This window comes from Aquarana catesbeiana, linkage group LG01 (assembly GCF_042186555.1).
Source record: "Aquarana catesbeiana isolate 2022-GZ linkage group LG01, ASM4218655v1, whole genome shotgun sequence".
Taxonomy (NCBI): domain Eukaryota; kingdom Metazoa; phylum Chordata; class Amphibia; order Anura; family Ranidae; genus Aquarana; species Aquarana catesbeiana.
In genome coordinates, this window is record NC_133324.1 from 625879935 (window position 1) to 625940882 (window position 60948).

Here is a 60948-nt window from a genome sequence, read left to right on the forward strand (position 1 = left end):
TAAAAGGCTTGACTTTGCAAAGAGTACCCAATCCTGTGCAAGGAAAATTATAAAAACAGCATTTTTGCTTGCACACGATTGGATGGAAGCTTCTGCTCATTTACTAAGCTCTGGAGCAACTGCTCTTTGCAAAGTGCACAGTCTTTTTCCCTTTAGTAAATCAACCCCTATGTGTGTTTTTGACAAAAGGCTAAATCATTTCGAATATCAAGTGAAAAGTACTAGTGAAAAGTTCACTTTAGAAATTGCACAGCAAGTGCACTTGTTGGAAGTGCAGTCGCTGTAAATCTGAGGGGAAGAGCTGAAATTAGGGGAAGCTCTGCTGATTTTATCATAAAATCATGTGCAATAAAAAGTTGTTTTTTTTTTGGGCTTCCTTGCATGTGCCCCTCGGATCCACAGCGAAGGCACTTCAAAATGCTCTTTCTGTGCAATTCCAAGTAGAATTAGCACTTGTAGTGAAAAATTAATTTGCCTTTGTAAAATACACCCCCCTATGTCTAATGAACAAGGGACAACAACCTCATTAAGGTTCATTAAAACAACACAAAATATTAAGGTTATTGTGGTAACTTGAAAATCCACACACAAAAAAAAAAATGTTGGTATAATTTAGCACACATTGTAAAATAGATAAGTGTTGAAATCAATAAAAAAAATAAAGATGAGTCCAAAATCTAATTAAAATTTTTTTATTTATGGAGATCTGGCTTTTTACAAATATTATATTAGTCATGGCATGAGGATAAATCATGAAGAAAGTAGTTTGTGAGAACTGTGTGAATATAAAGCAGAAAAACAACTTCATTCGAGCGCTTCCATCTTGTAATTGCTTCAGAGCATGCGTCAGTTTGAGTTAGTCGGACTAGCACACAGACGACCGGTTCGTCCGCTAGAAAGAAGAGTCCGTCGGATAGATTTAAAACATGTTTCAAATCTAAGTCCGTCCAACTTTTGAGCAAAGTCCGCTGGAGCCCGCATTGAATTGTCCGACAAAATCCAGTCCGCTGGGCAAAGTCTGCCGTAAAGTCAGCTCGTGTGTACGCGGCATAAGTTGCGCTTCACACCGACATAGCCGCCTCACAAGTCGCTCTCCATGCATTGCAATGGAACCGTTCTAATGGGAGCGACTCAAGTCGCTCTGACTTAGAAAAAGGTTCCTGTACTAGTTGGGGGCAACTTTGGAGCGGCTTGCATTGACTTCTATTAAAAAAGTCATTTGCAAGCCGCGCTGAGGTCGTGCTGTGCGGGGCAGCTTCAGAGCTGGACGACTTTGAAGCCACCCCAATGTGAACCGACACTTAATTTGACTTCTATTCTGACATTGTAACGATTTTCATATCCCTCTGTCCTAAGGTATGACAAGAAATGTTGAAGCTCCTTATTCTTTATTATTTTGTTTTTTTTGTATTGTATGCACAAACAAATTAAAGGAATAGCACATAGGAGAATGTGTATGCATTGCATAACTTATTTCTTCCTGACATAGATTTTAACACTGTAAATATTAATGCCTATATGTCAGGCTGCATTCACACCTGACCGTTTTCAGCTGGTAAAATGCCTGAAAAACACCCAACAAGCAAAATCCCATTCAATGGCACCTGTTCACATATGAGCGTTTTGTCACCTGAAGCAAAACGCATGAAAAACACCTAAGGCCCCTTTCACACTTGTACGACTTGTCCTGCAAAGTCGTATGACAAGTCGTTCTCCATGATTTCCAATGAAAACCATTCATATTAGTATGACTTCAAGTCGTGCCTACTTCAAAGTAGTCCCTGCACTACTTTGATCCTACTTCAGCCCATTGAATATCACTGTAGTCAGATCGCCATCTTAGCCCCCTTTCACACTTATACGACTTGTCCCACTATTATGGACTGCAAAATCGCATGACAAGTCATTCTCCATGATTTCGAATGACTACCATTCATATTGGCACGACTTTAAGTCGTGCCGACTTCAAAGTAGTTCCTGCACTACTTTTTTTTCTGAAGTCGGATTCCGTATTAACTGATCCAACTTTGGCATGTGACTTGTGCATAAAGGAGAACTCCACGCCAAGTTTTTTTAAAGAAAAAACCGGCACGGGTTCCCCCTTCATGAGTATATCGCGCCCTTCGGTCTGGTATGGATTTTAAGGGGAAACCCACGCTGAAAATGCGGCGTGGGGTCCCCCCCAAAAATCCATACCAGACCCTTATCCGAGCACCAGCCTGGCCGGTCAGGAAAGGGGGTGGGGACGAGCGAGCGCCTCCTGAGCCGTACCAGGCCCCATGCCCTCAACATGGGGGGTGGGTGCTTTGGGGCAAGGCGCCCCACCCCAAAGCACCTTGCCCCCGTGTTGAAGAGGACAAGGGCCCCTTCCCGACAACCCTGGCCTTTGGTTGTCGGGGTCTGCGGGCGGGGGGGCTTATCGGAATCTGGGAGCCCCCTTTAATAAGGGGGGCCCCTGATCCCGGCCCACCACCCTATGTGAATGAGTATGGGGTACATCGTACCCCTACCCATTCACCTGGGGGGAAAAAGTGTCAATAAAAAAAACACACTAGACAGGTTTTTAAAGTAATTTATTAGGCAGCTCCGGGGGGGTCTTCTTCCGACTTCTCCGCTCTCTTCTCCCGCTCTCCGATTCTTCTCCCGCTCTCCGGTGCCTTCTGCCAGACTCCTCCGCTATCTTCTTCCAGCTTTTAATAGCGTTGGCCCAGTCTTCTCCGTCATCTTCCTTCCTCTTCTCTTCTTCCAATGTTGACATGACGCTCTCTCTCGCTGTAATGCCATGTGCGCAACGATTTATATGGGGCGTGGTGACCCGGTGACCCCGCCCCCTTATGACATCAGAGTCCCATCATGCCCCGGGTTGTGATGTCATAAAGGGGCAGGGGTCATGGTGGCATCACCCGGTGACCACGCCCCATGCCTATATAAATCGTTGCACATGGCATTACAGCGGGAGAGAGCGTTGTGTCAACGTCGGAAGAGAAGAGGGAGGAAGACGACGGAGAAGACCGGGCCAACGCTAGTAAAAGAGCTGGAAGAAGATAGCGAGGGAGCCCGGCAGAAGGCACCGGAGAGCGGGAGAAGAGAGCGGAGAAGTCGGAAGAGGCCCCCGAAGTCGGAAGAAGACCCCCCAGAGCTGCCTAATAAATTACTTTAAAAACCTGTCTAGTGTGTTTTTTTATTGACACTTTTTCCCCCCCAGGTGAATGGGTAGGGGTACGATGTACCCCATACTCATTCACATAGGGTGGGGAGCCGTGATCTGGGGGCCCTCTTATTAAAGGGGGCTCCCAGATTTCGTTAAGCCCCCCGCCCACAGACCCCGACAACCAACGGCCAGGGTTGTCGGGAAGGGGCCCTTGTCCTCATCAACATGGGGACAAGATGCTTTGGAGTGTGGGGGCGCAGGGCCCCCTGCCCCCAAAGCACCCACCCACCACATTGAGGACATGCGGCCTGGTACGGCTCAGGAGGGGGCGCTCACTCATCCCCTCCCCCTTTCCTGACTGGCCAGGCTTGTGCTTGGATAAGGGTCTGGTATGGATTTTGGGGGGGGACCCCACGTCGAAAAAACGTTCTCCTTAAAATCCAGACCGAAGTGCCCGGTATGCTCATGAAGGGGGGACCCATGCCGTTTAAAAAAAAAAAAATTGGCGTGGAGTTCCCCCTAATTATTTGGTAATCAAAGTCGCGTCCCTGCTCATTGAAGTTGTACTTCAAGTCGTTGGGCAAAGTTGGATCCACGCTCGTATGACTGTCTTGTCAAAATCGCAGCTGTGAGTAGCACAAGTGTGAAAGGGGCCTTAACTGATCCGACTTTGGCATGCGACTTGTGTTCCGATGATCTTGAAGGGGAACGCCACACAAAATGTGAAAAAAAAAAAAAAAAGGCATGGGTTCCCCCTTCAAGACCATACCAGGCCCTTCGGTCTTGTATGGATTTTAAGAACCCCCACGCCGAAAAACTGCATAGGGGTCCCCCCCCCCAAAAAAAATCCATACTAGACCCTTATCCGGGCACACAGCCCGGCAGGTCAGGAAAGGGGGTGGGGTAACGAGGGAACCATTCGGTCTGGTATGCTATTGGAGGGAGAACCCATGACTTTTTTTTTTTTTTTTTTTACATTTTGCGTGGAGTTCCCCTTCAAGATCATCAGAGCACAAATCGCATGCCAAAGCCTGATCAGTTAGGATGGCGATCCAACTTCAGTGATATTCAATGGGCTGAAGTAGGATCAAAGTCGGACCAAAGTAGTGCAGGGCCTACTTTGAAGTCGGCACGACTTGAAGTCGTACTAAAATGAATGGTTGTCATTGGAAATCATGGGGAACAACTTGTCATGCAACTTTGCAGTCCCAAATCACAGGACAAGTTGTCCTGTGATTGCGTTTTTACCACGATTTTGCACAGGTCACCCATGTAAAAAGCAGAAAAACGCCTGTAATCTGCCCCAAAGAAGCTCATGGTCTTTTTTGAGCTTAAGGTGTTTTGCAGGCGTTTTGCTTCAGGTGACAAAATGCTCAGATATGAACAGGTGCCACTGAAATGAATGGGATTTTGCTTCTTTGGGGCAGATTAAAGGTGTTTTTCTGCTTTTTACATTGGTAAACCTGTACAAAATCGCTGTAAAAACACGGGACTTTGAAACAGTCAGGTGTGAATGCAGCCTTAAAGTACAGTATATGAATCTGTGATCCAAGACTGAACAGGCATATTTTGTGTGTTATGGAGACATAGTTAGATCAAAAAGTTGCATTCAGACAAACCTAAGGAATATCAACTGAGTGTTGTGGCAGGAGTTATTTTGCATCCTCTAGTGAAATCAATAAATCCCCTATGAACATTTTACATGAGAATTACTAGAAAAGATTTTCACTGCTGGATGTTGTGCCTACATACAGCAATTAAGGCCTTGATTGGCAGCCGCAGACCCAATTCTCAAAAGGAGTGTGGCTGCATTTACATTGAAATCCATAGCTATACAAAGCTTTGACCCTTTACAGATATGTATTCTGAATGGCCAGCTTCTAATTAGCCATCACCAGCTGTCAGGCAGAAGCCAGAAGCATACTCATCCTGCCTTTTGAGGCATGTGTACTCTTACATACAGAGAAGGCAACGTGCATGACCAACCACTCCTATTGTACAAAATATTATGGCAGTACAAGGTTAGCAGAGTATTATGCAGGATATATCCACAAACATCAAATGATAGATCAATCATAGGATTCAATTTTCTCCCGCAATCCTTCACCAAAAAACAATCAACTGATGCAACAAAGAAAAATTCAGTAGGATTTCCCACCAGAGCTGAATGTTAGTTTTAAGGGAAAATGGTTGTTTATTCTGAAAGCTACAATTCTTTTATTGTATAAATATATTGTGTTCTCACATTGTTAAAGCTGAACTCCAGAGATTTTAAATGTAGCAAGCATAAATACCTGAATTTGACTTGGTGTTGGTCTTTGCACAATATAATAAGAGTGGGAGGGGCAGCACCAAGAACCAATCTGGTGTGCTGCAGTGAACATGTGCAGACAGGAGGATCTAATCAGTCTTCTGCTGCCTCTAAACTGTCCAAATCACAGGTTGGGAGGTGGAGAGGTCAGGTCACCTAGCGATACCGCATAAAAGAAAATTCAGGTCACTGGGCTGGCGGGATTTTAAAAATCTCAGCACTGGATGGACAGAAATGTAAATACTTTGGCAGGTATAAGCTTCAAAATACATTTGAAAAAAAAAAAAAAATTTTGGCTTTATAAGTTTTAGGCACAGTGGTGGGGGGGTTAAAATCTGTTCGTTTTTTTTATTATCATTACTTATTGCTGTCCATTTCTCAACAGAGGAGATTAACCTCAATACTGATCCAGACCATTGTGTCTGCCAGTTACAAAACCAACAAAACTGAATTGTGTCGGGAACAGGAGGTAAGGGGACATCTTCCAGTGGGTAACCTTTGTTTGCTGAGATCTCATTTTTACTTTCTGCCGTGTCTCTGGGATAGGGGGTAAAGGACCAGATGGGACACAGAAAAAAAAAAAGAAAAAATGTCAGGTTGCATATATTGGGGGGGGGGGGGGGGGGTTGGGTCTATATTCAAATAAAAAGAGGCATATTTCTAAAGCAGTGAATCTCACATTCATCAAATATTTACTGCAGGTGAATTTTCTAGGTGTGTTTGTTTTCATTAAACCTAACAACTCCCCACAACTGATTGGTGAATGTAGCATTCACTGCTTTATAAATATAGTCCTTGAGGCTCGGTTCACATTGGAACCGGCTGCGGATCACACAGGAACGCTGTGCATCCCCATTCTCCGGTTTAGGGCCGAATCTTTGCTTGAATTCGGCCCTGCAACCAAGCCAAAGACGCACAGCGTTTCTGTGCAGTGCGCTCAGCAGACACCCAGGAGATATGTGAACCGGTTCCATAGAGAGCCAGTCACAGTCTCCTGCTATGCAAATTGGATGCAAGGAAATCCACATCCAATTCGCATAGGTGTGAACCGAGTCTTAAACATACAGTAAGCATGGGACATTAGAAGGCTGGGATGTGTTCTAGTCTTCACAACTGGCTTCTTCACATTACACTTGATAAATGTAAAACCACAAGCTTGTATACAGAGAACCCACTTAGATATAAAAAGAAACACTGTGAATAATAAAAGTTTTTTTTTTTTTAACATTTTATTAAAACAAATTTTTTTCACAATACTGTATAAACACACTTAAAAAGTCACATACACATAACAGTTTTAGACAATTTAAAGGGAAGCTGTCAGTGCAGACATGAAAGACACCACTGCCGAGCAGTTTTTAAAGTACACCTGCCACAAAAGAGCTGTTGGCTGCAACCCTGATCTCTCCATCAAAAGAATTTATTCAGGACAAGGTTTTGGGTTCAATATTTTCAGTCATTGATCTATAACAAGTACAGGAGGTAAGTTGTTCCAACTTAAATCTCACTTTTATTTATGGCATGCTTATTGTGGTGGGTGACTGTCATATTGAAAGACATGTCAACCAGTCAGACATAACCAGGCGAGGAGCATTCTTAATGGGAGACCAGCAATAAGTTTCAAATATTTCTCCGACGGGACCTTTAAGGTTACTTTCACACTGGAGAGTCGCGGACGTTGGCGGTAAAGTGGTGCTTTATTTAGCGGTGCTTTACCGCCATTAGCGACGCTATTCGGCCGCTAGCGGGGCGGTTTTAACCCCCGCTAGCGGCCGAAAAAGGGTTAAAGCCCCCCGCAAAGCACTGCTTTTCCGGCAGGTTTGCAGCGCTGCCCCATTATTTTCAATGGGGCTTGCAGGACTTTTTTTGACCATCCTGCAAGTGCACCGCTCCAGTGTGAAAGCCCTCGGGGCTTTCACCTTGGAGACACAGCAACGACTGTTTCGGGGAGCTTTGCAGGCGCTGTTTTTAGCGCTGTAGCGCCTGCAAAGCGCCCCAGTGTGAAAGGGACCTAAAGGTTTACACTCTTGGTGTTGTAATCCTCATCCTTGCTTTACAATCTACTGAAAATCATACTGAGCAAGTTTGCAGCTTGTCACTAAGCATTAAAGCAAGAAAGCAAATGACAGCTCTGAAAGTCGGCAATGACAGTCCCCATTTTTTTTACTGACATATTCCCTTTAAAAGTGTTTGAGTTGATTAACTCCATTCTTTTCTCTAGCTATACACACAACTTGATTTAGGATAAAAAAAAAAAAAAAAAAAAAAAAGTAATGCAACTATATATATATATATATAAACATTCATTATCACCATCAGTGCAGGGTAAGGCCTCATTCACACTAGCATTTCTAAATGATCTGTGGAGTACAAACTTTTATGCCTCCCAGATCACTTTCCTGCGTTTAGATGTTCCTGCTTTACAGCAAGTTTTTTTGCGTTTACTCGCCTTTAGCGCGTCTAACTGGATCCTAGAAGCACAGAATTCTATATTTTCTGTAAACGCAGCAGAATGCTCAGTGAAAATTGGCACTATTGAAAAATGTATATTTAGGTGTTAAAAATGCCCTCTAAAAGCATAAAAATGCAGATTTGACAATGCCCATGTGAACGAGGCCTGTGGTTCAAGAAATGTCATACCTAAGCAGGAATATACATCTTCCTAGAAATGTATGTTGCTTAGATGTATATTTAGTATAGACAGAGGAGACTTACTTAAAGGGAAGAGTGGTTACACCACTGAAGTTTTACAGGAAGAATGAACATTCCTACATTTTGCAGGAAAATTACGCATCTATAGTGTGCCAAGAAGAGTAAGCCATATTGAATTTCAGTTTTCTGTACAGATCCTTAAAGTAGGATTATAAATGGCAGCTAAGAATTTTGTACTTTGACTTATTAAATAAGCCTGTTTAAATTTTCATCTTACCAAGTGGAAAAAAAATGTGTGTATTTGCATGGGCTTTACATACAGACCACAATCATTCATGTAATTATGTTTTCATGCATTCTCAAGTTTGGGTAACAGGTATACTAAATATAAAAAAGTTCCTACTAACATTTTATACTCTATAGAGCTTTTGCTACAGAGTGTATTACATTAAAATTTAGAATTTTGTTTTAAATTAACATTAACCTTATGGATATTATTGCTATTTTAAAGAGTGTTTTTCTCATACAGACAAGTGCGTGTTTGCAGTCAGATGGCTTTTCCACCACATAATTACCACTGAATTTGAATCTCTGGATGTACCAAGCTTTATGAAAACAAAAGACTGCTACTGATGACCTCTCTTGAAAATACTAGTTTCCTATTTGTCCTACTGACTCTAATGCTGCGTACACACGATCGGACTTTGCGCCAACAAAACCGTGGATTTTTGTTCGAAGGATGTTGGCTCAAACTTGTCTTGCATACAAACGGTCACACAAATGTTGGCCCAAAATTCCAAACGTGAGAACGCGGTGACGTACAGGACGTACGACGAGCCTAGAAAGAGGAAGTTCAATAGCCAGTGCGGCTCCTTCTGCTTGATTGTGAGCATGCGTGAACTTTTGCGCGCCGGACTTGTGCAGACACGATCGGACTTTCCGACAACAAAGTTACGTTGGCTGAAAATTTGAGAACCTGCTCTCAAACATTTGTGGGCGGAAAATGTTCAATGGAGCATACACACGGTCGGACTTTCCGAAAAAAATCTCACATCCAACATTTCACATCAGAAAGTCCGATCGTGTGTATGCGGCATTAAGCTGCCTATAGATGGATTGAAATTTGGTCAGTTCAGCAGAAAATGGCCAAATTTCAGTCCATTTTTGGCCATTCCTGCTCAGCAGAAGTCAAACGTGAAAGTTGGAAAACTTTTCTTGATCGCCTTCTGATCAATGTATTTTGATAGACGAGGAGTCCCACTGTCAAAATACAATAGCACAGCAGGGAAGATTCCTCCATCCAACTTCCATTAACGGATGGCGAAATCTATTCTTCTTTCTTTTTTTTTTTTCAATCAGTCCGCTAGCTGATTGGAAAAAAAAAAAAACACAACAGACAAGGCATCTATGGCCAGCCTTACTTCAATACTTCACTGACCCAAAACAAATGGGACTTTTCCGATCCGCATCAATGTTTGAGGTCAGCGACTCACCATACTGAAACCAATAGGTCATCATATCAGCCAGACAACTAGTATTTCCAAAATGTGATCAGTAAAATCAACCCCTCTATATTCTCAAGAAGACTTGATAATTATTCACTGCTTTCTGTGATCCTAAGGTCCATTTCACACGGGGCGGATCCACTCAGCGGACTCCGCTAGCTTAGCAGGAGATCGATCAGTTGATCCCCGCTGAGCAGGTGGATGACAGGTCCGTCTCTGCTCACTGTGCAGGGATGGACCTGTCAGAGCCCCGCTGATCTCTATGGGAAGATCGGATGAAAACAGACAGCATGTCCCTTTTTCATCCGATCGACGGATGGCGAACGTATCGCCATCCGTCGGTTTTCATCAGGTCTTGTCAGATCAGATGGCAGGCGGGTGTCAGCGGACACATCTCTGCTGACATCCACCTGCCCATACAAGTCAATAGGTGGCCAACTTGGATCCGCCTGAAAAGCGGACAGGTGGATCCGAGCGGGTCTATCGTGTGAAAGGGTCCATAGTGTGCATGGATACTAGCCCTTGAGAACAGAAGTTGTCTATTCTCTGCCCAAATCCAAATTGACATCCCCAGGGTTGAGAAGTACTCTATGCTTGTTCCTGTATCCCTTAGTTCCTACAAAAAATTAATGGACTGCTCTCAGGAAGATAATTGCCAAATTGATAGAAATCTAGATGCCTATTTTGCAGAAATAAAAGAAAAGCACAGGCATCTTGTATACAGGGATCCATGTAGAAAGCTAGCAAGGTATAATTCAAACATTTGCCATTTCAATCCCCTGCATGTTTCCGGTAATATGCTTCCTAGCCAGCCAATCCCAGCACATACATGAGTTTTGCATACTCTGGTATTGTTTACAACTATTTCTTGAAGACTCTGGCTTTATCAGTTTTGCAAGAAATGACAAATACGTGTGTACCGATTTAAATAACTAATTAAAAAAAAAAAAAAAAGTAAATTTAAGAACACCTGTTTTAAATTAAAATATATACACAAATAGAAAAAATACCAATCACCAAATGTAACTGAATGTTGTTCTAAAAAAAAAAAAAAAAAAAAAAAAAACACCCCCCCATAAAACGTGATGAGGCGCAACTTCTTAAAGTTGGCGATTAATGTTACAATCTGATTGTATAACCCCTTTTAATGTGAGGGCCAACCTAAAATTTATATCAACTTCGAAAGACACATCATTGCTGGTATACTTAAAAAGGAGATTGTAGAGTTTGAAAGGTCAGCTTTAGAGGGAGTATACAAATTGTATAAATTGTGGAACATATTCCTTCTTCTAATATGGAGAGTAACAGCGTCTACGAAACACGTGGGTCTTCACAGTGTTATAACGTGCTTAAAAACTCTTTAACCTGTAATAAAACACAAAACACTTTTGTTATTTAAATTCGCAAAGAAAAACAAAAAAAAAAAAAAAAAAAACCCCACACAAACACAGAATTACTTTAAACTTTGCTCAATATATTATCAGTCTACCGTAGCATACAGCAATTACTGTATATTAGTAAAGTGAAACTCAACTTTAGTTTTGGATGAAGTGTGAAAGGGTTAAAACTACTGTTAAAGCTGAACTCCAGCCTTGCATAGTTGCACAGGCTCCTCTCCTTTAATTGATATACATACTGTTTTTCACTGTACACTGTAAAGGTTCTCACAGTGTGCATTAAAAGCTTTCAGTAGGTCACAGTGCTGGCCTCATTTCCTGGCTTTAGGACATTCAGCATCATCTAACTCAGGGGTTTCCAAATTTTCTAAACAAAAGGGCCAGTTTACGGTCCTTCAGACTTCAGAGGGGCTGGACTGTGGCCAGTGGGAGTAGAAAATGGTTTAACGTCGGGGGGGGTAAACAAGGCCTCAGTCTTGGTGGTCATTAGGAGTAACAAAATGACTTAGCGCCTGTGATCATTAAGAGAAGCAATAGTGTCAATGGAATGAATAATGCCCCAGTGTTGTGTTGGTGTCAGTGGAGGATAAATGCCCCATCACTGGTTTCAGTGGGAGAAATAGTGCCTCACTGTTGGTGTGAGCAGAAAGAATCGTGCCTCATTACTAGTGTCACTTGGGGGAATAGTGCCCCAGGGAGCAATTAAAGTCAAGCCCACGGGCCGCAGTTTGCTGACCACTGACCTAGCTCTTCCCTCCCCAGCCTCAATGTCCCTGCCCCGCCTTTTTTATTCATTGGATTTTAGTTATTTTATTCATGGAGGCTCAGCATCACCTTTACTTAGGGAGTTATGCATGCCAATACAGTCCACCTAGGAACCGCCACTCCTCCAGACTAACATCTAGCTATACATCAGGGAATTTTGATATTTGCATAACTCTTCCCAAGAGCCAACCCACTACTTGTAGTAGGCTAAGGCTTGAAAATACTGAGGCAGCGTGCTGGGATGTTTTCAGGAAATGATGTACAGCACCCTGCTGCCCCCTCACACCAGCCATGGTCTACCTGCATTGCACAGAGATGACACACACAGGTTATGACATCACAAAGTCTAAAGGTAGTTATGGAAAAGCTTTAGTTAAAAGTTGCATGCTGATGAATGAGGAAAGAAGGAACCAGGGAAGGCAAAATATAAGTAGATTAAAGTGGTTGTAAAGCCTCCTTTTTAAAAAAAAAACAAAAAACTAACACGCCTATACTTACCTGCTCTGTGCAATGGTTTTCCACAGAGAAGCTCCAATTCTCTCTTTCTGGGCTCCCCCACCAGCGCTCCAGGCCCCTCTTAATCAGGTGCCCCCAGGCACCCATGCGTGCTTACTCCCAAAATCTGCTGCAGCGTCCATTGACACAGACAGCGTGGGACTTGGCCCCACCCCTTCTCCCATATCACCGGATTTGACTGACAGCAGCAGAATGCATTAAGGTAAAAAACTTTAGGGATTTGGAACCACTTTAAAACTTCACCTTGTTCACACAGAAACCACAAGGGCAAAGAACACATTTATCAGTTCTGTTGTACAGCAAGCAATGGTAAACAGGGGCAGTGAGACAGACTTTACAACATATTTACTACAAGGTTTCTATTTCTGATGTTTAAAATCAATCAGTGGTGGTCAACTAGCTGGATAATGGAGGTCTCAAGGGCATGCTACTCATCACACAGGCGAAAAAGGGAAAAAAATAAAAAGATTCTTCATATCTAAAAAACATTTTAGGTGAAGGCTATGCACTTATGGAAAGAATTAAAACTGTCAAGATTACTGTGGAAATATACAAAACCTATAAAATGTGCTGGTTAGAGAGAAAAAAAAAAAATAGCAGAGGAATTTTCCATTATAATGTGCTCTGAGAAAATCCATCACGTTGCTTAATAGACTGGATGGTATAGAAAGATCACAAGAGGACGTCTGATAACAGGAAAAGCACTGATGTAAGAAGACTTTGAAACCAATAAATAAGAATTACTTTAAAATGACGCGTGTGGCTCAGAGGAAGACTGCTATCATTAGATAAGGCATGCAGTATATATAAAAAACAGTTCACAGACACCACAGAAGTTGTAACACACCTTTTCAATCATGCATGCTTGTTTCTGCTTATCATGTTTGAAATCTTCATTCACATCAAGTGTCAAGATGGGTACTTCTTGCAGATAGGAGAAATTTGTCCTAAAAGAAAACAATAGACTGATCAGATAATCAGTACTTGGATTCCTCTGTACAATATAATAATACTTTTATGTACAGTGGTATGAGGCAATTACAGAACAGCTTATGGTAGCCTACAGTTAATGAAGGATTGATTGCAGTTTGTCATATTACTCGTACAAACAAGGCCAAGGATAAATCCAAGGAAAAAACCAAGCTTAACTTACTGAAAAAAACAAGCCTACCGCCTTTTGTATCGTTCATAAACAAGTCTGTAGCTGGCCAAAACCGACCCAATTCCCTGATTCACACACTATGTGGATGGGGAATCCTCCCTGCCGTGTGTCAGTGTACTCTGACAGTTGGGAGACTTCCCCGCTATCAGAATACACCGATCAGCACTGTAGGCTATAGCCTACAGCACTGACTGGACAGATGTTTTCCAACAGGGTGATTGATGAGAAGTCAGTTGGTAGAATGACTTCTGTTCAACCCCAGTGGCCATACACGAATCGAAATTTGGCCATTCTTTACTGAACCTGTTGGATTTTGATCCATGTACAGCCTAGAGTTGCCACCTCATCCCTTTAAACGCGAAAACATATTAATTACACAGGTTCTGAGACTAGTTTAATGCAGATAAGTGAGAGTTTAATTACCACCTTAATCTGCCTCAGAACTTGTGTAATTATTATGTGTTTGGTTTTAAAGGGATGAGGTGGAAACTCTAGTACAGCCAGCTGTAGAAACTGGTACCAAACTATTGAGCCATACAAAAAATAGGCAGGAAACTATCAAAGGGAAACCCAGTGCAAAACTGTTTAGGTCTGGAATAAAGTAGGTAAAAAGGACACCGCTTCTAAAAAAATCACCAAAGGAAAAATGCACCTACGAAGACTAATCGAGTTCAATACGAAATTGTATCTATTGGACATGCATGTAAAAAGCAATCATGGCAAACATGGAAAACCCCTACCCCACATATACCCCCCCCAAGGTATCAATGTACCCAGTGGGGAGATTTCACCCCAATCCACTACTATATGGGGTAGAAAGTAAGCAAAATTGCCCCAAAAAGGGGAAGATAAACAAAACCAATGTAAAGCCTCCCCCCCACCCCGTCCAAAACATTAATTGTAATACAAAAAAAAAAGGAAAGGGAGGAAAAGAGGAAGAAGAAGAGAGAGAGGATTTTGATCTCAACTTTGGGAAACCTGAAAACTGTCCCATTCAGTGGGTCTGCGAAGGTTACCTGCTCATTTAGGTCTAGGGGAGAGTAAAAGCACTCTGCTTCCCTATGCTACAGCAGTGGGCTGTCCCTCGGCACCCTTACATCTATTGCAGTACTTTGGATCCTGCATCGGTCTTGATGATATCAGAACCTTAGATCACCGGAGCATAGGAGAAGAAGAGGCTCTAGGGACCAATCTAGAAATGTTGGATGCAGCACCACTGCAAGGAAGAATTTCCAAGTTTCCTGCCACTGGGCTTTAACCACTTAAGGACCGCCTAACGCCGATTTACGTCGGCAAGGCGGCACGGGCAGGCAAAATCACGTACATGTACGTGATTTGCCTCTCGCGGGTGGGGGGTCCGATCGGACCCCCCCCCGGTGCCCGAAGCGGTCCCGTTCTGTTCCCCGGCGATCCGAGATGAGGGGGAGGCCATCCGTTCGTGGCCCCCCCCTCGCGATCGCCGCCGGCCAATGGGAACACTCCTTTGCTGCTGTATGCTAAACAGCAGCAAAGGAAATGATGTCATCTCCCCTCGGCTCGGTATTTTCCGTTCCAGCGCCGAGGGGAGAAGACATCAATGTGAGTGCACAACACACACACACACAGTAGAACATGCCAGGCATACAAAACACCCCGATCCCCCCCCCGATCGCCCCCCGATCCCCCCCCAATCACCCCCCCCCCCCCCGTCACAAACTGACACCAGCAGGTTTTTTTTTTTTTTTTTTTTTTTTTTTTTCTGATTACTGCATAGTGTCAGTTTGTGACAGTTACAGTGTTGGGACAGTGAGTATCACCCCCCTTTAGGTCTAGGGTACCCCCCTAACCCCCCCTAATAAAGTTTTAACCCCTTGATCACCCCCTGTCACCAGTGTTGCTAAGCGATCATTTTTCTGATCGCTGTATTAGTGTCGCTGGTGACGCTAGTTAGTGAGGTAAATATTTAGGTTCGCCGTCAGCGTTTTATAGTGACAGGGACCCCCATATACTACCTAATAAATGTTTTAACCCCTTGATTGCCCCCTAGTTAACCCTTTCACCACTGATCACCGTATAACCGTTACGGGTGACGCAGGTTAGTTCGTTTATTTTTTATAGTGTCAGGGCACCCGACGTTTATTACCTAATAAAGGTTTAGCCCCCTGATCGCCCGGCGGTGATATGCGTCGCCCCAGGCAGCGTCAGATTAGCGCCAGTACCGCTAACACCCACGCACGCAGCATGCGCCTCCCTTAGTGGTATAGTATCTGATCGGATCAATATCTGATCTGATCAGATCTATACTAGCGTCCCCAGCAGTTTAGGGTTCCCAAAAACACAGTGTTAGCGGGATCAGCCCAGATACCCGCTAGCACCTGCGTTTTGCCCCTCCGCCCAGCCCACCCAAGTGCAGTATCGATCGATCACTGTCACTTACAAAACACTAAACGCATAACTGCAGCGTTCACAGAGTCAGGCCTGATCCCTGCGATCGCTAACAGTTTTTTTGGTAGCATTTTGGTGAACTGGCAAGCAAGCACCAGGCAGCGTCAGGTTAGCGCCAGTACCGCTAACACCCACGCACGCACCGTACACCTCCCTTAGTGGTATAGTATCTGATCGGATCAATATCTGATCCGATCAGATCTATACTAGCGTCCCCAGCAGTTTAGGGTTCCCAAAAACGCAGTGTTAGCGGGATCAGCCCAGATACCTGCTAGCACCTGCGTTGTGCCCCTCCGCCCGGCCCAGCCCAGCCCACCCAAGTGCAGTATCGATCGATCACTGACACTTACAAGGCACTAAACGCATAACTGCAGCGTTCGCAGAGTCAGGCCTGATCCCTGCGATCGCTAACAGTTTTTTTGGTAGCATTTTGGTGAACTAGCAAGCACCGGCCCCAGGCAGCGTCAGGTTAGCGCCAGTACCACTAACACCCACGCACGCAGCATACGCCTCCTTTAGTGGTATAGTATCTGAACGGATCAATATCTGATCCGATCAGATCAGATCTATACTAGCGTCCCCAGCAGTTTAGGGTTCCCAAAAACGCAGTGTTAGCGGGATCAACCCAGATACCTGCTAGCACCTGCGTTTTGCCCCTCCGCCCGGCCCAGTCCAGCCCACCCAAGTGCAGTATCGATCGATCACTGTCACTTACAAAACACTAAACGCATAACTGCAGCGTTCGCAGAGTCAGGCCTGATCCCTGCGATCGCTAACAGTTTTTTTGTAGCTTTTTATTGAACTGGCAAGCGCCAGCGGCCTAGTACACCCCGGTCGTAGTCAAACCAGCACTGCAGTAACACTTGGTGACGTGGCGAGTCCCATAAGTGCAGTTCAAGCTGGTGAGGTGACAAGCACAAGTAGTGTCCCGCTGCCACCAAAAAGACAAACACAGGCCCGTCGTGCCCATAGTGCCCTTCCTGCTGCATTCGCCAATCCTAATTGGGAACCCACCACTTCTGCAGCGCCCGTACTTCCCCCATTCACATCCCCCAACGAAATGCAGTCGGCTGCATGAGAGGCATTTTTATGTGCTCCCGAGTACCCCTACCCAACGAACCCCCCCCAAAAAGATGTTGTGTCTGCAGCAAACGCGGATATAGGCGTGACACCCGCTATTATTGTCCCTTCTGTCCTGACAATCCTGGTCTTTGCATTGGTGAATGTTTTGAACGCTACCATACACTAGTTGAGTATTAGCGTAGGGTACAGCATTGCACAGACTAGGCACACTTTCACAGGGTCTCCCAAGATGCCATCGCATTTTGAGAGACCCGAACCTGGAACCGGTTACAGTTATAAAAGTTAGTTACAAAAAAAGTGTAAAAAAAAAAAAAAATATATATAAAATAAAAAAAAATAGTTGTCGTTTTATTGTTCTCTCTCTCTATTCTCTCTCTCTATTGTTCTGCTCTTTTTTTACTGTATTCTATTCTGCAGTGTTTTATTGTTATTGTTATTGTTATTGTTATTGTTATTATGTTTTATCATGTTTGTTTTTCAGGTATGTAATTATTTATACTTTATTGTTTACTGTGCTTTATTGTTAACCATTTTTTTGTCTTCAGGTACGCCATTCACAACTTTGAGTGGTTATACCAGAATGATGCCTGCAGGTTTAGGTATCATCTTGGTATCATTCTTTTCAGCCAGCGGTCGGCTTTCATGTAAAAGCAATCCTAGCGGCTAATTAGCCTCTAGACTGCCTTTACAACCCGTGGGAGGGAATGCCCCCCCCCCCCCCACCGTCTTCCGTGTTTTTCTCTGGCTCTCCTGTCTCAACAGGGAACCTGAGAATGCAGCCGGTGATTCAGCCAGCTGACCATAGAGCTGATCAGAGACAAGAGTGGCTCCAAACATCTCTATGGCCTAAGAAACCGGAAGCTACGAGCATTTTATGACTTAGATTTCGCCGGATGTAAATAGCGCCATTGGGAAATTGGGGAAGCATTTTATCACACCGATCTTGGTGTGGTCAGATGCTTTGAGGGCAGAGGAGAGATCTAGGGTCTAATAGACCCCAATTTTTTCAAAAAAGAGTACCTGTCACTACCTATTGCTATCATAGGGGATATTTACATTCCCCGAGATAACAATAAAAATGATTTAAAAAAAAAAAAAATGAAAGGAACAGTTTAAAAATAAGATAAAAAAGCAAAAAAATAATAAAGAAAAAAAAAAAAAAAAAAAAAAAGCACCCCTGTCGCCCCCTGCTCTTGCGCTAAGGCGAACGCAAGCGGCGGTCTGTCGTCAAACGTAAACAGCAATTGCACCATGCATGTGAGGTATCGCCGCGAAGGTCAGATCGAGGGCAGTAATTTTTGCAGTAGACCTCCTCTGTAGATCTAAAGTGGTAACCTGTAAAGGCTTTTAAAGGCTTTTAAAAATGTATTTATTTTGTTGCCACTGCACGTTTGTGCGCAATTGTAAAGCATGTCATGTTTGGTATCCATGTACTCGGTCTAAGATCATCTTTTTTATTTCATCAAACATTTGGGCAATATAGTGTGTTTTAGTGCATTAAAATTTAAAAAAGTGTGTTTTTTCCCCAAAAAATGCGTTTGAAAAATCGCTGCGCAAATACTGTGTGAAAAAAAAAAATGAAACACCCACCATTTTAATCTGTAGGGCATTTGCTTTAAAAAAATATATAATGTTTGGGGGTTCAAAGTAATTTTCTTGCAAAAAAAAAAAAACTTTTTCATGTAAAAAATAAGTGTCAGAAAGGGCTTTGTCTTCAAGTGGTTAGAAGAGTGGGTGATGTGTGACATAAGCTTCTAAATGTTGTGCATAAAATGCCAGGACAGTTCAAAACCCCCCCAAATGACCCCATTTTGGAAAGTAGACACCCCAAGCTATTTGCTGAGAGGCATGTCGAGTCCATGGAATATTTTATATTGCGACACAAGTTGCGGGAAAGAGACAAATTTTTTTTTTTTTTTTTTTTTTTTTTGCACAAAGTTGTCACTAAATGATATATTGCTCAAACATGCCATGGGAATATGTGAAATTACACCCCAAAATACATTCTGCTGCTTCTCCTGAGTACGGGGATACCATATGTGTGAGACTTTTTGGGAGCCTAGCCGTGTACGGGACCCCGAAAACCAAGCACCGCCTTCAGGCTTTCTAAGGGGCGTGAATTTTTGATTTCACTCTTCACTGCCTATCACAGTTTCGGAGGCCATGGAATGCCCAGGTGGCACAAAACCCCCCCAAATGACCCCATTTTGGAAAGTAGACACCCCAAGCTATTTGCTGAGAGGTATAGTGAGTATTTTGCAGACCTCACTTTTTGTCACAAAGTTTTGAAATTTGAAAAAAGAAAAAAAAAAAAAGTTTTTTCTTGTCTTTCTTCATTTTCAAAAACAAATGAGAGCTGCAAAATACTCACCATGCCTCTCAGCAAATAGCTTGGGGTGTCTACTTTCCAAAATGGGGTCATTTGGGGGGGGTTTGTGCCACCTGGGCATTCCATGGCCTCCGAAACGGTGTTAGGCAGTGAAGAGTAAAATCAAAAATTCACGCCCTTAAAAACGCTGAAGGCGGTGATTGGTTTTCGGGGCCCCGTACGCGGCTAGGCTCCCAAAAAGTCCCACACATGTGGTATCCCCATACTCAGGAGAAGCAGCTAAATGTATTTTGGGGTGCAATTCCACATAGGCCCATGGCCTGTGTGAGCAATATATCATTTAGTGACAACTTTGTGCAAAAAAAAAAAAAAAAAAAAAAAAGTGTCACTTTCCCGCAACTTGTGTCAAAATATAAAATATTCCATGGACTCAATATGCCTCTCAGCAAATAGCTTGGGGTGTCTACTTTCCAAAATGGGGTCATTTGGGGGGGGGTTGTGCCACCTGGGCATTCCATGGCCTCCGAAACTGTGATAGGCAGTGAAGAGTGAAATCAAAAAGTTACACCCTTAGAAATCCTGAAGGCGGTGATTGGTTTTCGGGGTCCCATACGCGGCTAGGCTCCCAAAAAGTCCCACACATGTGGTATCCCCGTACTCAGGAGAAGTAGCTGAATATATTTTGGGGTGCAATTCCACATAGGCCCATGGCCTGTGTGAGCAATATATCATTTAGTGACAACTTTTTGTAAATATTTTTTTTTTTTTTTTTTTTGTCATTATTCAATCACTTGGGACAAAAAAAATAAATATTCAATGGGTTCAACATGCCTATCAGCAATTTCCTTGGGGTGTCTACTTTCCAAAATGGGGTCATTTGGGGGGGTTTTGTACTGCCCTGCCATTTTAGCACCTCAAGAAATGACATAGGCAGTCATAAACTAAAAGCTGTGTAAATTCCAGAAAATGTACCCTAGTTTGTAGACGCTATAACTTTTGCGCAAACCAATAAATATACGCTTATTGACATTTTTTTTACCAAAGACATGTGGCCGAATACATTTTGGCCTAAATGTATGACTAAAATTGAGGTTATTGGATTTTTTTTATGACAAAAAGTAGAAAATATCATTTTTTTTCAAAATTTTCGGTCTTTTTCCGTTTATAGCGCAAAAAATAAAAACTGCAGAAGTGATCAAATACCATCAAAAGAAAGCTCTATTTGTGGGAAGAAAAGGACGCAAATTTCGTTTGGGTACAGCATTGCATAACCGCGCAATTAGCAGTTAAAGCGACGCAGTGCCAAATTGGAAAAAGACCTCTGGTCCTTAGGCAGCATAATGGTCCGGGGCTCAAGTGGTTAAATTTGAGGATGGTAATGTATATGTAAATACATAGCAATATCCAACAGCACTGAGATCCAGGAGTCTATTAGCAGCAAGGATACTGTATGCAGTAAGTATATAAATTGTTACCAAATTTGTCTGGTTTCCTTACACATGCCAAAAACATGATTATACACCAACCTGCCTTTCTGCATGTACTTATGTAATTTACTATGATAGGGTCATCAGATTGTATATTGCTTAAGGGCAGGACTTGGAGTGAAAGGTTTCTACAAAATTGATTGTTACATTTCAGATGAGTATAAGTAATATTTCAGCCAAGATAACCCAGCAACCAACAGGAATTCATAATTGGACTGAGATTACATGTCCACTAACATCATTGGCTATTGGGTCACCTTTTTTAAGTGTACTGCATATTGTCTCCTAGGATTGGTCTACCAGAATGTACAATCGACTCACAGTAAAGTCATTTAAACAGTAACTAAATTCTGCATGCTAACCACATGGTCAGGTCTGATAACATGTAAAAAAAAAAAAAAGACACCAAATAATTGTATAGTTTTAGACAATGGAGGGAACTAACTTCATGTTCCTGTGATGAAGCCAGCTCTCATGCTTGTAATGGAGTTTTTCTAGGTATTCCATTGGAATTCCTTGTTCTTCATCCCTTCCACGGGTATGAATCCTGTTCAGACATTTCTGTAAATAAAGAAAACAGGTTATCAACATACTGTCATTTACGTTAAAGTATAAAGGCAGAAAAATGTTTTTAGTTTTAGATAGAGGGGAGGTAGATCAGAAAACCTGTCAGTTTTTATTGCTGTCTCTGCCCGTTAGGAAGATTCACCCTCTCGATTTGTCCTGTTTACCATTATCATTGAAAGGGAAGGTAAAAGAACATCCCCAATTTTGGGCTGTCCCCAGAAAAGTAATAGAGGGGAAATCTTCCAATGTTTACACTAGTTCTGGTGACCTGGGGATCCCCAAGGGATTGCCTTAATTTGCAGGGAATTCTTCTCATTTCCTGTTTGGCTATGGGACAGGAAGTGAAGGGAAATCTCTGCAATGGGACACAGATGGTGAAAAAAAAAAAAAAAAACTGACAGGGGTTATAACCCTCCCTTACTCTATCAAAAATGAAAAGGTTTTGCCTATAGTTTTACTTTAGACCTCAAGCACACAGGGCATTAAATGCTGATTTTACAGGTATTTGACTTCTTTTCAAATACCCCTCTATGTTAGCGTTTGTGTCACATAGGTTTATAGGCCTTTAGAGGCAGGAGCATTTAGGAGGCAGAAAAAAAAAAAAGCTGAGTTAGACTTACCGGTAACTCCTTTTCTGAGAGTCTTCCAGGACAGCCCATGAGACCTTGGGCTCCTCCTACCAGGACAGGAAACACGTCACCCCCACCAGATAAAAGGGCGGTCCTCCAGGCCCATGTCAGTCTTCTCAAGAACTGTAGGACCCTGCAAAACATCTGCATAATACACATAACTTCAGACAGAACCGGGTGGGAATCCGGCTGTCCTGGAAGACTCTCAGGAAAGGAGTTACCGGTAAGTCTAACTCAGCTTTTCTCCAAGCGTCTTCCAGGACAGCCCATGAGACAATGAGCCAGAACTTACCAGTCTAGGGAGGGACAACTGCCTGAAGGACCTTACGACCAAACGCCTGCTCCTGAGCTGATAGGAGATCCAGGCGATAATGTTTAATGAAGGTCGAGTAATGCCGCGTACACACGGTCGGACTTTTCGTCTACAAAAGTCCAACGGACGCTGACGGACTAAAGCTGGCTGGTAATCCGATCATGTGTGGGCTTCTCCGGACTTTCAACTGACTTTTTTAGCCTCAAATCCGACGGACTTTAGATTTGAAACATGCTTCAAATCTTTACGTCGTAAGTACGACGGACCCCGAAATCCGCTCGTCTGTGTGCTAGTCCGACGGACAAAAACCCACGCTAGGGCAGCTATTGGCTACTGGCTATGAACTTCCTTATTTTAGTCCGGTGTACGTCATCACGTACGAATCCGTCGGACTTTTGTGTGGTCGTGTGTAGGCAAGTCCGTTCGTAAGAAAGTCTGCCGCAAGTCCGCCGAAGGTACGTCGGAAGTATGTCGGACAGGCTGTCGGACTTTTGTAGACGAAAAGTCCGACCGTGTGTACGCGGCATAACTGGACCATGTGGCAGCCCTGAAAATTATTTTCCGGTGAGGCACCAGCCCTCTCAGCCCAAGATGTAGACAAGGCTCTAGTTGAGTGCGCAGTAACAAAAGGTGTAGGAACCTCCCTTATTTTGTAAGCTTCAGAGATGGCTTGCTTTATCCATCTAGCCAATGTGGCTTTAGATGCACTATTCCCCTTGTGAACTCCAGAAAAGAGGACAAATAAGGCATCAGTTTTCCTAAAGGTCTTGGTGACCTCAAGATAGACTAAGAGAATTCTTCTTACATCTAGAAAACTACATTTTCTTTCTAGGTCGCCCTGTGGTGAACTACAAAAGGTTGGCAGTACAATGTCCTGAGATCAGTGGAATGTACTTGCCACTTTGGGCAAAAAACCTGGATCGGTTCGTAAAACAACTCGATCCTCAAAAATCGTGAGGAAGGGCTCCCTTACAGATAGGGCCTGCAACTCACTTACCCTACGAGCTGATGTAACAGCTATAAGGAACACAGTCTTTAATGTAAGTAACTTAACTAAAATATTTCCCAGAGGCTCAAACGCAAATTCCACCAGAGTTTGAAGTACTAGGGACAGGTCCCAAGTTGGACAACTTCTCACCACTACTGGTCTGGCCCTAGAGATAGATTTGAAAAATCTGGCTATAGTGGGGTTTTCCAGGAGAGAAAACTGGAGGAACACACCAATAGCTGCCGCCTGTACCTTTAAGGGACTAACTGAAAGACCTTTGTTGACACTCTCTTGGAAAAATTCCAAAATAGACGGAATATCATGGGTTAATCTTTCATTTTCAGATAACCATGAGTTAAACCTTTTCCAAACTTTGGAATATAAGGCTCTAGTAAGCGGCTACCTGCAATTAACGAGAGTCTTGACTACCTTTTCAGAGAACCCCTGGGCGCTCAGTATCTTTTCTTCAGATACCAGGCTGTCAAGTTTAAGGAAACCACCTGAGGGTGTGATACTGGACCCTGCAATAATAAGTCTTCCCTTTTCGGAAGACTCAGCGGAGGCTCTGAAACCAGAGACTGTAGCAGGGAAAACCATGGTCTCTTGGGCAATTAGAATGAGATCCGTCTCCTCTAGCAGAAACTTCCGGAGGACTTCTGGAATCAGTCTGATTGGTGGGAAGGCATAGCATAGGCCTGAAGGCCACGGGTTTGCCAGAGCATCGATCCCCAAGGCTTGGTCTGCCGGGTTCATGGAAAAGAATATCTCCGTCTTGTGGTTGTTTTGGTTTGCGAACAAATCCAATATGGGATAACCCTATGCCCTGGTGAGGTCTGCAAAGATTTCGGGATGAAGGCACCAGTTGTCTCGGTCTATCCTGTGACGGCTGAGGTAATCTGCCAGGCAATTGTTTGTCCCCTTCAGGTGTACAGCCGAAATTGAAGCTAGATTCTCCTCTGCCCATGAAAGATTCTCGTGGGCAATGGACTGAAGCATCCGGCTTCTCGTGCCTCCCTGCTCGTTGATATACGCGACTGTCGCGATATTGTCTGACAGAATTTGGAGGTTGTGACCTTTGATCTCCATCTGAAAAGACTGCAGGGCTCTCTGGACTGCTAGCAGCTCTCTTTGATTGGCTGAGGCCCTTGCCTCCCTCGAGGACCACTCTCCCTGTGCTACTGAATTGCTGAGGTGGGCCCCCCATCCCTAGGAACTCGCATCCGTGGTAATTCTTCGGGATACGGGAAAGGACCATGGGAGACCTCCTGCTCGGTGCTGGCCAGTTCTCCACCACCACAGGCTTCTTTTTATCCTGGCGGGAAGCCGGATCCTTGACTCCAGGGACCTTACGTCCCCGTCCCAGTGTCTTAATAGAAACATTTGTAACGGAAGGCTGACGGAGTCTCGCCCATGGTACAGCGGGAAAACATGAGGTCATAAGACCCACTGCCCTCGACACCTGTCTCAGAGAGACCGACTGGTTGGTCTGCAATGCTGACATAGTCTGGAACACTTTGGTAATCTTCTCCTGAGGAAGAAAAACTCTTTGGTTCACTGAGCAAAAATCGTAACCCAGATAAGTTACTTTCTGGGCCGGGATCAAGGATGATTTTTCTTTGTTTATCAGCCAGCCTAGGGACTGTAAGAAGTCCTGTACAGCCTGGAGATCCTCCAACAGCCTCTGGTATGATTTTGCCACTATCAGGAGGTCGTCCAAGTAAGGGATCACAGTTATCACCTTTAATCTTAGTGGAGCCAGCGCTTCCCCCAACACCTTCGTAAAGATGCGTGGGGCTGAGAAAAGACCGAAAGGGCGGGCTTGAAATTGAAAATGTTGGGTTCCCATACTCGTCTTCACTGCCAATCTCAAAAACTTTTGGAAGGCTGGATGGATAGGGATATGAAGATAGGCATCCCTTAAGTCCAACGTGGCCATAAAGCAGTTTGGGTATAGGTTTTTGATTGTAAAAACCGTCTCCATACGGAAATGCTTGTATCTGATGGACTTGTTTAAGGTCCGGAGATTCAGGATAAGTCAAAACTTTCCCGACGGCTTTTTGACCACAAATACATGGGGATAGAATCCCTTACCCTGCTCTGACTGTGGAACAGGAATCAGGACTTTTTGATCCAATAAGTCTCCGATCTGGAGACCCAGAGCCCTTGCTTTCTCTCGATCTTGTGGAGGAAAGGTGACCAACAATCGTTCTGATGGTTGGTGAACAAACTCCATCCTGTACCTGTTGGTCACTAGGTCCAGGATGAAGGGGCTCGAAGTGACTGCTGCCCACTGTGGGATGAAGGCCCTCAATCTTCCTCCCACCGGGGAACACAAGTCACTGTGGCTTGGCGGGCTGTTGAGGAGGGTTAAACAGCACTCCCCCTTTGCCTCTGCCTTTGTGCCCAGTCCAATGTTTTTTCGGCCTGCTGTCCTTTTCTCTAGGACTCTGTTGTCTGCCTTGGCCACGAAAATTTTTTCTGGCTGTCGGAATTCTCTTTTTCTCTGGAAACGCCTTTTTCTTATCAGCCATGCGTTCCAGAGCCTCCCGCAGTCCTGGGCCAAACAAATGATCGCCTGTTAAGGGAAGCCCACAAAGGCGTAATTTGGAGGCTGGGTCTCCTGATCAGGTTCTAAGCCAGATGCTTCTCCTGGCCGAGTTCACTAAAGCGGAAGTCCTGGCCGACATTCTTACCGACTCTGCGGAAGAATCTGCCAAAAAACCTACAGCCTGAAAGAGGAGAGGAAAGGACTTCAAAATCTGCTCTCTCGAGGTACCCGCTGACAGGTGTGACCGAATCTGAGTCAACCAAACCTCCAGATACCTGGCCACACAAGTGGAGGCTAGAGCTGGTTTCAGGTTCCCCACCGCTGAGTCCCAGGCTCTGTGGAGAAGAATATCCCCCCTCTTGTCCATCGGATCCTTAAGCGTGTCCATATCATCGAACGCTAGGTCCGAATTTTTTGAAACCTTTGAAAGAGGTGCGTCCAGCTTCGGTTTTTTATTCCATGGCTGCGCAGTGTCCTCATCAAAAGGGAACCTTCTTTTTAGGTTACTAGAGAAGAATGGTTTTCTCTCCGGGTTAACCCATTCCAGTTTAACAGTATCAACCAATGAACTATGGACTGGAAAAACTCTAGGTTTTTTCTTATGCAATCCCTTATACATAAGATCGTGTTTGGATAACTGAACCTCCTCCTCTCTCAATTCAAGAGTGGTATAGATAGCCTTTAACAAGTCATCCACATCCTCTACAGATAACTTAAATCTCGAGCCTCGAGTGGATTCTCTATCCCTGGGCTCTATATCTGACCCTGATTCTTCAGGGGAAGAACGGGTAGATCTGACCTCAGCCTCAGAGTCTTCACTCTCTGCCTGCTGCTGACTGAAGCTCTCTGTGTGGATGGACCCTCTACTGGGGTCTGGAGCTTGTCAATAAGTGTTCTAAAAGAACTAAAGGTGGACTCAAGCTCGTCCCTAACAGAGGTTAGCATTTTCTGACAAGAGGTAACCCGGGTCATCCTTTACAAGGCCATCTATACAGCTGCGACAAACGGCTTTGCTCCACGAGGAGCTCAATTTGTTTGCGCACACCGCATTTCTTTTTAGGTGGCTGCGCCTGAGCCTTGTCCTGGGTCTTGGTCTGTAAGACAAAAAGATAAGTGACCCCTAATGAGACTCACAGCCACCCCACCACTCCAAACCACCATGTGCAGGAGGGAGGAAATGTGCCCCCTTAACCCACTACTACAGAGAGGGGAGGGGGAGGGAACACTCACAGAGAGAGCAAGATAGTAACATAACACTTCAGGCTTACCTGTGAGGTGCTGGTGTTGGGCGCATCCACTGCCTGTGTAGGAACTGCAGATTGATCCATCTTGCCCCTTTCTGGCTTTCCACAACCTGGCTGCTTTCACAAGAAGACACCAGCGGCCAGTGTCTCCTATTCGCTCCATTTAAGAAGACTGGAACCAGCGTCTCCGTCGCCCGGCGATGATGTCATATGCACCAGAAGTGACCTGCTCTCAGTACTTCCTGTGGGCCAGCTTGGAGCGCACAAGCCCCGCCCCCTACTCGAGCGCCGCAGCTTCCTGCTTCTCCTCACACAACTAGCCACGCTGCCTGTGAGGAGAGGAACCGCTGCTTTCCTAAGAACAGCGCTATGGGAGCTGACACCATGCCGGTCCTGGCTCTCTCCAGGCACTGGGACACAGGAGACCGCAGCACAGCCAACCTCTCCTGCGGAGTGCTGCTACTGGCAGAGGAGAGGTTAGTGAAATGCCCCATATAGCCCTACAGAGCCCCTGCTCATGAGGCCTAGGGACCTAGGACCTGGTTCCAGGAACATGTTACCCCCCCGTCCAGAGGAAACACAAATAACTGACATGGGCCTGGAGGACCGCCCTTTTATCTGGTGGGGGTGACGTGTTTCCTGTCCTGGTAGGAGGAGCCCAAGGTCTCATGGGCTGTCCTGGAAGACGCTTGGAGAAAAAAAAAAAACACACACACACCACTTGCACATTAAAGAGGAGAGCGTTTCAAAGGAAAAAACGTTCATTGCCGCTAGACTCGTTTATGAGTGTTCATGCATTTAAATGGCCAAAATAAATGAATATTCTGGACAACAGAATGCAATAAAACACAAAGTACACATGAACATGCATGCAAAGCACGGCGTTAGGTGTGTTTTTTAAGCTGCATTTTCCTCCCCTAGAGCAAAGGCGTCCAAGGGAGGAAAAAAACATCCTGTGTACATGAGGCCTAAACAGCAACAGATACTTGAGCTATGTGGTTATGTGATAATTGCTGTAGGATTGAGAAGGCTCCTGAATAGCAATTCAAGCAATTACATATAAATCCTTCAAAGAGTCACATGGGAACTACTTTTATCGCCAAGGTTCTTAAGAGTAGCGGGCATATAGGTACTACTACTACTACTACTACTACTACTACTACTACTACTACTACTACTACACATTTCCAAGCATATCCCACACCTGGTGGTCATGTTCTAGCAGAGTAGTTACATCCTTGCAAATCCCACACCTGGTGGTCATGTTCTAGCAGAGTAGTCACATCCTTGCATATCCCACACCTGGTGGTCATGTTCTAGCAGAGTAGTCACATCCTTGCATATCCCACACCTGGTGGTCATGTTCTAGCAGAGTAGTCACATCCTTGGTTATCCCACACCTGGTGGTCATGTTCTAGCAGAGTAGTCACATCCTTGCATATCCCACGCCTGGTGGCCATGTTCTAGCAGAGTAGTCACATCCTTGCCTATCCCACACCTGGTGGTCGTGTTCTAGCAGAGTAGTCACATCCTTGCAAATCCCACACCTGGTGGTCATGTTCTAGCAGAGTAGTCACATCCTTGCATATCCCACGCCTGGTGGTCGTGTTCTAGCAGAATAGTCACATCCTTGCATATCCCACACCTGGTGGTCATGTTCTAACAGAGTAGTCACATCCTTGCATATCCCACACCTGGTGGTCATGTTCTAACAGAGTAGTCACATCCTTGCATATCCCACACCTGGTGGTCATGTTCTAGCAGAGTAGTCACATCCTTGCAAATCCTACACCTGGTGGTCATGTCCTTGCAGAGTAGTCACATCCTTGCAAATCCCACACCTGGTGGTCATGTCCTTGCAGAGTAGTCACATCCTTGCATATGCCACACCTGGTGGACGTGTTCTAGCAAAATAGTCACATCTCAGCATCTCCCACACCTAATGGAAATGTTCTAGCTGAGTGACCGCATCCTAGCATATAGGGTGAAATGTGCAGCGCTTATGTGATCATATAAACCATAACAAATAATATTAGTACAGAAAACTTGAATAATAAATGATGTGCTCAAAAATACTCCAAGCAGTCCTCTATTATGACATGTAATGTCTATAAACAGAGTAACTTGGACGTGTGATGTCCAAAAAAGAAAAAAGTCAGTGACAAGCTTCAGTCATGTGTGATCGTCAACCACATGTGGATATAATATAGTGACAGTCTTTAACTTCAAATATGTATGATGTAATAACAGTTAATAGTGGGTCCACCACCAAAGACACCAGAAGCTGCTTACCAGAGGGATTGAACTCAAATAGGTGTACACCTAGTGAGTCAATCAAGCTTTGTGGTATAATATACCAAGGGGATCAGATGCTCTATCCAGATATGACCTCCAGATGGACCTCCGAACAAGTGTAAGGTATGGATGGACTCAGTAGATATAGGCAGTCAGCCCCATAATTAAAAGAAAGAGGAAGGCATATAGTGTAACTCTGTATGGAAATTTTAATACATAAAAAGCAAAGGAAATACACTCACGTGTTAAGCAGTAAAATCAAGCGCTTGTATAAAAGAAGACAGTGGTCTCAGCATATCCTTCCGACGCGTTTCGACTTAGAAGTCATCATCTGGGGTGCTGGACCACTGTACTGGCTGAGTATTTATAGGTACTGGTTACCCCCATAACAAGTGGCAGCTCCATCTAATTGAAAGTGCAAATTATGGAGATTACTTCCTGGTTCCTCCAAAATGGCGCCCGGGCTTGCATTCCAAGCCTCGTTTTCATGTGTAGAGGAGGATTACTACCTGGTTCTGCCAAAATGGCGCCCGGATAAGAGTTCCAAGCCTCATTTTAACATGTGAAAGAGGATGTGACATCATGTGGAACAGTGACTGGTTTAAACAGCCAAAAACATGGCACCGCTATTTTCGGGGACATATAGGGGCAGATGTGGCTTAAAACGGCACAATGTCCGGTGTATATAACCTACAACATGGCGCAGTTTGTCATAAGGACATGTATATTAATACACTAAGTTACAAGGTATCACCCTCTGGCAGCAAAAATGAAAAACAATATAATACATCCACACATTGCTCTAGCCTGAACATGGGCAGTGGCGTAGCAGCCAGCACTCCCACCCTGCAGCAAAAGGGCTGCCGGTTCAAATCCCGAGATTCCATGTGGGGGGGGGTAGAAAAAAATAAATAAAATAATGTAATATATATAAAAAAATATATATGATACTAAGGTGTGACAAATGATGGCACCCCTCAGAAAGGACACGTTATTGGTTGGATCAAGCTGATATTTGTGATAGGGACCAAACCAGTATATATTCAAATATACAATCTAAAATACATGTTATAAGAATTTAATAAAAATACCTTCATAAAAACATTTAAAAATTAAAAAAAAAAAAAAAAAAAAAAAAAAAAAAAACCCTCTCATAAAAGACATTCTAATAGGTACCAACTGGACCCTAAAGTACCGGAAATAGAGAAAAGGCATCATGCTTGGTTGATAAAAGCATTGATGTCCCATTCTATGTTCAACCCAAAAGGGGAGTAGGTTTGCAATTGGTGGATCCAATAAGTCTCCAAACGAGAGACTCCCCTTGTCTTAGCTCCTCCCCTCCAAGGAGGTGTATATTTATCTATGACAAGAAATTGAGAACCAGTAGGATCTCGTCTGTGATGCTCTCTATAATGTCGAGGCACATTATGTTTGATGTCACCACTTTTTATTTTAGCAATATGCTCGCTGACTCTAACAGAAAAAGCTCGAATTGTACGGCCCACATACTGCTTCCCACAGGGGCAGGTAATCAGATAAACAACATGTGTGGTAGCACAAGTGCAGAATGTTTTAATGGGATATGTACAATTTGTAGTGTTCGATTTGAACTCGAGGCTTTTACGTCTACCACAGGAATTGTATTGACATACAGTGCATTTTTTGCAGGGAAAATAACCCACTAAGTTGTGAAAAAAAGAAGGTCGTATGGGGGGATTTATGATATTAGGTGCAATTTTTCCCTGCAAAGAAGGCACACCTCTAAAGATGACCTTAGGTTGTTCTGGGAGTATTTCCTTTAAAACACGGTCATTCCTAAGTATATCCCAATGTCTGTAAATGATGTTTTTGATTTCTCTGTATTGGACTGAAAAAGTGGTGAGCATAGAGCATTTAAAGGAGCTTTCTTGTTCACGAGGAGGTTTTGGTGTCAGCAAAGATTTTCTATCAATTGCAGCCACTCTATTTATTTCTGAGGTTAACGATGTTGGGTCGTACCCCTTTTCTATAAATCTGTCCCTCAGTGTTGATGCTTGAGTGAAATAGTTGTTTACATCTGTGCAATTCCTGCGCAATCTCAGGAACTGACTACGAGGCACGGACTGTAACCAGGATTGGTGGTGACAGCTGTCAACTGGTATAAAGCTATTGCGGTCAGTATTTTTGAAATAAGTTTTAAACTTAAATTGGCGTGAGACCATCTCGATTTCGAGATCCAAAAAGTGAATTTTAAATGAGCTAAATTCATATGTCAACGAAATCCCCCGATCGTTGTCATTTAAAAACACAAAGAAATCCCTGAGGGATTCAGGGGTGCCATCCCATAGGAGGAGGATGTCGTCTATATATCTGGCCCACAGTACCAATGAGGGCCTGTGTTCAGAATAGACGACATCCTCCTCCCATTTTGCCATAAAAAGGTTGGCAAGGCTAGGGGCAAATTTGGCCCCCATAGCCACACCCTTCTGTTGCAAGAAAAACTTTTGGTCAAACCAGAAGTAGTTGTGTTTGGTAGCAAATTGTAATAGCTCAATAATATATTCACTTTGTTTATTGGTAATGGAATGGTCTCTGTTCAGAAAATGTGTGACCGCTTCTATACCTCTGGTATGGGGGATACAGGTGTACAATGATGCCACGTCTGCAGTGGCCATCAGCAGGTCCCCCCCAATCTCCACACTTTCAAGTAGCCTAATGGTATCAGTCGTATCCTTAAGATACGATGGAGTGCCTTTGACCAATGGTTGAAGGTAGAAATCAATATATTTACCGATACGTGATGTTACAGAGTCGATTCCACTTATGATTGGTCGACCCGGAGGGTGAACAGGATCCTTGTGGATCTTGGGCAGATGGTACATGATTGGGATTCTAGGTGCAGTAGGTACTAGGTAAGCCCTTTCTTTTTTATTTAGAATCTGCTCATTAAAACCTTTTAAAACTAGTTGGTCCAGCTCTTTTTTATATTGGGCAGTAGGGTTTCTGGTAAGTTCCCTATATGTGTCCTGGTCGCTTAATATCCTATACATTTCTTGAATGTAGTCCAGTCTGTCCTGCACGACTATGCCTCCGCCCTTATCGGCAGGACGGACTACAATGTCTTTCCTCTCGCACAGTGATTTGAACCCGAGCATTGGAAAGGACTGGTTATATGTCTTTTTGGGAGGAAGCTTGGCTAAATCTTGCAAAACTAGGTCCCTAAAAATGTTAACGGCAGGAGCTGCAGGTACAGGGGGGCTGAATAAAGACGGATTAGACAGCCCTGAATGTACCATGCCTGAAGAAGCAGCTCTTTGAAATTGAGAAGACGTATTAGAAGCTACATAACGTTGGATATTAATCTTCCTAATAAATTTATGGACATCTATAAAGGTGTGAAATTTGTCTAATTTCTTTTGGGGGGCAAATTTTAAACCCTTGTCCAATATCATCATTTCCTGAGTGGTCAATTCCTTAGTGCTTAAATTAAAAACTCCATTGCCTATCATGTCCTTTTTCTTTTTTCTTCTCTGGATTCTCCGCCCCCCTCTAGAACCTCTTTTGGGTCCGAAGACCTTTTTCTTCCCTGTGTGCCCTGACGGAAATGATGATATTGGCATATCAGGCATGGTACATTCAGGGCTGTCTAATCCGTCTTTATTCAGCCCCCCTGTACCTGCCGATAAGGGCGGAGGCATAGTCGTGCAGGACAGACTGGACTACATTCAAGAAATGTATAGGATATTAAGCGACCAGGACACATATAGGGAACTTACCAGAAACCCTACTGCCCAATATAAAAAAGAGCTGGACCAACTAGTTTTAAAAGGTTTTAATGAGCAGATTCTAAATAAAAAAGAAAGGGCTTACCTAGTACCTACTGCACCTAGAATCCCAATCATGTACCATCTGCCCAAGATCCACAAGGATCCTGTTCACCCTCCGGGTCGACCAATCATAAGTGGAATCGACTCTGTAACATCACGTATCGGTAAATATATTGATTTCTACCTTCAACCATTGGTCAAAGGCACTCCATCGTATCTTAAGGATACGACTGATACCATTAGGCTACTTGAAAGTGTGGAGATTGGGGGGGACCTGCTGATGGCCACTGCAGACGTGGCATCATTGTACACCTGTATCCCCCATACCAGAGGTATAGAAGCGGTCACACATTTTCTGAACAGAGACCATTCCATTACCAATAAACAAAGTGAATATATTATTGAGCTATTACAATTTGCTACCAAACACAACTACTTCTGGTTTGACCAAAAGTTTTTCTTGCAACAGAAGGGTGTGGCTATGGGGGCCAAATTTGCCCCTAGCCTTGCCAACCTTTTTATGGCAAAATGGGAGGAGGATGTCGTCTATTCTGAACACAGGCCCTCATTGGTACTGTGGGCCAGATATATAGACGACATCCTCCTCCTATGGGATGGCACCCCTGAATCCCTCAGGGATTTCTTTGTGTTTTTAAATGACAACGATCGGGGGATTTCGTTGACATATGAATTTAGCTCATTTAAAATTCACTTTTTGGATCTCGAAATCGAGATGGTCTCACGCCAATTTAAGTTTAAAACTTATTTCAAAAATACTGACCGCAATAGCTTTATACCAGTTGACAGCTGTCACCACCAATCCTGGTTACAGTCCGTGCCTCGTAGTCAGTTCCTGAGATTGCGCAGGAATTGCACAGATGTAAACAACTATTTCACTCAAGCATCAACACTGAGGGACAGATTTATAGAAAAGGGGTACGACCCAACATCGTTAACCTCAGAAATAAATAGAGTGGCTGCAATTGATAGAAAATCTTTGCTGACACCAAAACCTCCTCGTGAACAAGAAAGCTCCTTTAAATGCTCTATGCTCACCACTTTTTCAGTCCAATACAGAGAAATCAAAAACATCATTTACAGACATTGGGATATACTTAGGAATGACCGTGTTTTAAAGGAAATACTCCCAGAACAACCTAAGGTCATCTTTAGAGGTGTGCCTTCTTTGCAGGGAAAAATTGCACCTAATATCATAAATCCCCCCATACGACCTTCTTTTTTTCACAACTTAGTGGGTTATTTTCCCTGCAAAAAATGCACTGTATGTCAATACAATTCCTGTGGTAGACGTAAAAGCCTCGAGTTCAAATCGAACACTACAAATTGTACATATCCCATTAAAACATTCTGCACTTGTGCTACCACACATGTTGTTTATCTGATTACCTGCCCCTGTGGGAAGCAGTATGTGGGCCGTACAATTCGAGCTTTTTCTGTTAGAGTCAGCGAGCATATCGCTAAAATAAAAAGTGGTGACATCAAACATAATGTGCCTCGACATTATAGAGAGCATCACAGACGAGATCCTACTGGTTCTCAATTTCTTGTCATAGATAAATATACACCTCCTTGGAGGGGAGGAGCTAAGACAAGGGGAGTCTCTCGTTTGGAGACTTATTGGATCCACCAATTGCAAACCTACTCCCCTTTTGGGTTGAACATAGAATGGGACATCAATGCTTTTATCAACCAAGCATGATGCCTTTTCTCTATTTCCGGTACTTTAGGGTCCAGTTGGTACCTATTAGAATGTCTTTTATGAGAGGGTTTTTTTTTTTTTTTTTTTTTTTTTTTTAATTTTTAAATGTTTTTATGAAGGTATTTTTATTAAATTCTTATAACATGTATTTTAGATTGTATATTTGAATATATACTGGTTTGGTCCCTATCACAAATATCAGCTTGATCCAACCAATAACGTGTCCTTTCTGAGGGGTGCCATCATTTGTCACACCTTAGTATCATATATATTTTTTTATATATATTACATTATTTTATTTATTTTTTTCTACCCCCCCCCCCCACATGGAATCTCGGGATTTGAACCGGCAGCCCTTTTGCTGCAGGGTGGGAGTGCTGGCTGCTACGCCACTGCCCATGTTCAGGCTAGAACAATGTGTGGATGTATTATATTGTTTTTCATTTTTGCTGCCAGAGGGTGATACCTTGTAACTTAGTGTATTAATATACATGTCCTTATGACAAACTGCGCCATGTTGTAGGTTATATACACCGGACATTGTGCCGTTTTAAGCCACATCTGCCCCTATATGTCCCCGAAAATAGCGGTGCCATGTTTTTGGCTGTTTAAACCAGTCACTGTTCCACATGATGTCACATCCTCTTTCACATGTTAAAATGAGGCTTGGAACTCTTATCCGGGCGCCATTTTGGCAGAACCAGGTAGTAATCCTCCTCTACACATGAAAACGAGGCTTGGAATGCAAGCCCGGGCGCCATTTTGGAGGAACCAGGAAGTAATCTCCATAATTTGCACTTTCAATTAGATGGAGCTGCCACTTGTTATGGGGGTAACCAGTACCTATAAATACTCAGCCAGTACAGTGGTCCAGCACCCCAGATGATGACTTCTAAGTCGAAACGCGTCGGAAGGATATGCTGAGACCACTGTCTTCTTTTATACAAGCGCTTGATTTTACTGCTTAACACGTGAGTGTATTTCCTTTGCTTTTTATGTATTAAAATTTCCATACAGAGTTACACTATATGCCTTCCTCTTTCTTTTAATTATGGGGCTGACTGCCTATATCTACGGAGTCCATCCATACCTTACACTTGTTCGGAGGTCCATCTGGAGGTCATATCTGGATAGAGCATCTGATCCCCTTGGTATATTATACCACAAAGCTTGATTGACTCACTAGGTGTACACCTATTTGAGTTCAATCCCTCTGGTAAGCAGCTTCTGGTGTCTTTGGTGGTGGACCCACTATTAACTGTTATTACATCATACATATTTGAAGTTAAAGACTGTCACTATATTATATCCACATGTGGTTGACGATCACACATGACTGAAGCTTGTCACTGACTTTTTTCTTTTTTGGACATCACACGTCCAAGTTACTCTGTTTATAGACATTACATGTCATAATAGAGGACTGCTTGGAGTATTTTTGAGCACATCATTTATTATTCAAGTTTTCTGTACTAATATTATTTGTTATGGTTTATATGATCACATAAGCGCTGCACATTTCACCCTATTTGTCATTTTTGCAACTTAATCCACTGCTGTGCTGGCTGCTTTAGTTTTTTTTTTTTTTTTTTTTTTTTTTTTTTTTGAGACAGCGCGGTATATATTTGTTTATAACTTACGCATCCTAGCATATTCCACACACAGAAGCCAAGTCCAATATATGGCAGCCATGACCCAAAATTAGCTAGTTTGACTTTATTCATTTTTTTTTCCTAAGCTCACAAGCTGCAGACTAATGTGATGGTAGTAAAGTTGCACTTATTTAACTACCCAACAGGGCATGTCATGACTACCAAACTTGATAGACTATCAAGCGAACCATTTGGCTTTTCGGCTGGTCTTCGTTAAATGACAGGTCTAGTTTGTCCTCCCACCCAAATTTCTGTGAACCTAGCCTCCATTTACCTCAGGATCAGCTCGAAGATAAATAATTCCATCCAATTCAAGATCAACACAGAACTGGGAATTCATCCAGTCATGCCAGTCCTGATATACTGTCCATTCTGTCTCATTCAGACATTCTGCCTCATACAAGTTAGAAGCAAAGATATACCTGAAAAAAAAAAAAAAAAAAAAAAAAAAAAAGAGTATTTAGGGAGGACTACAGTGCAGGGAATTAGATACCACACATTATTCATGGATATAGAGGGACCTGTCATATGCACTCATCCAGAGTGACAACTATGCCTGCCCTTTCTGCCCATCTAATCCATTCATAGAAGCTGTACTATAGCCTCTATGAATGAAAACAATCCTATGAATGGAGGAGGCAGACCTTTCAATTATCCATCCGTCCTCCATGGACTTGGATGGAGTAACCCTTTAATTAACATGTTTTCTGTACCTGTCACTGTAGACAGAACGCTCAAAAAACAGCACAGGATTTTCTGCTTCTTTTAATTTCCCACTGAAAGCTTTTAGTTGGGCACGAATGCGGCTAAGACAAGCATAGGACTGAAATGTAAAGGACCAGCGATCCGGCTTCTCATACATCATCTGAAGAAGATTTCCACCACTTTTCTGAGACGCCGTTAGCTCCTGTTCAGAAAAACAAAAATCATTATACATGAGTGCCCTCTACTGGTCATCAGGGTGAATTAAAACACTTGTCAGAAATTGGCCTCTTTCACATTTTCAAATCAAAATATGACCAGAAAAATTATAAACAAACTGTTAAAAAAAACAAACAAATAAATAAAAAAAAATTAATATTAATAATAATAACAATAATAAGAGCTGTACGGTGTTAAATGTGAAATTTTCAAAAGCAGATCTAATTTTGAAAATACTATTCCTATTGCTGTCTCTGGCTTTATATAATTTCTGAGACACTGAAAACGCATGTCAGAGCTTCTAATCTGTATACTTGTTCTAGATATGAGACTCAAAGAACGGAAGCCACTGGTTCAGATCGATGGTGAGAGACTCATTACCCAGAGGCTGCACCTTTACCAAACCAATTCAGTAACAACAGCTTCCATATATGCCTATTCTCCCAGATGGGAGATTTATTTTCATAAAAATAGTGGATCTTATCTGCATAAAGTACTCTCACTGTATCATTCCAGGTTGAATGAGGTAAAAGCACGTGGTGATAATGGACGAACACAAAGTGCCTCCAACAGCAATCACCATAGGTAATTGCTAGCTGGGCAAAGCCATAAATAGATGCAGCCACCAGCGACTTGTCATTATAGTGACCGGGCCGGTGGCGGCACCTAGCCGCTCAGGGCTGCAGCATGAATCAAAAGATTCCTGCCAGTATAATTTGCACCGACTTAAATCACCAGTGTGAATGATGCCTGAGATTACATTGTTTTGTTAAAGCTAAAGCAATTTGTACAAATCCAGGTTGGGGTACCTGGTTTTGACAGGTACCATCTTCCACTTCCAGTCAGATTCGCCGCGGCAATGTGAGCCCAAAATTCGATTCCCCTCGCAGCTTTCTGGGACACATCACAAGTCCCAGAATACTGCAGGACAAGTCACAAAATGCAGCGCAGCTCACATATGCACACCAGGAAACCGGAAGGCTTCGCTGCCAGTTTCCCTTACTTAAGATGCCAGCGTCTGGACCCAAAGCCGATTGAAGAATCAGCTCAGGTAAGGACATTGCTGGATCACTAGACAGGCGTTTCCTTTTATTAAGAGTTGGCATCTCCAGTGTTTGTAGCTGCTGGCTTTTTTTTGAGGGGGGGGCGGGGGCTGGGATTGGGGCTCCTCTAAGTTTGAGAGCCTTCCGTCTAGGAACCACTTTTATACCCCAATTAAGTTTTTGAAAAATCTGACAATACAGTCACAATGCCTTATTAAGCTCTGAACAGGCCCTCCATTCACACTGCGTTGGGTTTCACCAATTTACTCTCTACATTGTTTGCACTTCATAGAATTATTTGTATGATCTATTACAAAGAGCAACATATTCATGTATTTTTTATGAAAACCACTTATACTTTTTTTTTTTTTTTAATACAAAAGAGAAGATCATCAGTCAAAAGCCACTTGCTTTTTCATGTTCTCTAAACCGGTGGTCATCAACTTTGTTCTCAGGACCCACTAACAGGCCAGGTTTTATGTATTTCCTTGGGGAGATGCAGACTAGAATACTGCAATCACTGAGCAGAAAATTATATCACCTGTGATGTATTTCAGTTATCTTGCAAACCTGGCCTGTTAGTGGGCCCTGAGGACAGGAGTTGATGACCACTGCTCTAAACCATCTGTTTGGCTGCATTCACACTTGAGATTAGTGTCTTCAGCCATTTTGTATGTGTTTGTACAGATGTTTTTGCAGGTGTCTGAGGCATGAGATATTATTTTGCATCGCAACTACAAACACTTCTATGGATGGGACGCTATTGACTTCAGAGACTCAAACCAGAGAATAATTCTCACAATTTTATGGGGTTCCTCCAGTGGTAGCAGGACTTTTCTACGTCAAATGTAGTTTTGCTACATTTTTTCCTATTTCATCGCTTGAAGGAATTTGTCAGGACACTTTCCTCACATGAGGGATATACCAAATTCATGCTGTCTGGGATAATCCGACCTTACCTCGAACTTGCCAAGCACCGGCCTTGTGAAGGAAAGCAGGGATATTGCACTTACATCAGCTACATAAGGATGTTTTGTTACTCTTCGCAACATTGGTGGGTAGATGTTTTTTCAGTACCTTCAACTCCGCCATGCGTTACAATTTCAAGCAGGTTCCTACCAACTGAAATATAATCCCTCTTCTATTCTTAATATGGTAGTATCCACTTCCTGCTCCAAAAAGGGTTTGATAGGGGATGTGTATTCGACATTGCAAATGGCTGCTTGAGCTCAAGCCCATCTGTCATGTGTCAATCAATGAGGGGGATGGGGATGTTGGTCCTCAGGAGGATGATCAATGGTAACAGGCTTTAGCAATAGAGCAGATGGTTTCTCAATCTCCATCACAGAGGTTAACACAGGTATTCATATTACATAGGGTACGCCCCAGCGGTTATATTCCTGAGGAAGAATAGGTATGCCTAACTGGTCATGCTGTTCCACAAATACAGGCACCCTTATCCACATGCGTTGCCCCAAACTATACAAGATACTGGTACGCTATCTTTCAGGTCCTTAATAACATTTGTTCTATTCAAATCTCCCCTGACCCCAAAATGGTCAATACTGGGTATTATCCCAGAGGATACCTTCCAGGTGATTTTAACTTGTTTTGGACAAGGGCCTCATACCTAGCTCGTAAACTGACACTACAAAAGTGGCTTTTATTCTCTCCTCCCACACTGCAACAATGGAGGGATACGGTTAACCTTTTCTTGAAAAGGGAAGAACTGACTTACATACAGTATCTCACAAACTTGAGTACACCCCTCACATGTAAATATTTTATTATATCTATATTTTATTAGCCTCCTCTCCCAGTCGACGCCTCTTACGGAGAAACGCAGCGTCGGGTGGAGCCTGAGGACCTGAGGTCACCACATACCAGCTGGCCGGCTTCTGCCACAGCTGTGATTTTCATTTGCAACTGTGTTTGCTCTGCTTGTGCTTATGGCATCAGTTGTCCGTCATATGGAATAAAAGGATTTTTTTAACCTACTGCACTATGAAGCGCCTCTTTTCTTCTTAATACTCTGCTATATGTCACGAGTGGCCCTGTCAGAGCAGTGGATATAAGGAGAACATTCCTGCCTGCCGCACCAGCGTCTTAAACAGCCTGACATGGAGGGAATCCTGTTTGAATTCTGGATCAGCTGTTTCTGACTGATGAGCCAACTGACTTGAGCCCGAATGATCTCTGTAATAGGGGTCCAGCATATCTGGTAAGCAGCCCTTTTTTACTTTTGCTTGGTTTATGAAGATATGTTGAAGACAGCATCGTTCTAATTGAAGAATTTTACCTCTGACATAAGGACACTACTTGGCTTCTTGATGGACTGTATATTAATATTTATCCATTCATATTTATTCAACCCATAAGCTTTATTTATTTATTTTTGTATTGTTTTGGGTAGCGCACCTAGTTCCTCTTTATTTCTGAACTTCCAGTGACCAGTATGAGAGAGTGAGAGTGATAACACCAAATTTAACACACCTGCTCCCCATTCACACGTGAGACCTTGTAACACTAATGAGTCACATGACACCGGGGAAGGAAAAATGGCTAATTGGGCCCAATTTGGACATTTTCACTTAGGGGTGTACTCACTTTTGTTGCCAGCGGTTTAGACATTAATGGCTGTGTGTTGAGTTATTTTGAGGGGACAGCAAATTTACACTGTTAAAGAAGCTGTACTCTCACTACATTACATTGTAGCAAAGGGTCATTTCTTCAGTGTTGTCACATGAAAAGATAGAATAAAAGATTTACAAAAATGTGAGGGGTGTACTCACTTTTGTGAGATACTGTAAGCACAGAGGTTGTCCAAAAAAATTCAGAAAACTTGGGACAAGTGGCTGTCCTCTTCAAAGTCTACACATTTTACCAATGGATTCTTTGTTCGTTGGGGTCTGAGAACTGGAGTTGGACCTAGGTATCTGATATATTCAACTAAGCTATTGAAAATGTTGTTAACCTCTTCACAGGGATATGGAAGTACTGGTGATGGTATTAATGCACTGTATCTGGAGAGTGTTAAGGCATTATTATAGTCGTATTTAAAAAAAAAGGTACATGATTGTTTGTTACTTTTTCTCTACTATTTGTTACTGTTTACTACAGTGGTCTTTTAAGTTGAGTTACTGTTTGTTGAATTTTATTTTGTTGTAAAACTGACAAAAAAAAAAAAAATTACCCGATAAAAAGAAAAAACTAACAAACATGGGATTTTTAATGTTTTGGAGCTTTGAGCTACAAAACGCTCAGGTGTGAATGGGGCTTTATAGTAAATAGGCATGTGTGTTGTAAGGCTGCTTTTTTATTTATTATTATTATACAGGATTTATATAGGGCCAACAGGTTATCTCCAATTTTGTCTTTTCTGTTTTCGGTTTTTATTTGAATATATATTGTTTGTACAACTTATGAAACTTTCAATAAAAACTATTTGATCAAAAAAATAGACGTGTATGTACACATTACAATACTAAACACATGGCATACCTGGAACTCATCTTGAGTGCTCTGGATATTGCACCATCTTGCTATAGGTTCAGGAACAACTTCCCAGTCCTCGTTGCATTTATTAAGAAGGCAGACAAAAGTAGATTTACCAGCAGCTTGGGAAAGAAAAGAAAGTCAATTAATTTATGTATGTACGTACAACTACACCATACACAGGCACTAGAAAATATAAGTAACCAAATCTAGCTACTTTCAATGTGTATGCAGATTGAGATTTTGTTTGATGCTACGCATTCCGAGTCAGTGTATTATACAATTTTTATTTAGATTTACTAAAACCATATAATATGAGGTCAAACCTAAACACTTTTAATTAGTAAGCTATCAGGCAGGCCCTTCCACTACATAGTTGAACGTAAATCTAAAGAAAATTGAGTGCTATTAGTGTGAGACATTAGCGTGGGAAAAGTAGAACTGCTCTGGCCTACAGTGCAAATAACATGGGTATTACCACTGAACACCAACGTAAATTTTAATGGATTAACATTTTCCACAGAAAACCAATGCCAGCATGTGCAAATACAGCATGGCCACCCCGTGTACATAAATAGTTACAACTTAAACACAGAAACATAATATGGGATATAGATTTAAAGCAATATTAAAAGGTTCAGATTTATTAAAAAAAAACGTTCTATTTACCTGCTCTGTGCAGTGGTTTTCCACAGAGCAGCCCGGATCCTCCTCTTCTTGGGTCCCCCCACTGGCACTCCTGGCTCCTCCCACTTAACCTGTACCCCAGTGGCAAGCTGCTTGCAATGAGGGGGAATTGGTGCGTGCTGCTCCCGAGCCCTGCTCTATGCATCCATAAGACACAGAGCAGAGAAGTTATCCGAAAGTGGGAGTGGGTACCTATCAAAAACAGGTACCTTCTCCTCCTCCCCTGAAAGGTGCCAAATGTGGCGGTTTCCTGCACAGTTGTCTATTGAAATTGCATCTGAAATCGCCAAAAGTAGTACAGAAACTACTTTTGGGAATCGGTGCAGAGCCGCAAAGATTTGTACGGTTCCATTGCGAGCAATAGCCACCGATTTGGCATGCGATTTGACATGTCAAATCGCATCATTGTGAACCAGGGCTCATAGTAGTATTAAACCCAAAACCAAAAATGTAATATTTTCCAGCTTACCATACATTAGATGAGCAAGACAGCACGGTCAGTCTGGAGGAAGGGGTGTGTTAGATGGACTAGCAGATTTAAAGGAGTTGTAAAGGCAGAAGCTTTTTTTATCTTAACCACTTGCCGACCGCCTCACGACGATATACGTCAGCAGAATGGCACGGGCAGGCAAAAATAACGTACCTGGTACGTGATCTGCCTTCCGCGGGCTGGGGCGCATCGCGCCCCCCTCCGGTGCCCCGAGGCGGTCGGCTTCGTTAGGGGAGCGATACAGGCAGAGGGGGAGGCCACTCATTCGCAGAGGAAGTGATGTCATCGCTCCTCGGCTCTGTATTTTCTGTTCCGGCGCCGAGGAGAGAAGACATCGATCTGAGTGCACAACACACACACAGTAGAACATGCCAGGCACACTTTACACCCCCGATCTCCCCCCCCCCCCCCTCGTCACAGTGACACCAAGCAGTTGTTTTTTTCCCTGATTACTGCATTGGTGTCAGTTTGTGACAGTTAGTGTGGTAGGGCAATTAGTGGTAGCCCCCTTTAGGTCTAGGGTACCCCCCTAACCCCCCCAATAAAGTTTTAACCCCGTGATCACCCCCTGTCGCCAGTGTCACTAAGCGATCATTTTTCTGATCGCTGTATTAGTGTCATTGGTGACGCTAGTTAGGGAGGTAAATATATAGGTTCGCCATCAGCGTTTTATAGCGTCAGGGACCCCCATATACTACCCAATAAAAGGTTTCAACCCCTTGGTTGCCCCCTAGTTAACCCTTTCACCAGTGATCACCGTATAACTGTTACGGGTGACGCTGGTTAGTTACTTTATTTTTTATAGTGTCAGGGCACCCGCCGTTTATTACCGAATAAAGGTTTAGCCCCCTGATCGCCCGGTGGTGATATAAGTTAGGTTTTAGGGTCAGATACAGTCTGCGTCGCCCCAGGCAGCGTCAGGTTAGCGCCAGTATCGCTAACACCCATGCACGCAGCATACGCCTCCCTTAGTGGTATAGTATCTGATCCGATCAGATCTATACTAGCGTCCCCAGCAGTTTAGGGTTCCCAAAAACGCAGTGTTAGCGGGATCAGCCCAGATACCTGCTAGCACCTGCGTTTTGCCCCTCAGCCCTGCCCAGCCCACCCAAGTGCAGTTTTGATCGATCACTGTCACTTACAAAACACTAAACGCATAACTGCAGCGTTCGCAGAGTCAGGCCTGATCCCTGCGATCGCTAACAGTTTTTTTGGTAGCGTTTTGGTGAACTGGCAAGCACCAATGGCCTAGTACACCCCGGTCGTACTGCAGTATCACGTGGTAACGTGGCGAGTCCCATAAGTGCAGTTCAAGCTGGTGAGGTGGCAAGCACTAGTAGTGTCCCGCTGCCACCAAGAAGAAGACAAACACAGGCCCGTCGTTCCCATAACGCCCTTCCTAATTGGGAACCCACCACTTCTGCAGCACCCGTACTTCCCCCATTCACATCCCCAACCGAATGCAGTCGGCTGCATGAGAGGCATTTTCTTTATGTCCTACCGAGTATCCCTACCCAACGAACCCCCCCAAAAAAGATGTTGTGTCTGCAGCAAGCGCGGATATAGGCGTGACACCTGCTATTATTGTCCCTCCTGTCCTGACAATCCTGGTCTTTGCATTGGTGAATGTTTTGAACGCTACCATACACTAGTTGAGTATTAGCGTAGGGTACAGCATTGCACAGACTAGGCACACTTTCACAGGGTCTCCCAAGATGCCATCGCATTTTGAGAGACCCGAACCTGGAACCGGCTACAGTTATAAAAGTTACAGTTACAAAAAAAAAAAGTGTAAAAAAAAAAAAAAAAACCCAAACCACAAAAAAATATATAAAATAAAAAAAACAAAAAATAGTTGTCGTTTTATTGTTCTCTCTCTCTCTCTATTGTTCTGCTCTCTTTTACTGTATTCTATTTTTATACTTTACTGTTTACTGTGTTTTATTGTTAACCATTTTTTTGTTTTCAGGTACGCCATTCAGCTGCAGCGTGGATTTATTTATCTTGACAGCAACAGCGTTTGCTCCCACGATATATAAAGCCGTGACTCCAGCGCTGTCAGAGGTGATATATGCCGAAGCATGGGGGCAGCAGGGGCGGAGGAGTGATTTGCTCCTAACTTTTGGGGCGGATGCCCCCATGCTTTGGCATATATAAATGGTGCATGTATGCCCATCATTAGAAGTGGGTGGATGAAGGGAGGTATTCTAATGGTGGGTATACCCACCAATCAATCTCTTTTTTTCGTTCAGCCCACAAGCTGCATGAAAAAAAAAAAAAAAAAAAAAAAATTACAATATATGCCCAACAAGGACCAGCAACGTACTGGTATGTTGCTGGACTTTGAGTGGTTATACCAGAATGATGCCTGCAGGTTTAGGTATCATTCTTTTCATCCAGCGGTCGGCTTTCATGTAAAAGCAATCCTAGCGGCTAATTAGCCTCTAGACTGCTTTTACAAACAGTGGGAGGGAATGCCCTCCCCTCCCCCCCACCGTCTTCCATGTTTTTCTCTGGCTCTCCTGTCCCAACAGGGAACCTGAGAATGCAGCCGGCGATTCCACCAGCTGACCATAGAGCTGATCAGAGACCAGAATGGCTCCAATCATCTCTATGGCCTAAGAAACCGGAAGCTATGAGCATTTCATGACTTAGATTTCGCCGGATGTAAACAGTGCCATTGGGAAATCATTTTATCACACCGATCTTGGTGTGGTCAGATGCTTTGAGGGCAGAGGAGAGATCTAGGGTCTAATAGACCCCATTTTTTTCAAAAAAAAAAAAAAAAAAAAAAAAAGAGTACCTGTCACTACCTATTGCTATCATAGGGGATATTTACATTCCCTGACATAACAATAAAAATGATAAAAAAAAAATAAAAAAAAGAAAAAAAAAAGCACCCCCGGCCCCCCCCTGCTCTTGCGCAAAGGCGAATGCAAGCGTTGGTCTGGCGTCAAATGTAAACAGCAATTGCACCATGCATGTGAGGTATCACCGCGAAGGTCAGATCGAGGGCAGTAATTTTAGCAGTAGACCTCCTCTGTAAATCTAAAGTGGTAACCTGTAAAGGCTTTTAAACATGTATGTAGTTTGTTGCCACTGCACGTTTGTGCGCAATTTTAAAGTATGTCATGTTTGGTATCCATGTACGCGGCCTAAGATCATCTTTTTATTTCATCAAACATTTGGGCAATATAGTGTGTTTTAGTGCATTAAAATTAAAAAAAAGTGTGTTTTTTTCCCAAGAAAATGCATTTGAAAAATCACTGCGCAAATACTGTGTGAAAAATGAAACACCCACCATTTTAATCTGTAGGGCCTTTGCTTTAAAAAAAATATATAATGTTTGGGGGTTCAAAGTAATTTTCTTGCAAAAAAGAAATTTTTTTTCATGTAAACAAATAGTGTCAGAAAGGACTTTGTCTTCAAATGGTTAGAAGAGTGGGTGATGTGTGACATAAGCTTCTAAATGTTGTGCATAAAATGCCAGGACAGTTCAAACCCCCCCCAAATTACCCCATTTTGGAAAGTAGACACCCCAAGCTATTTGCTGAGAGGCATGTCGAGTCCATGGAATATTTTGACACAAGTTGCAGGAAAAAGACAATTTTTTCTTTTTGCACAAAGTTGTCACTAAATGATATATTACTCAAACATGCCATGGGAATATGTGAAATTACACCCCAAAATACATTCTGTTGCTTCTCCTGAGTACGGGGATACCACATGTGTGAGACTTTTTGGGAGCCTAGCCGCATACGGGACCCCAAAAAACCAATCACCACCTTCAGGCTTTCTAAGGGTGTAAATGTTTGATTTCACTCCTTACTGCCTATCACAGTTTTGGAGGCCATGGAATACCCATGTGGCACATCCCCCTCCCCCCAAATGACCCCATTTTGGAAAGCAGACACCCCAAGCTATCTGCTGAGAGGTATGGTGAGTATTTTGCAGCCCTCGCTTTTTGTCACAAAGTTTTGAAATTTGAAAAAAGAAAAAAAAAAAAATATATATATATACATTTTTCTTTTCTTTCTTCATTTTCAAAAACAAATGAGAGCTGCAAAATACTCACCATGCCTCTCAGCAAATAGCTTGGGGTGTCTACTTTCCAAAATGGGGTCATTTGGGGGGGAGGGGGGGTTGTGCTATCTTGGCATTTTATGGCCTTAGAAACTGTGATAGGTAGTGAAGGCGGTGCTTGGTTTTCGGGGTCCCGTATGCAGCTAGGCTCCCAAAAAGTCTCACACATGTGGTATCTCCGTACTCAGGAGAAGCAACAGAATGTATTTTGGGGAGCAATTCCACATATGCCCATGGCATGTTTGAGCAATATATCATTTAGTGACAACTTTGTGCAAACAAAAAAAAAAAGTTTGTCATTTTCCCGCAACTTGTGGCAAAAAATAAAATATTCCATGGACTCGACATGACTCTCAACAAATAGCTTGGGGTGTCTACTTTCCAAAATGGGGTCATTTGGGGGGGTTTTGTGCCATCTGGGCATGTTATGGCCTTCAAAACTGTGATAGGTAGTGAGGAGTGAAATCAAAAATTTATGCCCTTAGAAATCCTGAAGGCAGTGATTGGTTTTCGGGGCCCCGTATGCAGCTAGGCTCCCAAAAAGTCCCACACATGTGGTATCCCCGTACTCAGGAGAAGCAGCTGAATGTATTTTGGGGTGCAATTCCACATATGCCCATGGCCTGTGTGAGCAATATATCATTTAGTGACAACTTTTTGTAATTTTTTTTTTTTGTCATTATTCAATCACTTGGGACAAAAAAAATTAATATTCAATGGACTCAACATGCCTCTCAGCAATTTCCTTGGGGTGTCTACTTTCCAAAATGGGGTCATTTGGGGGGGGGGGTTGTACTGCTCTGCCATTTTAGCACCTCAAGAAATGACATAGGCAGTCATAAACTAAAAGCTGTGTAAATTCCAGAAAATGTACCCTAGTTTGTAGACGCTATAACTTTTGCACAAACCAATAAATATATGCTTATTGACAGTTTTTTTTACCAAAGACATGTGGCTGAATACATTTTGGACTAAATGTATGACTAAAATTGAGTTTATTGTATTTTTTTTATAACAAAAAGTAGAAAATATCGTGTTTTTTTCAAAATTTTCGGTATTTTTCCATTTATAGCACAAAAAATAAAAACCGCAGAGGTGATCAAATAGCACCAAAAGAAAGCTCTATTTGTGGGAACAAAAGGACACAAATTTTGTTTGGGTACAGCATTGCATGACCGCGCAATTAGCAGTTAAAGCGACGCAGTGCCAAATTGTAAAAAGTGCTCTGGTCAGGAAGGGGGTAAATCCTTCCGGGGCTGAAGTGGTTAATACATTCTATGCTTCAAGATAAAAAAAACCTTGTGTGTGTGTGTAGCAGCCTCCCCAGCACCCCCCTAATTACTTACCTGAGCTCCATCTATCTCCAGCGATGTCCACGAATGTGCAAGCCATCCGGGACTCTCCTCCTGATTGGAGACGCAGCAGCAGCGCCACTGGCTCCCACAGCTTTCAAAGTCAGCCAGCCAATCAGGGGAGAGAGGGGGCGGGGCTCCGTGTCTGAATGGATACATGGAGCTGTGACTCGGCTCCACTGCTCCCTATAGGAAGCTGCTGACTGTGAGGACACTTGACAGGAGGGAGGGGCCAGGAGCAGCAAAGAGGGACCCCAGAAAAGGAGGATCCAGGCTGCTCTGTGCAAAACCAACTGCACAGAGGGGGTAAGTATAACATGTTTGTGACTTTACAATCACTTTAAATACACCAACAAGTTGAAGGCTATTGCCAATTGTTTATCTTTTTTTCTGCACTTGCCTGCATTGGGTGTGACGGAAACAAGTTACAGTAAATGTATCCATCTATGGGTGGACCCGCTTTACTTATTAACAAAGCAGGAAATCTTTTCATGGTTCAGGTAAATTATTAAAACCAGTTCTACTACTGTTTACCAGCACCAGAGTGACTGCAATCATCAGAATTCAGCCACACACCTAACTTAATCCGAGGCGTATGTAATAAAGTGTCTGAAAATAGAATTGTTTCCATAGCAACTAGATTCTTCTTCTGAGTCTGCCATTGCAGTGTGTTTGACAACAAAAATTCATAAAACACTTTAAAGCCCCACATACACTATTATATTTTCTGCAGATTTTTGTCTTCAGATTTACCAAAACCATGTAGTGCAAGGGCTTGCCTGATTGCATACAAATTGAAACTCTTAAGGTTTGATCTCATTATATATGATTTTGGTAAATCTGAAGACAAAAATCTGAAGAAAATCTAATAGTGTGCATGGGGCTTTAGCCCAGGTTCACAGTAATGCGGTGTGGGAAATAGCACGATCCGTGCATGTTTACCATGCCGCATTTTAATCACACTGCCCTTGCGATCTCTGGTGCATTGCAGTGCAGTTTGAGACCATTTAAAATAAATGGGCTCAAATCACACTGCACTGAATCACATGTAAATTGCACACTGGCTGTGATTGGCAGCAGCGGGAGCCACTAAGGATAGAGAGACCCGGGAGAGCCGAGGCTCTTGTGCACATCACTGGATCAAGATGGGGCTCAGGCAAGTATTAGGGGGAAGCTGCAATCAGAAGGTTTTTGACCTTCATGCATAGAATGCAGTAAAGAAAAAACCTTCAGCCTTTACAACCACTTGCCGCCCGCCATATAACAAAATGACGTCGGCAAAGTGGTCGCGATATCCTGACTGGACGTCATATGACATTGCCAGGATATGAAAACGCTGCACGTTCCCGGGCCGCGCATTGCAGCGATCGTTGCTGCGGTGTGTCAGTTTGACACACCGCAACTCTGATCTAGGTAAAGAGTCTCTGACTCTTTACCACGTGATCAGCTGTGTCCAATCACAGCTGATCACAATGTAAACAGGAAGGGCCGTTGATCGGCTTTTCCTCACTCGCATCTGACAGACGCGAGAAGAGGAGAGCCGATTGGCTGCTCTCCTGATGGGGAGGGGGGTCTGTGCTGATTGTTTATCAGCACAGCCCCCCCTCGGATGCCCACCCAGAACCAACTGGGATGGCCACCACACTGGACCACCAGGGAAATGCCAATCAGTGCCATATAAAAATGCCTGCCAGTGATGCCTATCAGTGAAATCCAGTGCCAGCCTTTCAGTGCCCATCAATGCCACCTTTCAGTGCCCAGCAGTGCCACCTTTCAGTGCCACCCATAAGTATCCATCTGTGCGGCCTTTCAGTGCCACCTATGAGTGCCCATAAGTGCCGCATATCAGTGCCGCCTCATCTGTGCCGTTTATCAGTGCCCATCAGTGAAGGAGAAAACTTACTTATTTACACAATTTTATAACAAAAAACAAAGAAAAACTTTTTTATTTCAAAATTTTCGGTCTTTTTTTAAAATTTGTTTAGCAAAAAATAAAAACTGCAGAGGTGATCAAATACCACCAAAAGAAAGCTCTATTTGTGGGATTTCAGTTCTTTCATTCATGGAGACACAGCCATCACATGTGGGAATTACCTAGGGTGGTCTACACAACCTGCCTAGAAACGCCTGCTCCTCCGGACTGAAATGAAACCTTCAAGGCATTTTGAAGAAGGCAGGATGCTGGGATGTTTTCAGAAAATGATGTACAGCACCCTGCCAGCCCCTCCCACCAGCCTTGATCTATCTGCATTGTATAAGAGAAGCACAGGGACCTAGTGAAGACATCACTGGGTCAAAAATAAGGTTTGTAATGAAAATCGAAACATTTTATTCAAAAATCATTAGAACGTTGATGGAGGAGAGAGGAACAGGGATGCACAATTCAAACCGCCCGATGCCTAGGACATGCAGTTCCGGGCATCGGGCAGATAGTTTTTTTTTTTTTTTTTCTTTTTTTACATTTAGCCCTGCTGGGCAAGCAGCAGGATTTACTTGTCAGTTGGAAGTATTTGGGCAGCTGTGCTGTCGCCTGAATGCTTCCACCCCCCCCCCCCCCCCGCAAAGTCCCCCCCACCCTATGTGTCCTAGGCTCCGCTTGCTCATCTGTGGTCCCTGGACCAGCATAACGGGTGCCACCGTGTAGATCAGTGGTTCTCAACTCCGGTCCTCAGGACCCACTAACAGGCCAGAATTTAAGTATTACCTTGGGGAGATGCAGACTAGAATACTGCAATCACTGAGCAGCAAATGATATCACCTGTGATATATTTCAGTTATCCTGCAAACCTGGCCTGTTAGTGGGCCATAAGGACAGGAGTTGAGAACCACTGGTGTAGAGGGAAGGGAGAAAAACAGATGTGCTCCTGACCCGGAAGTGTATGATGTCACCTCCGGGTCCCTGTTGAGTTTCCCCCAACCATCAAGGCTGGGAAAGAATGAATTGCAGTGCGATCTGCATTGCATTACATTACATTCAGTGGAGCAGAGAGCAGACATGCAGGGTCTAAGAGACCCTGCATGTCTCATTAACCACTTCATGCCTAGCCTATAGCAGAATGACGGCCTGGCGGTGGTTCTGTTATCCTGACTGGGCGTCATATGACGTCCAGTAGGATAACATGCAGACGCGTGCCCGTGGGGGCCTGGTATTGAAGTGGTTAAAGAGAACCCATCACCTAAAAATCAGCACATAGGGGACTTTTTGTCCTCTATGTGATGGAAAAAAAAAAAGTTACACTTAAGCATAAAAAATCCCCCCCAAATTTTTTTGAGAGCAATCATTCTAGCACCAGACCTCCATAATGCTGATGACCTGAAGGGGGCTTATAAAGCCGAGCCTATAGAAAATATAGGATACTGGAGTTTGTCACCATTTCATGGGAGGGCAAATTTAGGGTTTTTATATTTTACAAAAAAAAAAAAAAAAAAAAAAAAACTTGGTTAATTTATTGCATTTTTGCTGAAATTTTGGGCTTCTTAGACCTATGTGGTAGTATGCTGTGACAAGAAAAATTGGAACTACCACTATTTTATTCTCTAGGGTGTCTGCTTTCAGAAAATGTATTTTTTGAAGTAATCTTCAAGCCTAAAAAGATTTTTTAAACGTGTGCAAAAAAACGCTCTGACAGCGAAAGGGTTAAAGGATAAGTTCACCTTCGGGAACATATTTGATGTTTCACGCGTTGTTAGGGTGAAACATCTAACATGTTCCTGTTCCTGCAGCAGCTCGGTGATCCGAGCCCTCTGTGTGACAGCAGTACCGGTATACGTTCTCTGCACCAGCTGTCACTTTTTGAAAAGAGCGTGGCCATGCAGGGCTCCGCCCATACGGCCACGTCATTCATTTACAGAGTTCTGTGGACGAATAGACTACAAATACCAGCATCCTTTGTGGATGACGGCTCACAGTTCTCCGTGAACTACCAAGGCGCTGTTGAGCATTCCTGGCAGTTCATGGATTCTTCCTGTCAGCGTGAAACTGTCTGGCCATACGATGTACGGGCAGACAGATTAAACTGACAGTCTGCAGGATCATCAGATGCTTTCCAGGCTTCTAAAAATATATATTAATAATAATAAATGCACTTTTTTTGATTATCTGTGAAAATACTCCTGTCATAATTGCCAGTTACCAGCTCTGCTTTCCTCACGCTGTGACAGTACATAAAGGAAAGTACTGCTGATAACCAGCAAGTCTGTTTACATTGTGATTAGCTATGATTGGACACAGCTGATCACATGGTAAAGGGCTGCTGTTATTGGTCCTTTACCACAATCTGTAATCAGCTATGTCTGAAGCACAGTGATCACAGAGCACGCTAAATGTGTGCGCAAGTCCATGGATGCCCTCCCGGAACAACAGAGCCGCGCTGTAGCCATCTTTTGCCTAACGCGGTTATGAAGTAGTTAAAAGGTACAGACACTGGAGCTTGATTTGGCTGCTCAGCATGTGCTTGTACCGAGCACCTAAGTGTTTCCGTGTGCGAGGGTAACCTGAAGGAATAATAGTTTTTTTTTTTCCCCCCAGCATTTGGGCCGGTGCCTCATTCATCACTCAGCAGATGTGCTTCTGCGGAGCGTTAAGAGAGCCCAACACTCCCCTTTCCTGACAGCACCCAACAGGTGCTCATTACAATGCAAGGGCTCTCTCCTCCCTGATAGTCCCCAGGTGCGGTGCTGGAGACAGCAGGTGACAGGTGTTTTTTTTTTTTTTTTTTTTTTTTAACTCCCGATAAGGTTGTACTGTAAGGGAATGCAATTTCTTGTTTTGGGCTTTGCAGAAAACAAAGACATCGTCAATGACAGCCAGACAGCTCTCTCAGAAAGACTCTTTAAAATACTTTTAAGGCTGTGTACAAACATGGCTAGGTTTGATGACTTGTTTTCTTCTTTGTTCATATTAAAGACGACCACCCCACGAATGAACCAATGCTGCTCACCCAGTCCTGTACCATCTTCTTTCCTGATATCAGGAGGTGGCTGTCTCTTCCAAGTCCTTGCAGCCAGCCCCTGATGACAGACATCTGCTGTGGCACATCATCAGGGGGCCAACTGTACAAACCAGAGAGACAAAGCAATGATGTACCACTGAGTAACCTATGGCCTACTGGGATGCATTAAATGGGTATTCCAGGAGGTGGTGAGCAGCTGAATATGTCATTCTTGCCTACAGAATAATACTGAAAGAGTGAAAATGTGTGTCGCAAAGGTATTTAGAATATATACATAAAAAAAATCTGATTGTTAGAGAGGAGAGGGATAAGAATGAAATTATATAAAGTGGGTTTTTCTAAAGATGAACTTCAGGAAAACACGTCCCTTGCAGGGGAGCTATGTCCATAGAGAAGGATGGAGGAAAGAGCAGGGACCATGGGACTTCTGGAGAAGGCTGGAGGGACCATGGGACTTCTGGAGAAGGCTGGAGGGACCATGGGACTTCTGGAGAAGGCTGGAGGGACCATGGGACTTCTGGAGAAGGCTGGAGGGACCATGGGACTTCTGGAGAAGGCTGGAGGGACCATGGGACTTCTGGAGAAGGCTGGAGGGACCATGGGACTTCTGGAGAAGGCTGGAGGGACCATGGGACTTCTGGAGAAGGCTGGAGGGACCATGGGACTTCTGGAGAAGGCTGGAGGGACCATGGGACTTCTGGAGAAGGCTGGAGGGACCATGGGACTTCTGGAGAAGGCTGGAGGGACCATGGGACTTCTGGAGAAGGCTGGAGGGACCATGGGACTTCTGGAGTAGGCTGGAGGGACCATGGGACTTCTGGAGAAGGCTGGAGGGACCATGGGACTTCTGGAGAAGGCTGGAGGGACCATGGGACTTCTGGAGAAGGCTGGAGGGATCATCAGACATAGAGAAGGCTGGAGGGACCATGGGACTTCTGGAGAAGGCTGGAGGGACCATGGGACTTCTGGAGAAGGCTGGAGGGACCATGGGACTTCTGGAGAAGGCTGGAGGGACCATGGGACTTCTGGAGAAGGCTGGAGGGACCATGGGACTTCTGGAGAAGGCTGGAGGGACCATGGGACTTCTGGAGAAGGCTGGAGGGACCATGGGACTTCTGGAGAAGGCTGGAGGGACCATGGGACTTCTGGAGAAGGCTGGAGGGACCATGGGACTTCTGGAGAAGGCTGGAGGGACCATGGGACTTCTGGAGAAGGCTGGAGGGACCATGGGACTTCTGGAGAAGGCTGGAGGGACCATGGGACTTCTGGAGAAGGCTGGAGGGACCATGGGACTTCTGGAGAAGGCTGGAGGGATCATCAGACATAGAGAAGGCTGGAGGGATCATCAGACATAGAGAAGGCTGGAGGGATCATCAGACATAGAGAAGGCTGGAGGGATCATCAGACATAGAGAAGGCTGGAGGGATCATCAGACATAGAGAAGGCTGGAGGGATCATCAGACATAGAGAAGGCTGGAGGGATCATCAGACATAGAGAAGGCTGGAGGGATCATCAGACATAGAGAAGGCTGGAGGGATCATCAGACATAGAGAAGGCTGGAGGGATCATCAGACATAGAGAAGGCTGGAGGGATCATCAGACATAGAGAAGGCTGGAGGGATCATCAGACATAGAGAAGGCTGGAGGGATCATCAGACATAGAGAAGGCTGGAGGGATCATCAGACATAGAGAAGGCTGGAGGGATCATCAGACATAGAGAAGGCTGGAGGGATCATCAGACATAGAGAAGGCTGGAGGGATCATCAGACATAGAGAAGGCTGGAGGGATCATCAGACATAGAGAAGGCTGGAGGGATCATCAGACATAGAGAAGGCTGGAGGGATCATCAGACATAGAGAAGGCTGGAGGGATCATCAGACATAGAGAAGGCTGGAGGGATCATCAGACATAGAGAAGGCTGGAGGGATCATCAGACATAGAGAAGGCTGGAGGGATCATCAGACATAGAGAAGGCTGGAGGGATCATCAGACATAGAGAAGGCTGGAGGGATCATCAGACATAGAGAAGGCTGGAGGGATCATCAGACATAGAGAAAGGTGGAGGGATCATCAGACATAGAGAAAGGTGGAGGGATCATCAGACATAGAGAAGGCTGGAGGGATCATCAGACATAGAGAAGGCTGGAGGGATCATCAGACATAGAGAAGGCTGGAGGGATCATCAGACATAGAGAAAGGTGGAGGGATCATCAGACATAGAGAAGGCTGGAGGGATCATCAGACATAGAGAAGGCTGGAGGGATCATCAGACATAGAGAAGGCTGGAGGGATCATCAGACATAGAGAAGGCTGGAGGGATCATCAGACATAGAGAAGGCTGGAGGGATCATCAGACATAGAGAAGGCTGGAGGGATCATCAGACATAGAGAAGGCTGGAGGGATCATCAGACATAGAGAAGGCTGGAGGGATCATCAGACATAGAGAAAGGTGGAGGGATCATCAGACATAGAGAAGGCTGGAGGGATCATCAGACATAGAGAAGGCTGGAGGGATCATCAGACATAGAGAAAGGTGGAGGGATCATCAGACATAGAGAAGGCTGGAGGGATCATCAGACATAGAGAAGGCTGGAGGGATCATCAGACATAGAGAAGGCTGGAGGGATCATCAGACATAGAGAAGGCTGGAGGGATCATCAGACATAGAGAAGGCTGGAGGGATCATCAGACATAGAGAAGGCTGGAGGGATCATCAGACATAGAGAAGGCTGGAGGGATCATCAGACATAGAGAAGGCTGGAGGGATCATCAGACATAGAGAAGGTGGAGGGATCATCAGACATAGAGAAGGCTGGAGGGATCATCAGACATAGAGAAGGCTGGAGGGATCATCAGACATAGAGAAGGCTGGAGGGATCATCAGACATAGAGAAGGCTGGAGGGATCATCAGACATAGAGAAGGCTGGAGGGATCATCAGACATAGAGAAGGTGGAGGGATCATCAGACATAGAGAAGGCTGGAGGGATCATCAGACATAGAGAAGGCTGGAGGGATCATCAGACATAGAGAAGGCTGGAGGGATCATCAGACATAGAGAAGGCTGGAGGGATCATCAGACATAGAGAAGGCTGGAGGGATCATCAGACATAGAGAAGGTGGAGGGATCATCAGACATAGAGAAGGCTGGAGGGATCATCAGACATAGAGAAGGCTGGAGGGATCATCAGACATAGAGAAGGTGGAGGGACCATCAGACATAGAGAAGGCTGGAGGGATCATCAGACATAGAGAAGGTGGAGGGATCATCAGACATAGAGAAGGCTGGAGGGATCATCAGACATAGAGAAGGTGGAGGGATCATCAGACATAGAGAAGGTGGAGGGATCATCAGACATAGAGAAGGTGGAGGGACCATCAGACATAGAGAAGGCTGGAGGGATCATCAGACATAGAGAAGGCTGGAGGGATCATCAGACATAGAGAAGGCTGGAGGGATCATCAGACATAGAGAAGGTGGAGGGATCATCAGACATAGAGAAGGTGGAGGGACCATCAGACATAGAGAAGGTGGAGGGATCATCAGACATAGAGAAGGCTGGAGGGATCATCAGACATAGAGAAGGCTGGAGGGATCATCAGACATAGAGAAGGCTGGAGGGATCATCAGACATAGAGAAAGGTGGAGGGATCATCAGACATAGAGAAGGCTGGAGGGATCATCAGACATAGAGAAGGCTGGAGGGATCATCAGACATAGAGAAGGCTGGAGGGATCATCAGACATAGAGAAGGCTGGAGGGATCATCAGACATAGAGAAGGCTGGAGGGATCATCAGACATAGAGAAGGCTGGAGGGATCATCAGACATAGAGAAGGCTGGAGGGATCATCAGACATAGAGAAGGCTGGAGGGATCATCAGACATAGAGAAGGCTGGAGGGATCATCAGACATAGAGAAAGGTGGAGGGATCATCAGACATAGAGAAGGCTGGAGGGATCATCAGACATAGAGAAGGCTGGAGGGATCATCAGACATAGAGAAAGGTGGAGGGATCATCAGACATAGAGAAGGCTGGAGGGATCATCAGACATAGAGAAGGCTGGAGGGATCATCAGACATAGAGAAGGCTGGAGGGATCATCAGACATAGAGAAGGCTGGAGGGATCATCAGACATAGAGAAGGCTGGAGGGATCATCAGACATAGAGAAGGCTGGAGGGATCATCAGACATAGAGAAGGCTGGAGGGATCATCAGACATAGAGAAGGCTGGAGGGATCATCAGACATAGAGAAGGCTGGAGGGATCATCAGACATAGAGAAGGCTGGAGGGATCATCAGACATAGAGAAGGCTGGAGAGATCATCAGACATAGAGAAGGCTGGAGGGATCATCAGACATAGAGAAGGCTGGAGGGATCATCAGACATAGAGAAGGTGGAGGGATCATCAGACATAGAGAAGGCTGGAGGGATCATCAGACATAGAGAAGGCTGGAGGGATCATCAGACATAGAGAAGGCTGGAGGGATCATCAGACATAGAGAAGGCTGGAGGGATCATCAGACATAGAGAAGGCTGGAGGGATCATCAGACATAGAGAAGGTGGAGGGATCATCAGACATAGAGAAGGCTGGAGGGATCATCAGACATAGAGAAGGCTGGAGGGATCATCAGACATAGAGAAGGTGGAGGGACCATCAGACATAGAGAAGGCTGGAGGGATCATCAGACATAGAGAAGGTGGAGGGATCATCAGACATAGAGAAGGCTGGAGGGATCATCAGACATAGAGAAGGTGGAGGGATCATCAGACATAGAGAAGGTGGAGGGACCATCAGACATAGAGAAGGCTGGAGGGATCATCAGACATAGAGAAGGCTGGAGGGATCATCAGACATAGAGAAGGTGGAGGGATCATCAGACATAGAGAAGGTGGAGGGACCATCAGACATAGAGAAGGTGGAGGGATCATCAGACATAGAGAAGGTGGAGGGAGGAGCAGTGTTCAGCACAGATAAAGTCTCCATTGTTCTAGTACAGAGGACACCTGCCATTATTCAGTCCCTGCAGGAAGATGAGATCTTATTGGCGGGAAAGTCCCCGGATGACAAGGAGCTCTATGACATAACACATGGATTGTATACAGAACGATGTACTGAGCACTCTATTATATACACTGCGCTCCTCTTACCGATATTGCCCTCTATGGAGATCCTCTTGATCTTGCTCTTGCTCCCCGGAGAGGAGGTGGAGGAGGTGGGTGAAGGCGGTGAGTCCGTACACATTCTCTTGGGTGGGTTGGCCATGGTCTCTAATACACAATACCCGCTCACACAGCGCGCCTTCTATGTCTCTGTCTCCCGCTCGTTGTGAGTTTGAGTTTTGGCGCTCAGATGACAGCTGGGTGTCACTGAGGGACGTCACCTCTCCGGATACAGGACACCCTCTGAAGACACGGACCGACCAATCAGCGCTGAGAGGCGGGGACTAGATGTCAGGATGTAAAGGGGCGGGAATGTGACAGCTGCTGGAAAGAGACGTGACATAAAGCCATTGTAGTGTATGGAAGGAGAAATGTGTGTATTCATACTGAGCTCACACACTGCGCCCTCATCATTACATACTTACCCCCATTACTTACATATTTATTACTATATACACAGTTGTGCTCATAAGTTTACATACCCTGGAAGAATTTATGATTTCTTGGGCATTTTTCAGAGAATATGAATGATAACACAAAAACTTTTCTTTCACTCATAGTTAGTGTTTGGCTGAAGCCATTTATTATCAATGAACTGTGTTTATTTATTTATTAAAATGCTTAACCTACACAGTCTTACCCAAAGGCCTTGATGCGCAAGATGCGTTTACTCTTTTTAAATCTTAATGACAACAGAATCTACCCAAATGACCCAAAAGTTTACATACCCCAGTGATTTTGGCCTGATAGCATGCACACAAGTTGACACAAAGGGGTTTGAATGGCTATTAGAGGTAACCATCCTCACCTGTGATCTGTTTGCTTGTAATTAGTGTGTGTATATAAAAGGTCAATGAGATTCTGGACTCCTGACAGACACTTGCATTTTCCACCCAGTGCTGCACCGACATTTTCTGGATTCTGAGTCATGAGGAAAGCAAAAGAATTGTTAAAGAGCTGCAAGGGAAAAGGTAGTTGAACTGTATTAAACAGCAAAGGGATATAAAAAGATATCCAAGGAATTGAGAATGGCAATCAGCAGTGTTCAAACTCTAAACAAGAAGTGGAAAATGAGAGATTCTGTTGAAACCAAACCGCGGTCAGGTAGACCAACTAAAATTTCAGCCACAACTGCCAAGAAAATTGTTTGGGATGCAAAGAAAAACACACACATAACTTCAGGTGAAATACAGGACTGTGGTGTGGCTGTTTCTAGATGCATAATAAGGAGGCACTTGAAAAAAGATGGGCTGCATGGTGGAGTCGCAGGAAGAAAGCCATTACTACACAAATGCCACAAAGTATCCCACTTACAATACGCCAAACAGCACAGAGACAAGCCTCAAACCTTCTGGCACAAAGGCATTTGGAGTGATGAGACCAAAATTTAGCTTTTTTGCCACAACCCTAAACGATACATTTGGAGAGGAGTCAACAAGGCCTATGATGAAAGGTACACCATTCCTACTGTGAAACACTGAGGTGGATCGCTGATGTTTTGGGGATGTGTGAGCTACAAAGGCACAGAAAACTGGGTCAAAATTGATGGCAAGATGAATGCAGTATGTTATCAAAAAATACTGGAGGAACATTTGCATTCATCAGCCATGAATCTGCACATGGGACATACTTGGACATTCCAACATGACAATGATCCAAAACACAAGGCCGAGTCGATCTGTCATTGGCTACAGCAAAATAAAGTGAAGGTTCTGGAGTGGCCATCTCAGTCTCCTGACCTCAATATCTTTGAACCACTCTGGTCAGATCCCAAATGTGCAGTTCATGCAAGACAGCCCAAGAATTTACAGGAACTGGACGCTTTTTGCCAAGAGGAATGGGCAGCTTTACCATCTGAGAAGATAAAGAGCCTCATCCACAAATACCACAAAAGACTTCAAGCTGTCATTGATGTTAAAGGGGGCAATACACGGTATTAAGTGCTGGGGTATGTAAACTTTTGATCAGGGTCATTTGGGTAGTTTTCGTTGTGATTATGATTTAAAAAGAGTAAACACAGCTGATTGATAATAAATGGCTTCAGCCAAACACTAACCATGAGTGAAAGAAAAGTTTTTGTGTTATCATTCATATTTTCTGAAAAATGGCCAAGAAATCATAAATTCTGCCAGCGTATGTACACTTTTGAGCACAACTGTGTATATATATATATATATATATATATATATATACACACACTGTATATACACAC

The 60948-nt window shown here is 43.9% G+C and overlaps 1 protein-coding gene across 2 annotated transcripts; it reads right to left on the reverse strand.

The window, feature by feature from the left end:
* Positions 1-7711: 7711 nt before the first annotated feature.
* Positions 7712-59004, reverse strand: DCK (deoxycytidine kinase). Of its 2 annotated transcripts, none has more exons than XM_073600645.1 (7): positions 58725-59004; positions 42010-42125; positions 37258-37451; positions 36819-36966; positions 21228-21343; positions 13145-13244; positions 7712-10984 (listed from the first exon to the last, which is right to left on the reverse strand). In XM_073600645.1, the coding sequence occupies exons 1-7, from the start codon at positions 58837-58839 to the stop codon at positions 10958-10960; spliced, it is 816 nt and encodes a 271-aa protein (XP_073456746.1). In that variant the 5' UTR covers positions 58840-59004; the 3' UTR covers positions 7712-10957. The 2 variants fall into 2 exon arrangements, with proteins under 2 accessions (XP_073456746.1, XP_073456754.1); XM_073600653.1 differs by lacking the exon at positions 58725-59004 and adding an exon at positions 48610-48743.
* Between the last annotated feature and the right edge of the window lie 1944 nt (positions 59005-60948).

Coding starts and splice junctions, on each gene's coding strand:
- DCK (XM_073600645.1), bottom strand. CDS start 58,839: ATGGCCAACCCACCCAAGAGAATGTGTACGGACTCACCGCCTTCACCC. Junction 13,245..21,227: donor CTTCATCACAGGAACATGAA/GTTAGTTCCCTC, acceptor GTTTTCTTTTAG/GACAAATTTCTCCTATCTGC. Junction 10,985..13,144: donor AAGCATGCATGATTGAAAAG/GTGTGTTACAAC, acceptor GTTTTATTACAG/GTTAAAGAGTTTTTAAGCAC.